Source organism: Nelumbo nucifera, chromosome 1 (genome assembly GCF_055504915.1).
Source record: "Nelumbo nucifera cultivar China Antique chromosome 1, China Antique-T2T, whole genome shotgun sequence".
NCBI classification, from domain to species: Eukaryota; Viridiplantae; Streptophyta; class Magnoliopsida; order Proteales; family Nelumbonaceae; genus Nelumbo; species Nelumbo nucifera.
The window spans coordinates 80,701,275-80,772,574 of NC_142649.1; the positions used below are offsets into that span (position 1 = coordinate 80,701,275).

At 41.4% G+C, this 71,300-nt stretch overlaps 4 protein-coding genes across 5 annotated transcripts; 2 read left to right on the forward strand and 2 right to left on the reverse strand.

Annotated features, from left to right (window-relative positions):
• The first annotated feature begins 30,806 nt into the window (after positions 1–30,806).
• On the forward strand, positions 30,807–34,541 carry LOC104588880 (epoxide hydrolase 1-like). Its single transcript, XM_010247003.3, has 5 exons — positions 30,807–31,046; positions 31,140–31,354; positions 32,484–32,648; positions 33,129–33,364; positions 34,088–34,541. Exons 1-5 carry the CDS (start codon positions 30,977–30,979, stop codon positions 34,338–34,340), a joined length of 939 nt encoding a protein of 312 aa, XP_010245305.1. The 5' UTR covers positions 30,807–30,976; the 3' UTR covers positions 34,341–34,541.
• Positions 34,542–34,863: 322 nt separating this feature from the next.
• On the reverse strand, positions 34,864–38,018 carry LOC104588879 (lanC-like protein GCL2). The gene is made up of 6 exons (XM_010247001.3): positions 37,700–38,018; positions 37,426–37,604; positions 37,216–37,327; positions 36,972–37,088; positions 36,552–36,866; positions 34,864–35,393 (listed from the first exon to the last, which is right to left on the reverse strand). Exons 1-6 carry the CDS (start codon positions 37,898–37,900, stop codon positions 35,055–35,057), a joined length of 1,263 nt encoding a protein of 420 aa, XP_010245303.1. The 5' UTR covers positions 37,901–38,018; the 3' UTR covers positions 34,864–35,054.
• Positions 38,019–38,167: 149 nt separating this feature from the next.
• On the forward strand, positions 38,168–39,678 carry LOC148803485 (uncharacterized). Of its 2 annotated transcripts, XM_088886811.1 has the most exons (3): positions 38,168–38,388; positions 38,530–38,552; positions 38,866–39,613. In XM_088886811.1, exons 1-3 carry the CDS (start codon positions 38,367–38,369, stop codon positions 39,160–39,162), a joined length of 342 nt encoding a protein of 113 aa, XP_088742937.1. In that variant the 5' UTR covers positions 38,168–38,366; the 3' UTR covers positions 39,163–39,613. The 2 variants fall into 2 exon arrangements, 1 of the variants encoding a protein (XP_088742937.1); XR_016071214.1 differs by having other exon boundaries at positions 38,168–38,552; positions 38,852–39,678.
• A 1,684-nt stretch (positions 39,679–41,362) lies between these two features.
• On the reverse strand, positions 41,363–57,011 carry LOC104588878 (wings apart-like protein 2). Its single transcript, XM_010247000.3, has 14 exons — positions 56,874–57,011; positions 56,127–56,763; positions 54,883–54,982; positions 53,062–53,401; positions 52,802–52,914; positions 50,471–50,599; positions 50,290–50,383; positions 50,055–50,165; positions 45,911–46,518; positions 45,222–45,499; positions 44,011–44,164; positions 42,553–42,650; positions 42,390–42,471; positions 41,363–41,758 (listed from the first exon to the last, which is right to left on the reverse strand). The coding sequence occupies exons 2-14, from the start codon at positions 56,678–56,680 to the stop codon at positions 41,675–41,677; spliced, it is 2,745 nt and encodes a 914-aa protein (XP_010245302.1). The 5' UTR covers positions 56,681–56,763; positions 56,874–57,011; the 3' UTR covers positions 41,363–41,674.
• Positions 57,012–71,300: the final 14,289 nt, after the last annotated feature.

Consider the following 71,300-nt stretch of genomic DNA (forward strand, 5'->3'; position numbering starts at 1 on the left):
GTTAGACAAGGTAGTGAAAAATCCTGCCCCGGAACGTCCGGGTGATAGGGCTTCTGAGGCCCGTAGGAGGGACTACCAAGATTGGGAGGATAAGAACTCCCTAGCCCGCTGCTTTGTCATTGCCTCATTAGACAACTCAATACAGAGGCAGTTCGATCAGATCGAACTTGCCAAGGACATATTGGACAGTCTAAGGACAATGTATGAGGAGCAGAACCGTTCTACTCGACAGAAGGTCCTGAAATTGTTCATGACCGCGCAGATGACCAAAGGGCAGAAAGTTCATGACCATTGTCTTCGGATGATGGGATACATCAACGAACTTGAAGCTCTTGGATCCGGGCTAGATCTTGGCACGCAAGTGGATGCCATCCTAAATTCTTTGCCCTCTTCCTTCAATGCGTTCACTATGAACTACAATATGAATAAGCTGAATGTCAGCGTCCAGGAACTCAGCAATATGTTGCAGAGGGCCGAGGATTTACTCAAGAAGGATGAGCCTGTGGTTATGCTTGCTGAAGCTAACAAATCGGGCAAGAGAAAGAGAAAGGCAAAGAAGCCCCAGAAGAAGACTACCAAACCCAAGAAGCAGAAGAAGAACAAGGCATCTGATGTCTGTCACTTCTGCAAGCAGACCGGCCACTGGAAGAGGAACTGTCCTACCTACCTGGAATCTAAGAAAGGTAATATCGAAACTTGTGTCATAGAAACTAATATGTTAGTTACTTCTGTGTCCTGGTGTGTTGACTCCGGGGCTTCAACTCATGCGTGTAACTCACTGCAGGGGTTCAAAGTTAGCAGAAGGCTGAGTGAAGGTGAAGTGACACTGTTCTTGGGAATAACTGCAAGTGTTGCAGCTGCGGCAATAGGAACCGTAGAATTGGTTTTTAAAGAAGGAGTCCTTGTACTTAAAGATTGTCTTTATGTACAGAACTTGAGAAGGAATTTAATTTCTGTTTCAAAATTGTGTGCTGATGGATATACTGTTTACTTTAGTAATATGATTACTGTTAAACGGAATAATAAATTCATCGCATGCGGGGAGCTAGAGAACGGTCTCTATGTTCTGCATCCTTCTTTGGAAACTAACTTAACCGAAACTACGTCGGTCGAAAATCCCAAGAAAAGGACTCGTGATACAATAAATCCCACGTGCCTCTGGCATTACCGACTTGGCCACATCGGTGTCGACCGAATCACAAGACTGGTAAAGGATGGTCCTTTGGATTTTCTAGCCGTAGAAAATCTTCCCACTTGTGAACCTTGCCTCCAAGGTAAGATGACTAAGCGGCCATTTGACGGTAAGCCTGAAAGATGTGCAGGCACACTTGACCTAATACATACTGATGTATGTGGTCCCCTGAGTGTTAGGACACGGAATCAACACGTGTACTTCATCACCTTTACAGATGATTTTTCACGATATGGTTACGTGTACCTAATGAGACATAAGTCTGAATCATTTGAAAAGTTCAAAGAGTTCAGACAGGAAGTCGAGAAACAGTTAGAGAGAGAAATTAAGGCCCTTCGATCAGATCGAGGTGGCGAGTATCTCTCTGACGAATTCAGGGACTACTTAAAGGCCAATGGGATAGTGTCACAACTAGCTCCTCCTGCTACACCTCAACTCAACGGTGTTTCAGAGAGGAGAAATAGGACCTTGTTGGACATGGTCCGGTCACTTCTCGTACGCCCAGAATTACCCACATCCTTTTGGGGATACGCATTAGAGACTGCTACCTACGTGCTGAATAGGGTTCCAACCAAATCAGTTCCGAAAACTCCATATGAGCTTTGGACCGGAAGGAAGCCAAGTGTGAGACACTTGAAGATTTGGGGTTGTCCTGCACACGTTAAAAGAACAAGTGCGGACAAGTTGGAATCTAAAACCAGCCGTTGCCTGTTTATAGGCTACCCAAAGGATTCGGTGGGTTATCTATTCTATGACCCAAGTGAGCAGAAAGTGTTCTGCAGTTGAAACGCCCGATTCTTAGAATCCGATTACATCCTGGACACCCATCGTCAGGAAATAGTTCTTGATGAGGAGAGCTCAGGAGCAGTGGGAGATGACCCACAAGTTCCAGGTAATGACCAACCTAGAAGGTCCACCCGGGTATCCAGACCACCAGTCCGATATGGTTATGACCAGGATAGTTACCTGGTGGAAGCCTTGACTAGTGAAGAGGATCCCGTGTCTTACGCGGAAGCTATGTTAGACATAGACTCCCAGAAGTGGGTGGAGGCCATGAGAGCCGAGATGGACTCAATGGAGACCAATGGAGTCTGGACTCTAGTGGATCCGCCCTCCGGGGTAAAAGCAATTGGTTGCAAATGGATCTACAAGAGGAAGAAGGGCCCCGATGACAGGATTGAGACCTTTAAAGCTCGTTTGGTGGCGAAAGGGTATACTCAGAAAGAAGGCATCGACTATGAGGAAACCTTTTCACCGGTGGCCATGCTTAAATCCATTAGGATCCTGCTAGCTGTAGCAGCGTACCATGATTACGAGATTTGGCAAATGGATGTCAAAACAGCGTTCCTGAATGGAGATCTTAGTGAAGATATCTACATGCAGCAGCCGCAAGGCTTCATTGCTGCTGGTCAGGAACACATGGTATGTAAACTTAATAGATCCATATATGGACTTAAGCAGGCTTCTAGGAGTTGGAACATCCGTTTTGATTCTGCAGTCAAAACGTTTGACTTTGAGCAGAATCCGGATGAGCCCTGTGTTTACAGGAAATCCAGTGGGGATAAGATCACCTTTTTAGTCTTGTACGTGGACGATATCCTACTCATTGGGAATGATGTAGGAATGTTGACTTCGGTCAAGGTATGGCTATCACAGCAGTTCTCCATGAAAGATCTTGGAGAAGCTTCATACATACTGGGTCTTCGACTCTATAGAGATAGATCGAAGCGGATAATTGGATTATCCCAGGCTGCTTACATTGACAAAATTGTCAAAAGATACAGCATGGAAAACTCCAAGAAAGGAAACGTTCCTTTCAGGCACGGAGTCACTCTCTCCAAGAAGATGTCTCCCAAGACTTCTGAGGAGATTGAGAGCATGGGAGACGTTCCCTATGCCTCAGCTGTGGGGAGCATCATGTATGCCATGTTGTGCACTCGCCCGGACATAGCTCAGGCGGTGAGTGTGGTAAGCAGATTCCAGGCAAACCCAGGACAGGAGCATTGGACTGCTGTGAAGAACATACTCAAATACCTTCGAAGGACGAAAGAGTTTTGTCTGGTATTCGATGGTAGTTCACTGCAAGTTCTAGGGTATACCGATGCCGATTTCCAGTCGGATCCAGATGATAGAAAGTCTACATCTGTGTATGTTTTCACGATAGGATCGTGTGCTGTTTGCTGGAAAAGCAGCAAACAGGGGTCCACTGCAGACTCCACAACCGAGGCCGAGTACATTGCCGCAAGTGAAGCTGCCAAGGAAGCCGTGTGGATGAAGAAATTCATACACGAATTGGGAGCGATTCCATCCAGCACATCACCCATCCCGTTGTTGTGTGACAACAATGGAGCGATCGCCCAGGCTAAAGAGCCTCGGGCCCACTCGAAGTCAAAGCACATCGAGAGGAAGTACCATGTACTGCGGGAGATCGTTGGTAGAGGGGACGTCCTAATTCAAAAGGTAGCATCAGCAGATAATGTGGCAGACCCATTGACTAAGCCACTGACACAGAAGGTGTTTGAGAAACACGTGGAAAGTATGGGACTCCGGCTTGTACCAGATTGGACCTAAGTGCAAGTGGGAGCTGTTAGACAGTTTTGTATGCCCTTAGCTTCAATCATTTTGATGTACTTTTGTTATTTAGTGGAAATAAATAAAGTGCATGTTTGATTCATGTTGTTTGGTTTAATTCTGTGTAAAACCCTAAAACTGGACATTTGTAGAGACTCATGTTAGTTTTAAATGTTCACAGCCGCTGGATAAGTCTGGGGAGATTTATCCTGCCAAGGCTGATACTGGTGTGCCACCAAGTGCTGGGATGGCCTGTCTCAGCCATCAGGGTAAGACCCGAGGCACATACAGCATGGGATTACTTGAATCCTTGAACCGGACCAGATTTCCAGTCTTGCCCTGGACCTTGGAGATAGATGGGCAAAACTGGAAAGTTACACCTGACCCCTAGACTCGATTATGACACTTCACTAGGTGTTGGATCAGGCTGCCTTTGATATGCCAATCAGTGAGATCCTTAGTGGGGATCAAAACCTGGGTATGTTGGGGCAGTTTGAGAATTCATCTGAGTGGGTGGTCATAGTGACAGAATCAGCCACTTTGTCGGACAAAGGGTAATGATCGGGAATGCACTCTCTCTGATGGAAACCAAACTGCCGGCAGTTGATTTCAATCGTTGGAATTTTGTTTTTGCAAAATTAATATATTTACATATATATGTACGGTTTCAAAATGTTTGCAAATGGTTTTAATTCCCGGGATCCATGTGAGAGGAGAGTGCGGCACTGTTCCTTGCAGCCGAGGGAGAGGTCCTCTCTTGTCGGGCAGTGCTTGATCATTAAGGGCTGAGAGGTTAAGTGTAAGACCATTTAGGATAATACCTGATGGGCTAATCTTGCACCTGCCCACAGTCCCTGGGTTTTTATAAGATGGCTTGGCCCAGGGACCACTTAATGTAAGTGTTGGGCCCATAGGGTTCATACGATGGACTCAAGGGGTTCATTGAGATTTTCAGTGAATTCGGCTGGGCCTTGTATTAAAGGCTGGGCCGAACCCATGTGGCTGGTGTGTAGATCAATGCTTGGGTCCCACGCCATACAAAGAAGCCCAACTGGGCAGCAGATTGGAAACTAATTAAACACTGAATACTTAATGGGCCAAAAGCCCATTTCGAAGTGGGCTGATATGATCACCCATCAATGGGGCGAATTTGAGATTGCAGTTAGCAAAAAGGATTGGGCTCTTAGCCTTATCCACTCTTAGAGACCAAATTCAAATTAGATTTGAATCTGGTAACCTCCTGATAAGATCAGGAGTAAGCTAACTCTATCTGGGAAAGGGATTAAGATTATCCCCTATCCAAATACTGATTTGGATTGGGATAACTCCTAATTAGGAGATTTCTTAATCAAGAAGAAAAGAGAGGAGATTTTCGAATGAACCAAGAGAGAGAAATAAGATTTCGATCCAAGAGGTTCTGGTAAGCAAGAAAGGTTCCTGCGAATTGAGATTAGATCTCATTCTCTCCAGAAAAGAAAACAGTTCAGCCTTTTCGTTTCTGGAAATCTCCTCCTGCCACCGCCATCTGCATTGTTGCAAGATTTGATCTTTGCAGAAAAGAAAGTCAAGAAACCAGTTCTTGACATCAGTCTTGCAAGAAAGACTGAAAGAATTCAGTGTTTAGTACATCCAGGGGATTCTTGTGAAGGATCCAGTGTGTAGGACGCACCCTGCTGGTTCTGTTCCATCCACAGCTGTGTCATCTTCAGCAGGGACAGATCTTGGAGCATTCTTTGGGCGTGAACACCAACTTTGGGAGATACTGCTTCTCCGGATCAGGTATAATCCTCCCATTTATCTTTTGGTACAGATCTGGTTTGATTAGGGTTCAAGTAGATCCTTGAATATTGTATTCTAAATTCAGGGAATATGATTCCCAGTTGGGAGAAGGTAGGAAATTTTTGAAATTCGCCCCACCCATTCCGCAACCTTTTTGGCGTCCATTAGATGGATCCTACCATTCTTTCACATTTACAATAAACTCATAAAGTACATCATTCTGATTGAAGCTAAGGGCATACAAAATTGTCCAACACAAAGAGTTGAATAAAGCATTACGCAGGACTTCGCCATCTTGATTATCGAGGAATAGGAGCGAACTCATCTGCTCGAGGAGAGGCGGAGCAAGCACTCCAAGGGCATCTACCCTACCAGGGATGTAACCGTTAAGGAGTTCTACAATTTGGTCAAACACCTCAGGACCGGAGTTTGTCACGATGTCCTCAAGAGGGGTTTCAAACTGCACGTCTGCCTCCTCAGGTCGTTCCACTTTTCGTAGACTTCAATGCAATGTCCATCAAGCCTGTCCTTGAAGGAGTAGCCGAAGTGGAGGACAATTGTGAAGAAGTCGGCCAAGTTTGCATGCCTACCAAGGTGCTGAAAACAAATTAGTCTTCCTTCAAACCGAAGTACACTTAGGTCATGGTGCTAAAAAGTAGACTAGCCAATTAGGGTAGTGGCAACAAAACGCTACCAAGCTAGTTAGATGGCGGCCAACCTGCATAGATCGGTTGATGTGACTCAAGGGTGGCTTGATGGGGCCTTAAAGCTAAAAGTGGTTTAACTTCCCCCTTTTTTAATTTTTCTAGTCGATGTGCTTATAGCGTAGGTCAGCTTTATCCTAGTCGCTGTAGTGGGTGGTCGAGGTTTGTGTTTTACGTAGGTTGAGGCTATACTTGAGCCTTAGATGTAATATCTTCACAGATTGTCGATGCTCCATCTACGGGGTACCTGCCTCCCCTCTAAGGTTTCGAGCTCATATGTGCCTTCGCCAATAACCCCTAAAACTAGGGTTGTCAATTGGAATAGATTTGGTTCAATCTGGTCTAGTCCAACATTGGTCCATTTACAAATGGATTGGACCAAATCTGGTCCAAACCCCATACAAACAGGATCCAATCCAGTCCAATTGTAATGTATTGGACTGGACCCAATTCGGTCCAAACTAAATGAAAATTTGAAAATTATTGAATATAAAGCTTTTCACCTGCTTTGGTGAAAAGGTGTTTCCCAACCCCAATTCTTTCGTCCTTGATGCCACGAGCCCGGTTTACTATGCCATTGGGTGCTTATTACTTTTACTATAAATGTGAATGATTTTCTTAATTAAAGAAAAGGACTTTCCAGGCAACTTTTGGGCTTGAACATTTTGGGAGTAGATTCTAAACTAATGAATCTCGCCAAAAGTGACCGAAGATTCTCCTTTTCGGTGAAAAGGACCGGAAAAATCGTTACATGTAATCGGTGAACTGACAAACATTTTGGGCTCTTTTAAGTATGTCCCACGCGTAAGATAAAGCAAGATAACCGAAACAGAAGAGAAAAACCAAACAGAAAGGAGAAAGGGAGAAATGTAACTCAAACGTGGAAAATATGGATAAAAGGACGAATGAAGTGAAGCAACGATTTGTCTCTCAACATGATATATGTGGTTGTTTTTTTCTTATGGAAAAGCTGGAAAGGAAGAAGAAAACAGAAAAATGAAAATCTAAGCTCGAAAGCTTTAGATATTTCTCTGTTTTAAACTTGCTGGAAAACCTGACTCCATTACAAGAAAACCATCAAAACAGTCAAAACACATTGAAATCTAATGAAACCTATCGTCCCTTCATAGGAAATTACTTAAAACACGTTATTGGAAACTGAACATAGATGAAATACTTGAATGAATAAATCGTAGAGGTCAGAGGAGAGGCTGCCACTGCTAAAGAGGGAGTGTTGTAACTGTTGTTGCCGCTGAAGAAAGTGAGAGGACGCTAGCCGTTGAGAGAAGAGAGAGTTTTAACTGCTGGCATTGCTGAAGAAAGTGAGAGGTGTTGAAAGGAGTGTTGTCCTTGGAGAAAGTGAGATTGTGAGAGGAAGATTGCCAGAGAGAGGGAAACAGCACCTGCAAGACTTTGAGATGGAGCAATGGAGCACCAGCGAGACTTTGAGAAAGTAAAAGCTGAAAGGCCTGTTCAAACTTCAAACGAAAATGGACGGACCAGCGGGTTGTTCGAATTTCTGGTTTTGTCCATTTTTGGACCATTTTATGAATGGACAATTCATATTCAGACCAGTCATAGTCCATATCTATTTTAGGACCGTCCAAATCCATCCATAACAGTTTCGATATGGATGGAGTCCAACTCGAAACTGGTCTATTGACACCTTAAAACACCGTAGGGGCCTCCTCAGTTCAGATCTAGCTTTCCTACGCTAGGCTCAAGTACCATAACTTTCCTGAGTACCAGGTCACCAACCCGAAATTGGTGTCTCTTAACTCAAGCGTTATAGTACCGAGCTACCTGCTATTTGAACGAAGCGGTCTGGATGTAGGTCAACTCACGAACTTCCTCCACTAGGTCAAGGTTAGTCCACAGCTCATCCTTGTTGGCCTCTTAATCAAATGTCTCAGACCGTAAGGTCAGGATGACGGCCTCTGTCCCATAATTCGATAGGGCCACAAAACACTAGGTAACTCATCCACCCATAAACCCTTAACTTGAAAGAGCCGAGCTTTGAGGCCTCACAAGATGGCTCTATTGGTCACTTCGGCTTGCCCGTTGACTCGAGGGTGAGCTACCAAGGGGAAATTTTGCTGAATCCCCATTTTGGTGCACCGATTCTGGAACTCAATGTCTTCAAACTACTTTCCATTATCTAAGATCAACATGCATGACAGTCCAAAGCGGCAGACGGTGCTTCTCCAGAAGAAGTTTTGCACATTCTGAGTTGTGATAGAGACTAGCAACTCTGCCACTACTTGGTGAACTAGTCTACCACAATGACCAGAAACCTTCTCTACCTATTTGCCGGTAGAATGGGATCGAGTATTTCAATTCCCCACTACGCAAATAGCCACGGACTGATTAGGTACCTCAAGTTGGCCGAAGGTTATCGGGGTATGTTGGCGTCCTATTGACACCTATCACATTTCTTCATGAGCTAGGTGGTGTCTCCCTTCATCATTAGCCAATAATATCCTTGTCGCAACGCTTTTTAGGCTAGCGCTCTACCCCTCAAGTGTCCTTCATAGAGACCTTCGTGGATCTCTCGTAGCACCTAGCTCTCTTCAGTTGGGCGCAAGAAGCATAGGTAGGGGAGTATGAATGACTTACAATATAGCTGTTCACCTATGATTACATAGTGAGCTGACTACCACTCTAGCCTCCGAGCTACATTATGATCTTTAGGGAGGGTCTCGTGGCACAAATAATTGATGAGTGGATCTATCCAACTCGACTTTGCAGCCATAACGGGAGCGACCTCTTCTGCCACCCTTTCGATGCTTGGTCGTGGCAAGTCTTCAATGTAGACAGTTCTCTTCATGATGCTTATTGCACCGACCATCTTTGAGAGCAAATACGCCTTGGTGTTCTTGAACCTCAGGATCTGTTGGATGTACCAAGAGTGGAAGTTGGGCAGGAGCTCTCTAACCTTGGCTAAATAGGCTAACATGGCGGGCTCCCAGGCCTTATACTGCCCATTCATTTGGTTGGCGACCAGTTGCAAGTTGCTACAAACGATGAGGTGTTTTGCGCCGACCCCCTTTTTCCAAGGACAACCTAGCTATAAGTGCCTCGTACTTAGCTTCATTGTTCAATGCTCGGAACGTGAATCAGAGAGCATACTCCAATTTCACTTCGCCATATCCATGGAGGATCAGTCTTGCTCTACTTTTGCACTGGTTGGATGAGCTGTTCACATGGAGGATCCAAGGCTCCACGTCCCAAGCCGGGTCGGGTGTCACACTGCTTGATGCCTCCAAGGTGGTTACGGGCCTAGCAACTTCAGGGGTCGACATGCTGAACATGCATTCGGCGACGAAGTCAGGCAAGACCTACCCCTTGATCGCTGGACATGGTTCAAACCGGATGTTGTACTCATTGAGCATGATTGCCCATTTCGTCAGCCTTCCTGAGACCTCGGGCTTTTGAATAACTTGCCTCATAAGTCGATCGGTTAATACTAGTACAGTATGGGCCTTAAAGTAAGAGCACAGTATGGACATCAGTAGCATGCAACACTTTACTTACATAGTAAATAGGTCGTTGCACTCTGTCCACCTCGCGAATTAGGACTAAGCTAACTATCTCGTCACTCGCAAAGAGGTAGAGTTTTAACTCGTCTCTAGGTTCTGGCATGGTTAGCAAGGGTGGCGAACTAAGGTACATTTCGTCAAATGCGAGTTGGCACTCTTCAGTCCACTTGAAGTCATAGTTTTTACTATGGCCTTAAAGAACGGAAGGCACCGCCCAACCAACCTAGACATGAACCGATTTGGGGCGGCTACCGACCTGTTAGCCTTTGAACTTCTTTAATCGACCTAGGAGGATCTCATATCTAGGATGGCCAGGATTTTATCCAGGTTGGCTTTAATGCCACGTTATTCACTATGTACCCGAGGAACTTGCCCAATGTGACCTCAAAGACACACTTGTTCGCCCACCTTTTTCCGCGAGATTTGGGCATCCATACGATGGATCTCTCATCCTTCAGTGGTATCAGAGCCTAGGTTCAAATCTTGAACCAATCTGTTTCAGATCTGAACCTGCGCAAATGTACTTAATTTGCACAGATATGGGTTTTGGGAAATTTGTTCCCAAAATTAATGGGCGAATAATCTGAAATTAATTTTATATAAATATGATTATTGTTTAGAATTGTTCTTTATGATTTTCTTGATTTATGGGCTGTTCGTACAAGAGGATATCAAAATCTTGATTTGCGCAGGGAACCTGCGATTTTGCAGATTATGGGTTATTTTATTACATTTGGTCGGTAAAATAATTTTTTTATTTTTTTAGACTGAATGTATAGGTATTCGATCTGATATAATAATTAATAGAAATTAGGATTTCTATTTATTTTATTTTGGATCAAAGATGGCGGCGCAGAAAAGGAGAATTCGTAGAGGAGGAGATTTCGTAGATGGGAGAATCGCTATCTGCGATTTGCAGTTTGGGAAACTGCAACCTGTGATCTAACCTCTATTTTGCAGGAAGGATTGTGCGAACAGCCCTGATAGACTGATTCTTGATTGTTCTTTTATCAGAATTTAATTTCATATTATTTTCTTGAATTAAAGATCAAACCCTAGACCCATTCGAACCAAGACTGGTTCAAATTGTTTGGACCGAATCAAGGGTTTAATCAAGGCTGAAAGTCAGCCCTAATTTTCCCACTAATGGGCCTGAGGATTGATGTTTAATTAAATGGTTAATTCGGCCCAACCTATAAAGGCCCGGTTTTAAATAGTTAAAACTGCTAAAAGCCCACTAAACTCTTAAAGCTATATGGGTCGAACCATTCAACCCTATTTCGACCCATATACCTAGATAATATTAATGGTTAATATTATGGATTTAAAATGGGCTTCCAATGGGCTTTATAGATAATTAATTGATTGGATCAATTTATCCTTACATGTGATGTGCTACGTACAAGGGCCATAAGTGTTTGGCCCCTGCTCAATCGACAGTGGCTCTTGTGCACACCATGGCTGAATGCACATCATTGCCATGGTGTCCCTTTTGGTCATTGGATGACCTCCCTCAGTGGTGGGCCCCACACCTCATGGAGAAGTTACGTGTGGAACCCTAGCCGATTTAGGCCCACCGAAATCTGACTTTATGAAAGTCAGTGGGAGCCACTTGGGTTTGACCTAGATCAAACTAGGGCGTAATTAACTGTTCCCTCCAACTAATACGAGTGCATGTGATAGGGAGATTCATATGATGAACTCTCTAAAGGCCTTCCATCATTAGCATGAGGATGGGTCCTTCAGTAATGAGGAAATGCACCAGAAAATGAGCTATCCATTTGCTGTTGGGCTTGTCTGAATGTTTCATAAGATGATAGGGGCGTCATAGACCGATGTGGGAAGGGCTTCACCAAAAAATGGGAACTCTCTCACGGTACCTTGGCATTCACGAATATGATGGGTAAGCACTCACTGGACAGAAAGGTTTACCTGAAAATGGCTCTGAACCTTGTCTGACAGAGGCCAAAGGGAAAACTCATATGATGAGTGGATATGATCCTTCACAGAAAGGTGGTGGGGTTATGCAGCTGAAACAGTTGGCTCCATGCACCGTATGTGATTTTCCACATATCCAGAGACAACCCGTAGTCTCCATCACTGAGAAAGGAGGGAAATCTCAGAGATGAATAAATGGAAATGGAACGTAGATTAAAATCCATATCTATGAAATGAACATGAATCAAATTAGGTTGTGGACTGATGTTTGCTCTTTTATCAGAAAATGGCAAACGGACAATTTGCAAAGTTGCTTGGGGACAACAAGTTGAAGGGCTCAAACTATGTCGACTGGAACAGGAACCTTATGCTGGTCCTAACTTCTGAAAAGTTAGATAAAGTGGCAAAGAATGCTGCCCCAGAGCATCCGGGTGATAGGGCTTCTGAGGCCCAAAGGAGAGACTATCAGGAATGGGAGGAGAAAAACTCCCTTGTCCGGTGTTACATCATTGCCTCCTTGGACAATCCAATACAGAGGCAGTTCGATCAGATCGAACTTGCCAAGGACATATTGGACAATCTCAGGACGATGTATGAAGAGCAGAATCATTCTACTCGACAAAAGGTCTTAAAACAGTTCATGACCACACAAATGTCCAAGGGCCAACAAGTTCACGACCATTGTCTTCGGATGATGGGATACATCAACGAACTGGAGGCTCTTGGATCCGGGCTGGACCTTGTGACCCAGATAGATGCTATCCTTAATTCTTTGCCCCTTCCTTTAATTCGTTCATCATGAACTATAACATGAACAAGTTGAATGTCAGCTTGCAAGAGCTCAGCAATATGTTGGAAAAAGCTGAAGAACTGATTAAAAAGGATGAGCCTGTAGCTATGCTTGTTGAAGCTAGCAAGACAGGCAAGAGAAAGAGGAAGGCAAAGAAGCCTCAGAAGAAAGCCACTAAGGGCAAGAAGCAGAAGAAAGACAAAGCATCGGATGCCTGTCACTTCTGCAAGAAGACCGGCCATTGGAAAAGGAACTGTCCTGCCTACCTGGAATCCAAGAAAGGTAATTTCGAAACTTATGTTATAGAAACCAATTTATTGGTAGCTTCTGCGTTCAGGTGTATTGACTCTGGGGCTTCAACTCATGCGTGTAACTCACTGCAGGGGTTCAAGGTAAGCAGAAGGCTGAGTGAAGGAGAAGTCACACTCTACTTGGGGACTACTGCAACTGTTGCAGCTGCAGCCATAGGAACCGTGGAGTTACTTTTTAGAGAATGAACAATTGTACTGAAAGATTGTCTTTATGTACAGAATTTAAGGAGAAATTTGATTTCTGTCTCAAAACTGTGTGCAGATGGTTATTCTGTCTTCTTTAGTAATACGATTACTATTAAAAGAAATAATAGATTCATCGCATACGGGGAACTGGAGAACGATCTCTATGTTCTACATCCTTCTCTAGAAACTAACATAACCGAAACTACGTCGGCTGAAATCCCCAAGAAGAGAGCCCGTGATACAGTTAATCCCACGTGTCTATGGCATTACCGACTTGGCCACATCGATATTGACCGAATCACAAGGTTGGTAAAGGATGGTCATTTGGATTTTCTAACTATAGAAGATCTTCCCACCTGTGAGCCCTATCTACAAGGCAAGATGACGAAACGGCCTTTTAACGGTAAGCCTGAAAGATGTACAGGCACACTGACCTGAGGTCTTGCTTAATTGTTCATAGCTCGGCCTACCAGGGTGGTACCGAGGTCGCTAATGTAGTTGTGAAGTGTCGGAGGTGCTTCCAAGGTTTGCTTACGTGGTGTTGAGATGTCATTTGACAGTTTTGAGGTGCCATGTGTCATCACGTCACTATAGGGCTAAATCACCCTTCAACACTTTTCATCCGCAATATCTCCTTACAAGACTCTATAACAGCTATGTATTCAGCTTCTATAGTTAACAAGGCTACACATTTTTGCAACTTGTACTGGCATGACACTACTCCCCCTGCAAAGGTGAACAAGAAGCCTGATGTAGACTTTCTAGAGTCAATGTCACCTGCCAAATCAGCATTTATAAACCATTCAAGCATAGATTTACCACCACCAAAACACAAACATACCTTGGATGTGCCTTTCAGATACTTGAGGATCCATTTCACAACTAGCCAATTCTCTTTGCTTGGATTGGCAAGAAATCTACTAACAACACCAACTGCATGTGATATGTCCAGCCTAGTACAAACCATAGCATACATAAGACTTCCTATGGCAGAGGCATAGGGAGTGTTCTTCATATTTCCTATTTCTTTCTCATTCTTTGGACTTTGTTCACAAGACAACTTTGAAATGACTTGCCAATGGAGTATTAACCAATTTTTCCTTATCCATACAAAATCTCTCAAGTACCTTTTCAATATAACTTTCTTGTGACAACCACAATTTCTTGGATTTCTTATCACGTGAGATTTCCATACCCAAGATTTGTTGAGTTGTACTTAAATCATTCATGGAGAAAGACTTGGTGCCCATTTGGTGCATCTTTTTGCGTAGTCTTTCAACTGTTTACAAGCTAGGAAGACCGATTTTCGGTCTCTATTCTCCTTTAGCTCGCAAAAGATCTAGCCACCAAAAGACGATGCCCCAAAAAGACGTAAGAAGCCCATTTTGGGCTGATTTCAGGAAGCTTCAAATGAATCTTCCCACGTCTTTCGTGTTTTAATCTCGCACGGAAAGGCGCACGTCTGCCAAACTGTCTTCGGGCTGACCAAATCTTATGTCAAAAGCTCAATGCATCTTTTGATTCTTAGAGCTACAAGAAGATCTTCTCAAAAAGATGCACCAAGCGGGCCCTTGCTTAATTGCTTCTTTAACCTGTCAATTTTTGTCTTATCTTGCCCAACAATCAACATGTCATCAACATAAAGCAAAAGAATGATAAAATCATCACTAGAAAAATACTTAGTGAAAACACAATGATCTGAATGGTTCAAATTTCCGGTACCATTTTCTTGGAGCTTGTTTCAAACTATACAAACTCTTCCTTCACTTGCAAACCATGTGTTGCTTTCCTTTCACTACAAATCCTTCCGATTGTTCAAGTATATCTTTAAATCCATTAGCGACTCTTGGAGCTTCAATGCCATGTAAATTCAGGTATAGCTTTCATGTGTGACCCATGACCAACTCCTTTTGTGGCATGCTTGTTTTCCACAACTCAATGTTGTAGCTAGCGTTAATGTTGCTTATCAATTCATAAAACAACACCAATTGACTCACTACTACCTTGCTTCAATCAAATCTAAACTATCTCGCTTCTCCGGTAGTTTGGTGGTCGAACTTTGGCTCCAGAGGCTCAACTTTGGGATGCCTTCTTCAATCGATGAGGTTTCCAAATTTGTGGTCGAACATTATTCCTAATGTATACTAAAACACACCCTTCATGGGAAAAAGTGGCATTTTAAAGCATTTAATGCCCCACCTCATCGAAAGTAAGGAAAGTGAGTTTTTTTGCATGTTTTCTTGAAAACTGAAGGGAGGCTTTTATTAAGTTCAAACATCACAGGAGATTCATATGATTGTTAGAAAATACAGGATAGGTCAGATGTTGTCCGATCATAGGTGTTCCAAACCAAAGACACAACTTAATGGTGTTTCAGAGAGGAGGAATAGGATCTTATTGGATATGGTCCGGTCACTTCTCATATACTCAGAGTTACCCACATCCTTTTAGGGTTATGCATTAGAGACTGCGATTTACGTGTTGAATCAGGTTCCAACCAAATCGGTTCCGAATACTCCATATGAACTTTGGACCGGAAAGAAACCAAGTGTCGGACACTTGAAGATTTGGGGTTGTCCTGCACATGTTAAAAGAACAAGTGCAGACAAATTGGAATCCAAAACCAGTCATTGCCAATTTGTAGGCTACCCAAAAGGCTCTATGGGTTACCTATTCTATGACCCAAGTGAGCAGAAGGTGTTTTGCAGTCGAAATGCACAATTCTTGGAAACCGATTTCATCCTGGACACCCATCGTTAGGAAATAGTTCTTGATGAGGAGAGCTCAGGAGCAGTGGGAGATGTCCCACAAGTTCCAGGTAGTGACCAACCTAGAAGATCCACTCGGGTATCCAGGCCACCAGTCCGTTATGGTTAAAACCAGGATAGTTACTTGGTGTAAACCTTGACCAGTGAGGAGGATCCCATGACTTATGCGGAAGCTATGTTGGACATAGATTCCCAGAAGTGGGTGGAGGCCATGAGAGTAGAGATGGACTCAATGGAGACCAATGGAGTCTGGACTCTAGTAGATCCACCCTCCGGGGTAAAAGCAATCGGTTGCAAATGAATTTACAAGAGGAAGAAGGGCCCCGATGGTAGGGTTGAGACCTTCAAAGCTCGTTTGGTGGCGAAAGGGTACAATTAGAAAGAGGGCATCAACTATAAAGAAACATTTTCACCTGTGGCCATGCTTAAGTCCATTAGGATCCTGCTAGCTGTAGCAGCATACCATGATTATGAGATTTGGCAGATGGATGTCAAAACTGCATTCCTGAATGGAGATCTTATTGAAGATATCTATAAGCAGCAGCTGCAAGGCTTCATTGCTGCAGGTCAGGAAAACATGGTATGTAAACTTAACAGATTCATTTATGGACTTAAGCAAGCTTCTAGAAGTTGGAACATCCGTTTTGACTCTGCTGTCAAATCGTTTGACTTCAAGCAGAATCCGGATGAACCCTGTGTCTACAGGAGGTACAGTGGAGATAAGGTTACCTTCTTGGTTCTGTATGTAGATGACATTCTACTCATTGGGAATGATGTAGGAATGTTAACTACGGTGAAAGTATGGCTTTCACGGCAATTCTCCATGAAAAATCTTGGAGAAGCCTCCTATATACTAGGTCTTCGACTCTATAGAGATAGATCGAATCGGATAATAGGATTATCCCAATCTGCTTACATTGACAAAATAGTCAAAAATACAACATGGAAAACTCAAAGAAAGGAAATGTTCCTTTCAGGCATGAAGTCACTCTCTCCAAGAAGATGTCTCCCAAGACTTCTGAGGAAATTGATGGCATGAAAGATGTTCCCTATGCCTCAGCCATAGGGAGCATCAAGTATGCCATGTTGTGCATTCGTCCTGACATTGCTCAGGCAGTGAGTGTAGTAAGCAGATTTCAGGCCAACCCAGGGCAGGAGCAATGGACTGCTGTGAAAAACATACTTAAGTACCTTCGAAGGACAAAAGAGTTTTGTCTAGTATTTGACGGTAGCTCACTACAGATCCAAGGGTATACAGATGCCGATTTCCAATTGGATCCAGATGATAGAAAGTCTACATCTGGATATGTTTTCACGAAAGGATTGTGTGTTATTTGCTGGAAAAGCAGCAAACAGGGGTCCACTGCAGACTTCACGACCGAGGCCGAGTACATTGCCGCAAGTGAGGCTGCCAAAGAAGTCATGTGGATGAAGAAGTTCATTCATGAGTTGGGAATAGTTCCGTCTAGCACATCAGCGATCCCGTTGTTGTGTGACAACAATGGAGCCATTGCTCAGGCTAAGGAGCCACGAGGCCACTCGAAATCGAAGCACATCGAGAGGAAGTACCACATACTGCGGGAGATTGTTGGTAGAGGGGGCGTCCTGATTCAGAAGGTAGCGTCAGTGGAAAATGTAGCAGACCCATTGACGAAACCACTATCACAGAAAGTGTTTGAGAAACACGTGGAGAGCATGGGACTCCAGCTTGTACCTGATTGGGCCTAAGTGCAAGTGGGAGCTTTTAGACAGTTTTGTATGCCCTTAGCTTCAATCATAATGATGTACTTTATGAGTTTGTTGTAAATGAATAAAAGTGCATATTTGATTCATGTTCCCTTGGTATGTTTCGGTGAAATACCCTTAAATTAGACACCTAATGAGACTCGTGTTAGTTTAGAATGTTCACAGCCAGTGGATTGGTCTAGGGAGACCCATCCTGATAAGGCTGACACTGTTGTGCCACCAAGTCGGTTGGGGTGGCCTGTCTCAGTTGCCAGGGTGAGACCCTAGGCACATACAGTATAGGATTAATTGAATCTTTGAACTTGACCAGATTTCCAGTATTGCCCTAGACCTTGGAGATTGATGGGCAAAACTGAAAAGTTACACCCGACCCCTAGACTCGATTATGATACTGCACTAGGAGTCGGATTGGGCTGTCTTTGATGTACCAATCAGCGAGATCCTTAGCGGGGGTCAAAACCTCAGTATGTTGGGACAGTCTGAGAATTCATCTGAGTGGGTGATCATAGTGACAGGATCAGCCCCTTTGTCGGACAAAGGTAATGATCGGGGATACACTCTCAATGATAGAAACCAAGACTGCCAGCAGCCGATGTCATTCGTTGAGATTTGTTTTGCAAAGTATATTTTATATGAGATATAAAAGTATATATATATTATGCTTTCTAAAATGTTTGCAAGAAAGTTTCAATTCCTGGGATCCAAATAAGCAGAGAGTGCAACACTATTCCTTGCAGCCGAGGGAGAGGTCCTCTCTTGTCGGGTAGTGTATGATCATTATGGGCTGAGAGGTTAAGTGTAAGACCACTGAGGATAATGCTTGATAGGCTAATCTTGCATCTGCCCACAGTCCCTGGGTGTTACAAGGTGGCTTGGCCCAGGGACCACTTAGGGTAAGTGTTGGGCCCATAGAGCCCATTTGATGGGTTTCAGGGGGTGCACTGTCCATAACAGTGTATTCGGCCAGGCCTTATAACAAAGGTTGGGCCGAACCCATGTGGCTGATGTGTAGATCAATGCTTGGGTCCCACGCCATACAAGGAAGCTCAACTGGGCAGCAGTTAGGAAGGTTAAGTGAGCACATAAGCTTAATGGGCCTAAAACCCATTTCGAACTAGACTTATTTAATAAGTTAAATATGGGTGAATTCTGAAATGGGTCAGCAGATAGGATAGGGTCTTAACCCTATCCACTCAGAGAGTCCAGATCTGAATATGATTCAGTTCTAGAAACCTTCTAATGAGATTAGGAAAGGCTGATCTAATCTACAGATAAGATAAGGGTTTATCCTTATCACCTAAAGAGAGGACTGATCCAAATATGATTTGGATAAGCAGCTCCTAATTGGATTAGGAGCTGATCCTTTTGGTTTACAAAAGAAGGAGGGGGCGGCAGCCTTTAGAAGAATCAAATAATCAGATCCTCTTTAGAGCTGAAACTAGAGAAGAAAGATTTCTACAATCCCTGCAAAGATCTTTTCTTGCCGCCTCCTTCCTGCAGCCGCCATACATCCTGTTCAACCTCCAGTTGTGGGAGAAGTCAATATTCGATCTTGACATCAGTTCTTTGAGAAAGAATTGATAGGAAGCTGTGCTCACATGCCATCCTGTTGTTTCTTGCGAAAGACAGAATTCTTGGAGAAGAATACTGTTGATTCTGCTCCATCCTGCACTGCGCCATCTTCAGTGGGAGCAGTCTTTGGATCCTTCCTTGGGCGTGAACACCTTCGTTGGGGGATACTATTTCTCCGTATCAGGTATAATCCTCTCCTACTCCTTTTGGTTTAGATCTGGTTCAGTTTATGGTTCAAGAATGATCCTTGAAAATATGATTTTCTAAATAGGAAATGCGATTCCCAGTTGAAGGGAGAGAAATGTTTTTTGAAATTCGCCCACCTTATTCCGCGAGATTTGGGCGTCCATACAATGGATCTCTCATCCTTCAATTCAAAGAGTGCAGTTCCAAAAGTCCCTTACCTCAAGCGGAGAATACCTATTTATAGTTGAATGTCCATGTCCTAGATGGATAGGGCTTCCGCTGTTGTCGAGATGAAGGCATTTGTAGAGGTCTTCCGGAGGTTTCCACTTCCTCAGTGGAGTTCGCTTCCTTATCCATACATAACACTTCTTCTTAGTCATGCTCTTCCGTTACATGCGGCGTCGACGTGGCCTGAAAAGGGGGCGGCCGAGGAGATTGCCATTTGGCATCCATGGCCAGCTCAACCATCACCCGAACACCACTCCCCTAATTCCAAAGTCAAAGAGTGTAGTGCTCGATCGTGGCTAGGCGTGGAAGAGTTCTACGGCCCTCAGTTAAGGAACTTTAGTTTCTTCAAGTTGACTAGCCCAAAGTAAGACCGGTTCACCCAGCGAACCGGTTGGTTCAACGTAAATGTCGTTTCCACTACGGGTCAGCAGACACATCATTTTGTCTTCTCAAGGTCACACACGTGCGAAGTGTGGCATCGAATCAATGCCATTGATTTGAGCTGATCTAAATCATTCGTCCCCCTATAAAAGGAGAGAAGACAAGCCATTTTACTTTGTCATTTTGAGTGAGTGACCGTAGGAACTCGGTGGGTGTTAGTCCTCGGCTAGTGTTTGTCCGGGTGATTTGAAGTATGTTGAGAAATGTGGGTTGTCGAAATGGGATTTTTCCTAATTAAAGGCTAAAATGGTCATTTTGGGTTTAAAAAATGGAGGAGTGTTTGTCCAGGTGTTTAATAAGGTGATGGTGTGGTCTAGGTGTGTCGGAGGGTGTTTTGCAATATAGATCTTAAAATAGGAGAGTAGCGACCAGTGAGAGCCCTCGATTTGGAATCTTTATTGGTAAGGGGTGAAATTGTCACTTTAAAGTCTAAGTTTAACGGATCGATGATCAAGAGGTTTCGATGAGATTTGGAGGTGCCAGATGATGTATGACAATGTATATCTTGAATTGTCACTTTAAATTGTCATTTTGAGTGAAGGGTAAAAAGATCATTTTAAGGTGTGAAATGTGATGGATCATCAGTCGGGAGGTTTTGATGGGATTTGGAGGTGTCGGATGATGCATGGTGATGGATAACTTGAATATGGAGCGTATCGAGCAACGAGGATGTGGTCTATTTGGAATCTTTTTAAGCAAAGGAAAAAATAGTCATTTTGAAATCTGAAATTTGACAGATAGTCGATCAGAAGGTTGATGAGGGTTTTGATATAGTTCGAAGGTCTCGGATAGTGTGTCATGAAGGAAATCCTGGATTCGAGGAGTGACGGCCAATAAGGATTGTCAATTTGGAATCTTTTTTAATAAAGGATAAAAAGGTAATTTTAAGGTTCGGAATTGTATGGATGGTTGATCGGGAAGTTGATGGAATTTTGATAGGGTTTGAGTGTCTCGGGGGAAGTGTCGTGATGGAAATCTTGGATTTGGAGAGTGACGGATAATGAGGATCGTTGGTTTAGAATCTTTGTGGATGAGGGGCAAAATGGTCATTTTAAGGTTTAAAATTTGGTGGATGGTTGATTTGAAAGTCGATGGAGGGTTTGGTGAGTTTTAGGGGTCTTAGATGATGTGTCTCAATGAAGATCTTGGATTTGGAGAGTGAAGGCCAATGAGAACCGTCGATTCGGAATCCTTTTAGATTAAGGGCAAAATAGGAATTTTGATGTATGAAGTTGGACAGATGATTGATCGCAAAGTTGATGAAGGTTGTGGTAGGTTTTGGGGTCTTGGATGATGTGTCTCGATGAAGATCTTAGATTTAGAGAGTGGCGGCCAATAAGGATCATTGATTTGGAATCTTTTTTTATGAAGGGAAAATTTGATATTTTGAGGTCTGAAGTTGGATGGGTGGTTGATCGGAAAGTTTATGGAGGTTTCGGGGTCTTAGATGGATTATCTCAATGTAAATCTTGAATTAGGAGAGTGGTGGCTAATGAGGATCGTTTATTTAGAATCTTCTTGGATGAAGGGTAAAATGGGTATTTTTATTTCTAAAACTTTTTAGATGGCTAATCAGGTGGTCAAAGAAGGTTTTAGTGAGATTTGTTTATCTTGGGAAATATGTCATGATCGAGATCTAAAATTTTGAGAGTGACGAGCAAAGAAAGTAGTCAACTTGGTATCTTTGCGTACGAAGGGCAAAATGGGGATTTTTGGATTTAAAATATGGGCGATGGATATCCTGGGGTCCTTGGAGCCTAATGGAAGTGCCTAATGACTTTTGTGGTGTGGGAATCATGAGGATATAAATTATAAGTATTTTGGCCGATGAGGGAGCTTGAAATGGAATCTTCGTTTGATGGATTGGTAAATAAGGATTTTAAGTTTGACTTTGGTGGAATGGCAATGATTTGAATTACGAGGCTGTTGTAAGAGTTTCATTGCGTCGAGGACATGAGGATCGTAGTTTTTAGGCTTGAGAATTATCGTTTGTAGGTATGTTGAAATGGAATCTATGATTGATGAATAGTGAGATCAATGAATTTATGGCTAAAATTTGGTGTGATTGGTTGTTTGAAGGTTTGGTTTCATGTGATGGGGTCTAGTCGAGTAACTGGTGTGGTGATGTGGCATAATCGAGAACATCGAAAGGGAATCTTATGGATTTAATGGTGGATTTGAGGGTATTTGAGTTAAAATTTTGTTCCCAAGGGTTTTGGCATGTTCTAAAGTGATTGGTGAGGTCTGATTGGGCATTTGGGGTGTAAGAAGTGGGTAAAAGAGGAGACCGAGCAAAAATTGGGTGCTAACATTGTTCGATAGTAAGTCTAAGTCGGGGTTTCACCCTGAAGTAGCCACACTCGAGGTCCGTGAGACCAATGCCCATGAAGCTAAGGTCGACAGGCCTGAGGGTGAGGGTGCCATAGCCCTTCAAGAGGCCGAGGTCAGGGAGATCGATTAGGCCGAAGTGGAGATTGTGTCAGAAAAGGGGTTCGGCGCTCCTGCATGGTTCAACTGCCGCTTCGCGTCTTTGCCTTGTAGGTTGACACCCGGAGACCTGGCCCAAATTAGGACCCTTTACTGCATTCCCGAGGAGTACGAGCTGAGGTTTCCCAGCATTGGTGAGAGGTCTAGATCGGCTCGACTAGGGGAGTTTTGCATCTGTGAGCATAGCCTAATAGCTGAGCTAAGGTTTCCTCTGAGCGAGGGTATCACAACAGTGTTGAGGTGGTACTGTGTCCAACCATTCCAGCCGATGCCCAATTCCTTTAGATACTTGGTTAGCATCCTTTATTACTACTCGATTCAAAATGTGGATATCACTCTACCAATATTCACATACTTCCTTCACTTGAAGAAGCACCAGCAAGGATATTATTACTTCGTGACTCGGTAACACAATAAGGTGCTCGTCGGAGCCCCCTCCTCGATGAAACACTAAAAGAAGGGGTTCTTCTTTGTGCAATGCTCGGGTCGTTCTCTACTGAGATGCCAATCCCGAGGACACTTTGGAAACTGAGGGCATGCTTGAGTAGCTGATTCGGGGTATTCTGTTGTCCGGCATCCGGAGGGAGACTAGCAACTACAAGAGCGGGGTGCTGGAGAGCACAGCCATCAAAGAGTCTGTTGCAGTAGGGTTATTTGTACTACCTTTTCTATTCTTTGGTGTACTTTGCCAAGCCCATAACTTAAATTTTCTTTTTGTAGGCTATTTATGCGGAGATGACACTGGTCGACCATATGCACGCCCTCCGTCAAATGGCCAAGGCTCTGGAAGGCGAGTTCACCCGCTTGTAAGCGAAGATGGCCGAGCTAAGGCAAGCAAAAGCGGCCAAGGACAAGGAGCTGCGGTGGCTGAAGAGTCATGCACGTGAGTTCAAGGAGGGTTGTGACAAGGCATGGAAAGCGGCCAAGGAGGCAGAGGCAAATCTGCTCTATGCCGAGGAAGAAGTGGTGGCGAGGTACAAGGAGTCTAAGGAGTTCCAAATCACTCTCGATGACTTTTCTAGGGATTCCTAGCAAACTAGTTTTGCTCACTACCAAAGGAGTGTGATGCATGAGCACCCTAAGATTACCATGGCAGTGGAGCAGTATAGTCCTTTCGATTTCGAGGAGCCATCGACTAAGCAGCCCAGCCTAAACAACAACGCGATAACTCCCGAGGTGGTGATCCCCACGGATAGCACGACTGGCGAGGAGTGACATTCCTCCTTTTTGGTTTATCTTTTTATTGTTGTATGCAACTCAGTATGCTAGGCTTATAGTTGTACCCCTTTTTTTTAATGGAGATTCTCTTTGCCGAGCAAATTTCTTGTTGTGCACTATTAACTCTACCCTTTTTTTTCTGTTACTTTGGAGTTTGGCATACCATGTCATTGTTCGAGTTTTAAGGAATAACCGTTAGGAGTGACCCACTTCGACTGTTACTTGGTCGGAGTGCTTCCGAGTCCTCGTCATGGTTGGGGGAGCTCGATGGCACTCGATCTGATGGAGCTTGCGCTTCTTTAAGGGGGCTGGTCGTGGTGCTCAGCCATCTCTATCCCATTTTCAGGCTGGGCTGTTCCATGGAGTTCAGTTGTCGCCCTCTTCTGTAGTCGACAAGAGCATCGTTCTCACTGTGGCCTGTGTGGCTTTGGGCCACGACCATTTTAGGTCGGCCGAGTCTGTCAATCATTCTAGATTGGCTCGACTGGTATGTTTGACCTAGTACGTGTAGTGACGTGTTTCAAAGTCCCTAGCCGTTAGAGTTTGGTTAGCCAAGTGTGTGCGGTACGTACTAGTTTGCTGAACACAAAAAGGGGGACTTTATTTCTTGAACTTTGTGTATAGTTGGTGCTCATCTTTAATTATTGGTAGTACATCCATAGATCCCCAGTGTTCCATCTCCTCAACACTAGCTTCCCGCCGAGATCTTCTAGTTTGTAGGTGCTCGGGCTGAGGACTCTAGTCACACTGTATGGTCCCTCCTAGTTGGATCTAAGCTTTCCTTCCCCTAGCTCAGACACTATGACTTTACGAGGGATGAGGTCTCCTATCTTGAATTCCCTCCTCTGAACTTTGGAGTCATAGTACCTAGCCATCCTCTGTTGTTGTGTTGTCATCCTGATGTGTGTTCAATCGTGGGATTCTTCTACTAGGCCGAGCTCTACATGGAGATCCTCGTTGTTCATTTCGTCATTGCAAAGATCAATCTAGAGATTAGGGAACCCGATTTCCACGAGGATCATCACCTCAATGCCGAATGCTAGGCTGAATGGGGTCTCTTCGGTAGTCATGCGCAGTATAGTTCCGTAGGCCCAAAGGATGCTCAGCAATTCCTTGGCCCACTTGCCCTTGGCCTTGTCAAGTCTAGTCTTCAGACTGTGGAGCAGGGTTTAGTTGGTCACCTTGGTTTATCCATTGTTCTATGGGCGATGAACAGTCGTGGTCTATTGATTTATCTTGAGTTCTGCGTAGAAGGCTTCAAATTTCTGGTCAATGAACTAGGAGCCATTGTCAGTGATGAGGATTTGAGGAATGCCAAAACGATAGATGATGTTTCTCCATAGGAAGCCCTAGGCATTCTGCACAGTGATGCGAGTTAGGGGCTCGGCCTCTACACACTTTGTGAAGTAATCCATCGCAATAAGGAGATACTTCTTCTATACGGCCACAGTGGGGAATGCTCCGAGGATGTCCATCCCATTTTTGGCAAAGGGTCACGTACTAGAAATGGACGTGAGGGGAGTCGCTCGCTGATGTGGATATTTGTGTGCCTCTAACAACAATCACATCTTCGGATGAGCTAGGTTGCATCTTGCTTCATGGTGGGCCAGAAGTAGCCCTGTCGGAGTGCCTTGTATGCCAGGGTGGAAGGAGACACCTCGAGTAGGGGAGAGTGTGTGACCAGCGGTACAGCTGGCCCTAGATGAGGCAATATCAGGCCGACCTATGGGTGAGCCTTCTAGCTTCGGCTCAGTCTGCCAGAAGGGTGTTGTCCTGGAGGTATTACATGATAGGATCCATCTACGATGGCTCTTGCTAGACTAGGAGGATTATTAGGGCTGCTTCTGAAATGTTGGGCTACACTAAAGTGTTCATTCTGACTATGGTGTTGAGGTCGACAAGCGGCGAGCTAGCAAGCTTTGATAGTGCGTAGGATCGTATGTTCTCAGCTCTAGGGATCTGTTGTATGAAGTGCTCGAGTTGTCTGATGAGCCCCTACACTTTTTGCAGGTAACTTACCATGGTTGGCTCTCTTGATTTGAACTGACCAGTGACCTAATTAACCGCCAGTTGGGAGTCGCTGAAGGCTTCCACATGCCTCGCTCTGACATCCAAGGTGAGCCAAAGTTCGGCTATCAAGGCTTCATACTCTACCTTATTGTTGGACACCTTGAACTTTAACCTTAAGGCGTGCTTTAGGGTGGTGTCGTCTGAGTCGAGGATGAACTCGATGCCGCTGCCTTGTTGGTTGGATGACCCATATACATAGAGAGTTCAGGTTGGTCGGACCTTGGCTGGATTCTTTGCTAAGAATGTGCATTCGACCAGGAAGTCAGCTAGGGTTTGGGATTTGATGGCAGGCTGAGGTGTGTAGTCATTGTTGAAATCGCCTAGTTCTACGCTCCATTTGATCAGGCGTCCAAATGTCTCTAGCCTGTGCAGGACCTACTTGAGTGGCTGGTCGGTGAGTACTCAAACGTTATGTTCTTGAAAGTATGGCCTGAGCTTCCTCGTCGAGGTGACGAGGGCCAAGGTGACCTTATCTAGGTTCGAGTATCATGTCTCTGTGCTCATACAGACCTTGCTAATGTAGTAAATCGGCCTTTGGGTTTGACCTTCCTCCTTTACTAGGACCGAACTAACCACTTCGTCACTAGCAGATAGGTAGAGAAGGAGTTGATCTCCCGGACTAGGTTCCATAAGCAGGAGTGGTGAGCTCAAGTAGCACTTCAATTCTTGGAAGGACCATTCACACTCCTCGGTCCATTGGAAGTCCTTCACCATTTTTAGTGCTTTGAAGAATGGCAAGCACTGGTCCGTGGATTTTGACATGAATTTTCTCAATGTGGCTACCTGTCTAGTGAGGCGTTGCACTTCTTTGTATGTCTACGGTGACTGCATGTTTAGGATGGATTTGATCTTTTTTTGGAAATGCCTTAGTTTCCCTCTATGTGACCATAAAGCCAAGGAACTTGCCAAAGCCAATGCCGAAGGCACACTTCATCGGGTTCAGCTTCATCTGATATTTGCTGAGGGTGTCGAAGACTTCCTTTAGATCGTCTAGGTGTTGATCGGCTTTCTTGCTCTTCATCAGCATGTCATCCACATAGGCTTCCGCATTTCGTCTGAGATGTTCCTTGAAGATGTGATTCATCAACATCTGGTAAGTGGTGTCACTGTTCTTCATGCAGAAGGGCATCACCTTGTAACAGTGCAGTCCTCGATCATTGATGAAGGTGGTCTTCTCCTAGTCATCCGGGTGTATCTAGATCTGATTATAACTGGAGAAGGCATCCATGAAACTCAAGAGCTCATGCCCTATCGTTGCGTCAACGAGCTGGTCAATCCTCGGTGGGAGGAAACTGTCTTTCGGGCAAGCTTTGTTCAGGTCAGTGAAGTCTATGCAAATCCTCCACTTTTCATTGGCCTTTTTTACCATCATCACATTCGCCAGCCAATCTAGGTATGTCACTTCTTGGATGAAGCTAATGTCGAGCAGTTTTTGCACTTCTTCATTAATCACTTGCCATTATTTCAATGCAAAGCCCCTCTTCTTTTTCTTCACGGGTCGGTAGTGCGGGTCGGCATTCAAGCAGTGGATGATGACCTCAGTGTCAATCCCTACATGTTTGTTGCTGACAAGGCGAACACATCGACGTTGTCTCTGAGGAGTTGCACAATGTCGTCTCGGAGGCGGCCTTCTAAGAGAGATCCTACTTGGACCATCTTTTCGGGGTTATCGTCGAAGAGGGGCAACTAGACGAGGTCTTCCACGGGCTGGCCACAATGTGTTCACAACTGGTCTCCCAGATCCATGCTTTCTATGGTGAGCACTTCAATGGCGTGTAGTCTCCCTCTACAGGCCATCAAGTAACACTACCTCGCAATTCTCAAGTTTCCTTGTGCTACGCCCACTCCATACGGGGTTGGGAACTTCACGGCCAAGTGGTACATGAAGACTGAGGCTCGTAGAGCATTCAGCGTAGGTCAACTGAGAATGGCATTGTAGGGAGACAAGATGCGGACGACGATGAAGTATGTCATCGTTGTGGTGATGATGAGGTCATCACCTATTAGTAGCAGTAGAGCAATTTTCCCCTCGGGTATCGGTGAGTCCTTAGAGAATCCCACCCGGGGGTGTTGATTGGCGTCAGATGGTCCTTCCTGATGTTGATTTGTTCGAAGGCTTCTTCAAAGAGGATGTCGATCGAGCTCCCTGTGTTCACCAGTATGCGTCGCACCTCAAAGTTAGCGGTCTCGATAGTTATCATGAGGGCGTTGTCATGCGGTGTCTAAACTCCCCTAAGATTGTCGTCAATGAATGTGATGGGAGCATCCTGCCTCTATCTCTTTGGTTCCCTGTCTTCGACCTAATGCAGTCTAGCATAGGCCTTACAAGCTGAGCTGCTCTCTCCTCCAGAGGCCATCCCACCTGAGATGACAGCAATGACTCCAGCTGGGGGAGCTCGGGCTGGTGGTGCATTAGTGCGGTGCTCTTCTCCCCCTTTGGCTTGTGCTCCTTGATGTCTACGAACCCACCAAGGTACCCACGTCGGACAAGGTACTCCAATTGGTGGCGTAGATCGCGACAGTTCTAAGTCTCATAGCCATGGTTTCGATGGAAATTACAGTACTTGTCTTGATTCCTTTTGTTGTTCTAGGACTTCATCTTTACGGGCCACCTAATGAAGCTACGGCCTCGGATCTGCATCAGCATTTTGGCTCACAATGCATTCAAGGGAGTAAAGTTTATGTACAGCGACAGCAGGGTCCTCAACCTGCTCATGATGGTTGTCATGGCTATTGACTGGTCTAGAGTTTGGACCTAAAGGGTCTCAGCATTGAACCTTGCCAAGTATTGCCTCAATGTCTCTTCTTTCCTCTGTCACACTTGCATTAGGTTGGTTGGCATCTTCTAGTGCCTTTGGCTGGTAGCGAACTACGCCAGGAATTGTGTCTCCAACTACTCCTAGAAGGATATGGACTACAGCAAAAGGAAGGCATACCAGGTTCTAGCAACTCCATGAGGATGGCGACGAAGGCCTTGCACATGAGACCCTTGGAGGAGTCATGTAGCATCATTATCGCCTTGAACCCCTCAATGTGATCATTGGGGTCCGAGGCTCCATTATACTTCTCAAACTGTAGGGGTCACCAGCCAACCGAAGGAAGCTTGCCAATGATCTCCTGGACGAAGATGGGTTCCTTTGCGGGTTGGCTGTGGTGCTACTCTGATGGCTGAGCTGTCAGTAGAGCTACGCTTTTATCCGCTTGATCGTGTTCCAGTTTGGCCAACCGCTCTCTTAGTTCTCTAATTTCAGCGTCTCTATCGGTTGGGACCACGTTTGCGGATTTTTCCCCTTTCGGGATCGCAAGTTGATCTCAAACCAAGCTGGATCCGGCTATTGAGATCGGCGGCTATTGTAGATGTGGTCTGAGCCATTCTTTCACTAGTACCTGAGCAGAGTGATGAGATCTACTACGGGCGTCGTGCGTACAAGGCCAGGCTATGGAGTCAGACCTTCTAGATGAATGTGACCATTTGCGGTTGAATTGAGCTCTATACCTGTCTACGTGGCGCCTTTCGTGGTCCTCGATGCAAGTAGCTTGGGGGCGTGTGCCTAGGGGTGAGCACTATTCAGCTAAAACCGAAAAACTAAACCAAAAATTTTAGTTTCGATTTTTAGAATTAGAAATTCGGTTACCGAATTAACTAAACTTTCTATTATTATATGTAATATATAATATGTAATATGTGAGATATAGTATATAATATATTATATATTTGTATATTAATATATAATATAATAAAATTGATTTCATAATATATATATATATATTATATATTATATGTTATAATATATATAATAAAGTATAAATTATTAAAATTTGGTTTTAACCGAAAATCGAACTGAAATTTTTTGTTTTGGTTATTTCGGTTTTTCTATAATTTGGTTTTGGTTCGGTTTTAATTTTTAGTTTGGTTTTTAAATTTTCAGTTTATTCGGTTCGGTTTTTAACCGAATGCTCACCCCTACATGTGCCAATTGCCCCAGCGTCTCCATCATGGTTAGGATACAGTCGACCTTATGCTACATGGCTTGGAACAGTGCAGGACCGACTGTTGCCTGATGCTGGGGCTCTCAAGGCAAGGAGTTGTGGAGTGAGCGGGATCCCCAAGATGGGGAACGGGCTCCAAAGTGGTTGGATGTGTTCTTAGGCATGGTTACTTTTAGTGCACGAAAGGTTAGAGACCCGAGGAGTTGTTCATCGGGTAAGTACACCGATGCTCAAGTCATTAGGATCAAGAAGGATGTGGCCAGGCCAAGCAGGTTGAAATAGCGTTGGTCCGAGAGAGATAGTGCAAAGAGGTATTCAAAGAGTGAAGTTCCAAAAGTCTCTTACCTCAAGCGGGGAGTACCTATTTATAGCTGAGTGTTTGTGTCTTAAATGGATAGAGCTTCCAGGATTGTCGAGATGAGGGCATCCACTGATGTCTTCAGAAGGTTTCCTCTTCCCCGAGGAATTCGCTTCTTTATCACGCAGGACACTTCTTAGTTGTACTCTTCTATTATACGTGGCGCCGATGTGACCAAAAAAGATGAGCAGCCACGAAAATTACCACGTGGATCTTTCAACAACTCAACCATCACCTAACAAGATATTTATATTTTACCCTATAATTTAGCCTCATATATTTTATCTTACCGTATGAATAAAATAAATTTTAAAGAAACAAACAAACAAGGTTTTTTTATTTAAGTATTCATCATCAACAGACAGAGATGATCACTCATTCCCAAGAGTCGATTCTTTTTTGAACAACTAAAATTAATTAAAAACTAGAAGGGTCCTTGTCATTAATTAGATGAACTCCACATAGGAACTTGTGAGAGATTTCTGAAGCAGCCAAGCCAATTTGCCTGACGTAGGAGTTAGGACAACCGACCACAACGCAAGGAGGAATCATAAATGCACAGCTGTGCAACTATCAGTAAACTTTTGCTTCTTTTAAACAGAAGAAAAAAAAGGAAAAGGTTGAAAATCTCTCTAATTTTGTAATGACGCTTTAAGCCTTTTACTGTTTAACATCCATCACTCCTCTTTTTTCAAAAACCAAAAAAAGTCAAAATCTCCTCACTACACGCCACTACCCTATTAAAGCTTCACAGAAAAAGAGAGAGATGCAAATGTATATCACAGCATAAAGCGATCCCAGCACCGATTCATCGCACTTCTCATACAAGGACCCTCTCTTTCTGTATCTGTCCGAGCCCCAGATCGCTCTGTGTGGCTGTGTGTGCAAGAGTGTCGTCTTGAATGGATCAGATACAGCACAACCATGTTATCATAAGAGGAGTGAAGCTCCATATCGCTGAGATCGGAGCAGGTCATTTCTCCACCCATTTTCTTCTCTTCTCTGTTTGTTAAATGTTAAATTATATACCATTTGTCTTTGTTTTGTTTTATGGCACAAATGCAGGCCCGTCTGTGGTAGTTTTCTTACATGGATTTCCGGAGATATGGTATTCCTGGCGGCACCAGATGATCGCAGTGGCAAAAGCTGGGTACCGGGCGATTGCACCTGATTTAAGGGGTTACGGACTATCTGACCACCCACCTCAGCTGGAAAATGCATCCTTCGATGATTTCGCCGACGACATCCTTGCTATGTTGGATTACTTCGGTATCCCCAAGGTAATTAATAACTAAACTTCATCCTGCAGTGCCCTCGACTGCAGCTTTCTCATCTCAGCATTCTTTTGTAGACCTCGTTGGTTTTTCGGTACTCAGCTAACACATTTACTCCCGGGTCCCGCAATAGGCGGGTTTTCCGAAGGTGCTTAAATTGAATTGGGATCTGCTTCTCACAGAATTCTCACGGTCCCACTTTTTATTGGGAACATTTCCCCCTAAATTATAAATACAAGTATGGGAGATGTTCACGATGTGCGGCCAGGACGCCCAGGACATGCTGTGAACACAGTGTGAGGTGCGCTTTGTGAAGAGCATATCTGTAAATTAGGGGTGAGAATAATTCAGTTAAAACCGAATAACCGAACCAAAATTTTTAATTTCGATTTTTTTAATTCAACTTTGTTTTGGATTTTGAATAATTCGATTTTCGGTTTTAATTTTTAGAATTAGAAATTCGATTAACCGAATTAATCGAACTTTGGTATATATATGTAACATATAATGTATAATATATTATATTATTTATGTATTAATATATAATATATTGAAATTTACTTTCATAATATATATATTTTAATATAGTATATATTATATGTTATAACATATAATATAGTATATACATTATTAAAATTCGGTTTTAATCAAAAACTGATCCGAAATTTTTTATTTTGGTTTTTATATAATTCGGTTTCAGCTCATTTTTATTTTTTTACTTTGCTTTTAAAAGTTTTGCAGACCAAATAAATTGAATGCTCAGCCCTAGTAAATGGTTTATTCACCCTCCAAGAGGGTATTGGTTTCTTAGGTACCAACAGGTAGTCAGGTACCATCAGTTGGTACATTAGCTGGTAATCCTAGCGGATACGTTGAATCGAGTCCCACTATTACCACCTAGCTTAGAGAGTTATTAATGTGTTGTATTGATACAAAAAAAAAAATACTGTCCGAAAAATCTGCTTACCATGCAACCATTATAGTGGCATAGCAGGTTGGTCAATTATCTAATTAACCAATTTACCATGTCAGATACCACATATTAACAGGTCTTAATTCAAAACAGGTTAAACAACTTCATAGTTTGAATAAAAACATCCATTCTCACTTAAATTTTTCCATGGATGTTGCACAGGCTTTCCTGGTCGGAAAAGATTTTGGAGCCTGGCCTGCTTACTTGGTTTCTTTACTGCATCCGGAGAGGGTGTCCGGAGTTGTATCATTGGGCGTGCCATTCTTCATCCCAAGGCCCAATCCATTCGATGACTTCCCCGAAGGATTCTACATCTTGAAGTGGAAGGTACTCTTCTTCATTCTCCTATTCTCTCATTCCGTTGTAATAGTGGTTGTTGTGGATCACATTGATAACTACAATTGTGGGATAAATATGTTTATGTGTTTCCCAGTTAAAACTTGTCAATTAAGTGAGATTTCAGAGTTATTGTATGTTACATGTTACCCAGATAAAGAGAGTGCTGAGAGGGAGAGAATGCTTATTGGCATGTAGGAAGTTTAAGTAACCAATACTCTCTAGTGTCCTCGATTACCATGAAACCCAATATAACAGCAAGCGAATGCGGATATCATGCCCAACTTACTCCCGCTAAATACCAGCAAACAACGGGGCCTAAGAGACCTCCTAAGCAAAGAAGCAAACAGATCAGATATAAGCTGGCTGCTATTTTGTTGAATGATGTGGAAGAGAACAATAAATCATTTGTTACCATTTTGTTCAACAGTGGTTCTACTTATTATCAGATTTCTATCTCCTTGATGGTAGGAACCAGGAAGAGCAGAAGCGGACTTTAGTCGTTTCGATGTTAAAACGGTGCTGCAGAACATCTACATTCTCTTCTCTGGTAGTGAATTGCCAATAGCAAAAGACGGCAAGGAGATTATGGACTTGGTGGAACCATCTACCCCTCTACCTCCCTGGTTCACAGAGGAAGATCTTGCAGCCTACGCATCTTTATATGAGAATTCTGGGTTCAGTGCTCCATTGCAAGTTCCTTACAGGTAATTAAGTACTTTGTTGGATTTTAATCTCGTTAGAAATTAAATTCAATGGGGTTTGACTGATTAATTATATGAGAAAAGAAAAAAAACTGCATACATGTCTTGAAAAATAGTTTTTTCTCTTTACTAAAACTAGTTTTCAACTTGTCCCACACTGAAAAATTACAAAACTTGTTTTGAGTTTTTAAATAGAAGCTTATTTACACTCCTTAAACATAAAGAGGAGAGTATTGAAGCTTGCTACAACGCAACGTGTACGCGCGCGTGTGCGGCACAATGAGGCGCTTTAGAGGCACACTTTGCTCTTTGTGCGCATGTCTCGCAAAGAGCAGCCTTGACCTCTAGTGCAAGGCTGACCGTTGATGTTTCAAGAATCACGATTCAATCAGGTGTGATAAAGAGGCACTATTCAAGGTTAACGGTCATTAACTGTTAACTACCTTTCCTCTGCTCCATGACTCTTCAAAAATTATTTAAGGAGTGTGAGCATTTATACACAAGTTTTCGTAAAAAAATAAAAATAAATAAACACTCTTGTCTCTCTCAGTTCAACAATAAACTCAGTAAAACTGAGTGAAGGCGGCAAATTTCCGTGACCCCATTTTTCCAACAACCCCCTCTGGTTGATAGAAATGCATTAATTCTATTAGCACCATCTTGCAGAAATGCCTTGGCTCTGTTACCTGTCTAGTTTAAGGAACTTATCTTCTGGGTTTGGTTCAGGTCATTGCACAAGGAAATTACGATAACTGATCCAAAAGTTGAGGTTCCAACTTTACTGATCATGGGTGGAAAGGACTACATTCTCAAATTCCCCGGGCTTGAAGAATACATTACGAGCGGAAAGGTAAAGGACCATGTTCCTGATTTGGAAATTAAGTTCTTTCCTGAAGGAACCCATTTCATCCAGGAGCAATTTCCAGACCAGGTGAACCAGCTCATCACCACATTCCTCAATGGTCATATTTGTTCCTAGAACTAGAAGATTATATGCTGCATCAAATCAAACTCAGAAGACGAAGAATTCTGTGTAACATCACTAAATCTATTGGTTTAAAATTTCTAATTATCATGCTCCATGAAAAGGATTCGAAATTCAGTGGTACTAGGCCTAAGACTTGAAACTTATCATGGATACAAGAGAAGAGTTCATAGCTCAAGTTGAATTTCATTTCCCCATGAATTTGCCTCCCAATTTTCACAAACCAACAATCCAACATACACAGTCACGGCAAACTGGAAACAATAAAACTGCAGTGGTGACGCCAGCATCTTCAGAATTTGCTCCTAACTAGTTTGTTGAGCGCTTTAGCCCTGTGGAATGGTTGATTTATCATTTATCTAACTTCCTTATCGTGTTTGAAATGAACTCATTTAATTTTTCCTTTTTACATTTTGACTCCGTGAAAGACAAACATTTTCCACGGGTGCTAACTGTAGGAAAATGGTATTCCTTTCATTTTCTGGAAGAACACAAACACGCATCAAGTCAAGGCTTAGAAGCTCAACTCTCTAGGGTTTTCTACTTTGTGAGCAAAAGATGGGATTACACATTTAGGTCCAAATTACAAGCACCATTAGGCATTATTACAACCTAGACACCACTGTATCTATACAAATAAATTTACAAAGTGGAACTTTCATGTAAAGAACTTCTCATACATGTGTCTTTTCCACCTAGAATAGAGTTTCAAAGTTCATAGGCAGGGAACCTGGCTTCAGCTGGCTCTATCATGTCCAGGAAAAGATAAGCCATACCTCCAATCCCTTCAAATAGTGAGTAGGGACGATCACCTCCATGCATCTTCCCTTCAGATATAAGCCTGTTAGCCCTGTCAAGTAGAAAGCACGCAAATGCCCTGGCCCTGTACAAATATTCCACATTACCAGTCTGTCGGTAGAGTGAAAGGAATGTGTAAGCATTCCCACTGATGCCATGGCAAATCCCAACTCTCTTAAGCAGCCCCCTCTTCCAGATCACCTCTCCAGCCGCCTCAGCTGCTTTCAGAAACTCGTCACCCCCAAAAACCTGATCAATTTAACATGCTTTAGTGGCAATTCTAAACAACGGTTGTAAAAACAGAGAACCTAGCTCCAACAGATTCAGAGAACTAGCATTAGTTAATTCCTGCATCTAAAACATAATATCCCCCCAAGTCACTGACAACTAAATTCAGTTAATTTAAAGGAGAAATCAACTGAGATTTGAGTAATTTGGTTGAAGAAAGACCAGTTGAATTTTAGGAGAAGCTATAAAGCATAGATTTAAGTTGTGTTTGGTATCACTGTCATTTCAGGCTGAAACATTTTGAGTAGTGTGGGTGGTGCAAGTTTCAATGGTTAGAGGAGAAACTTGTTTGGTTAACACTATGTTTACAGTTTCATCAGCAATGCTGACTAGGCATTTCTAGTAGATATGTGTCTGGTATGTCCTGTTTCACATTGAAGTGTTTAAAGTAAACTTTTTAATTCTATGTAACACCAATCACACTTCCAATTACTGTAATGCCAATCTAAGTGACAAGAATTTTCCAAATCCAAGATTTCATCAGATTTTATTTTTCTCCAATGTAACACCAATCACGTTGAAGTGTTGTATGATACATGATGCACCGTATCAATTCATCACCATGCCACATCGGATGACAGGTAAGTGCCATATCAGCTAAAACATTGTGAGATGCAATGGCTGGTGGGGGAAACCTCAATTTGACGTTTCCTCCAATGCCACCTCGTTGCTATTTTCAGACAAAACGTTTTTTGACTGTTTTGAGTTAAAACAGTCTCAACCAAATAAAAAATTCCCATTGCAATTCAAAATGCCTAGGTGGCACTGTTGTGGCAGGGTTTCAGCTGGAAACGGCAATGGTACCAAACATACCCTTATAAACTCATCAGTGTCAACATTCCTTGGATTGACCATAAAATCCCATTGCACCTGTCAGACAATCCAAACCATTTTCACCAAGAAAAATGTGGAATAAGATTGCCGAATATATGCAATTCCAGTATCTAGCACAATCATAGAGAATCTCAACATTTGTGCCCAACCAAGGCATATTCTCCTTTTCCTAATTATACAAAACCACCAGTCAGCTATCCATCATTTACCAAACATTGAACCCATCCCTGCAAGTATGATCAATTACCTAGTAGCTATACTTGATAACTATCAAAAGAAGCTTACCTCAGCAGCTTTGACAAGGGTTAGAGTGACACCAGGAGCACCATGACACCAATGCACAAGGCGATCATTGTCACTGCCCTCGCTCGAGGGGTAATTCCCACTGGAAAAGCGATTCTTAATCATGTAGCGTAGGGTACCCTTGACATCTTCCTGCTCATCCGGCTTCAATTCCATGCCCATCAAAACATGCATAATCCCGGCCAATCCATGGGCTGCACCCCAGTACTTCTTTCCATGCCATTCAAACATCAAGGGGCAGCTACCTTTGTTGGATAATCGTCTTCCATCCTTGATGATTTCGTTCACCACTGGACCCTATATAATGTTTACCCAAATTCTCGTATCAAATACATGAAGCTCCTTTTCAATCAAGGATCAAACCGGAGCACCATGTATGAAAGGGGAGAGAGAAGGTCTTACTGTTCGGGTAGAAGGAATGGTTCCTTCACCAATGTGTTTGTTTAAGAATGAACATGCCCACAAGAACCCAGCTCTCCCGTACAACAATTCATTCGGAACGTCGTTAGGAAGTTTAATCTATTCAGGTGAACATGGAAAAGAGACAATCCAATTGGTGAAAAGCCAACAAGTTGAGAACCAAATGCAAGAAATTGGTTATCAAGATTGAAGAATGAAATCACAGAGTAGATATGAAGACTATTACCTCTTTAAATTGGGTTAAGTAATAACTAAGCAACCGTTCGTCTCCGGCATGTTTTGCAATGACAGCGCCAAGAGCACATACACCGGCTCGCCCACATATAAACGTCACGTACCTACCATCCACGGACAATATAAATGAAAACAATTAAAGCAAAACTACAGAGACAAAAACAGAGAGAGAGAGAGAGAGAGAGAGAGAGAGAGAGAGTACTTGGAACCACTGGAAGCAGAGTCACAAGCCTTGACAATCTCAGAGCAAAGGTTGAGATCATTTTTGTTCTTAGTGACTTGATAAGCTTTGAAAAGCAAGAAAGCCGTCCCCAGAGCACCCGTATAGAGTGTGAAGTCACTCAAGCGTCGCCTACTGAATCCCCACGTATTCGTCACAATCTGTTGAAAAGAACACAATTAAAGCATAACAAACACCTGGGGTAGGGGTTCGAACCACCATTAGTCATTTGATCCTATTGTTCGACTGCAAGTACCGTTTCCTTAAGATCCAAAGCCGTTCTTTTGAATTTCTCCGCGACAGTTGGGTAGGGAAGAGAAAGGAGCTTCCGGAGCGAATCTCCGACGCCTTCGGGTGCTGTTTCCTCGGTTGTCTCGGCAACGAAATCCGGCATTTCGTTAGGGAAGAAACGGTCGGCCATCTCCCTTTTTCTCTTTATATTACGCTCGCTGATCATCGAGTTCGATTCTTTCCGTTCCTCAGCCAGAACGATAGTAAAAAAAAAGCTCTTCGGAAATTTGATCAGTTCTTCAGGCTCTCGACAGATTTCCCCAAAGGAAGACTGGAAAAGGATCAAGGACGTGAGAACTGAGAACGCGCAGATTGACGAATATACCCCTAAATATAACACGTGCCGGAGCATTTATAAACATTGTGGGGCGGAGATGTGGTTTCAACTTTTCAAGCGCGACAATTTAAGTGGCACGTGAAAAGATATAAATACCTTTTAAATATTATTTAATTTTCTTTATCAGTCATCCGCTAAAATCATAACAAATCATCAAATTTTTTATCCCTTTTAATTTTTCCCTCTAATAAAAGATAATCAATCAAATAGCAAACTGAACAAGAATGATACGATGCAGAAAGAGAGAAATTAGGTGAGAAGGAGAAGGTGGTATGAAGCTCAAAAATTAAAGTTAATGGGAGCGGAAGAAGAGGCGGGTAACTGCAATGACAACAACCGCTATCATTTCTATTTACTTTATTCAATTTCTGTATCGTTTTACTCAAATTTTGATTTTCCGTATTGAAAATCACTGAATCCAAATGGGCTCTTGACTTCTTCGACTCTATCCGAAGCAGTAGATCAATCTAATGTTACCCAGGTTAGATCGATCGATCTTGATTTCAGTCATGACATGTCTTAATTATATCTTTCTAGTTATGTATTCTTTCTGTCTTATTGATAATTTTATCTTCAATACATTCATTCTGTCGGACACCGACATGATTGGAACAAAAGAAGAGACTCTTTTAATCTGAAATCACTCGATCATTACTGTTGGATTTCTCTGAAAAATTAGAAATATTAGATTCCTCAAAATGCTCATCTCATCTGTATTGACATACCAAGAAGGGAGTGATGACTATCCAGAGAAATCAATCGATGAAAACGACTCTTCAGTTTGGTCTTTTCAGGCTAACGCAAGTAGTATTAAAAAAGATTACAAAGGCGAAGACATCAATGAAGAAGATGACGTTGATGAAGAAGAAGATTACAATGGAGAGGAAGAAGATGGAAAGATAGGACCATTTGTGGATGAACTCGGTGAAGGGCTGAGCAAGATGAATGTGAGGGAGAAGAAAATGCTAAAGTTTACAAGGAAGCTTACTCGATTTGTTTACAACAGCGATGACGAAATAGAAGGGGAAGAAGAGGTTACAGAGATGAGTTCTTTGCAGCTTCATCCAATGGAGATTCAGGTGAGACATTGAAATTGGACAGGAAGCCAAGACACAAAAGAATTAGGCCCGGCTAGGAGCTGGAACCTTGGGCACGCCACATCTGTACTGGGGATTTACTTGACACAGTTCTCATTAGAATATTAAAAAAAAAAGAATGATCTGGAACAATTCCAACCATCCAAAGAGTGGGCTGTCAGAAAAGATCGCGTTTCTGGTGTTTGTGATAAAGAGTTTGGGCTCTATTTCATCTCCTTGAGGAAGAAGATGATGAACAGTGTGTTTAATTTCTAAGAGTTATTTTGATATTTTCAAAAGTCTTAAATCACACATGAGATCACGTGATATACATAACTGACGATCCATTAACTACAGGTATTTGATTTTGAAAGTTCAAATACTAAATTATCGCATTTTAAAATTTAGGGACCAAATTATCACTCGAGCTAAAGTACAGGACACTAATTGGGAATTTTCCCTTTTAATAACTAATATCTTTTTTTTGTGTAACATTATCTTATTTAACCTAACCAAACAATTGCCGTTTCTCTAAATACCAAGGCCCACAGGCCACGGCCCATCCCATGTGCACAGTAAAGTCCACATACAAGACCCAATTAAAGTGAACATGACAAGGTCCATCAGGCCCAAAACTATGTAAACCCCACCACTTTCCAGTTCCCACAAAGACCCAAGGTACATCAGGAATTAGTATCAGCTCTCAAGAAGTTGAGCAAGTTATAAAATACCATTCCTACCATCGAAAGTTTTAATTAATTAAAAAGTATGTAACATATAATCTGAACCAGAGGGACTTAAACAAAGCTTAGCTCATTATTATGACTGAAGCTCAGTTTCAAAATAGTATAAATATAAATAAGTACAAATTCATATAAAATACAAGATTTTACATTCTACCGAGAAGATTACAAATATAAATATGTACAATACAAATATAAGACTTAAAAATACGGTATTAAAGATTTTATACAGGGCATTTACATTTGCACTCTTCCCAAACGGAGCCTAAATAACCGATTCTTCTCACTGTTATAAAATTGCTTGAATTCAAAGTTGTACACAAATGGATTGGCTAATCTTGATTCTAGGATTGCTTCTTCTAACATTACAAGAGAATGTTATGACATTGTGAACTCATAACTCACGTTTCCCCAAGTAAATTGGAAGCACCGGCCGATTTGATCCTCCTTGAAACTTGAAAGTACATCACAAGCCGATCTGCCTTGATGCATCCGTCCTGGATAAGGCTTACATAATCAGCTCACGTCAATGGATGGTAAAGGCCCTAAAGGGCATAAGATGATCATGCTAAGCTTTATGTTTCTTCTTCGTTTGGAACCCATTCAGCCCGGCCTGGACCAGTTTTTTCCCTCAATCAGCTCACGAGTTCCTGGGTCGTCAGCGTCATGTTGCTCATTAACAAAACTAAAATTTAAAATTAAAGATGAATATGGTGTCAAAACAAAAATTAAAGATGAATAGGGTAAGATACTAAGATCTTCCTCTACCAGAAGGGAGATCCTCCGTTTTTCTCACATCATCTGCCTCTACTGAAACCAACATTATAGTTGAACCATTTAAACCACTCCTAGCTGCTCGTAGACAAGGATTAAAATAATAATATCTAATTTATCATATCAGGCCTATCATTTCCATACCAATGCATCCAAATACAGTCTGATTCCGGCCACTGGTTTCCGGGTCAACAGTGCGACTGTCCGGTTCGAATGGATGGCCCATTCTGACAAACAAATTAAAAAGTATAAAAAATAATTAAAAAAAAAAACAATCAAAAACCATTGAATGAATTGACGAATCAACGGTTCGACCGCCCAAGTCAACGGATTGTTGACTTTTTCAACAGTTTTTTGCTAAAAACTGGGTTTGGGGTAAAACAGAACCGGTTGCCCGGACTGTTCCTAGGCCAAATGGTCTAACCATCTGGGTCAATGGCGGTTCAAAAACCTTGAAATGCACTTGGATACACCGATAAAAAAGCTTTTCAAAAAATTTAATACTTTAAATAATCTAATACTTTGTAGAATTAAAAAAATAAAAATCAAAGAATATCAGTCATATTGATACATACCGATACGGCGATACCCACAGCATATCAATATTTAAATCCTTGCTTTCTTGGATTAGGCATGTTGGCAATTATCAGCCAATTGATATGATATTGAATTTAAGAATAAAAAAGAGAGAGGAGAAGTGGCTAAAGAAGCGATGCACTAAGGTGAATAATTGGGATTCGTATAATATTTAGTATACAAGCATCCGTCCAGCGGGAAGAGAAACATTCTGTGCGGAGATGGTCAAACAGAACTGAAAATAATGTAAAGAAAACAAAAAGGACAAAAAAAAGGAAAAAGAACAATGAATCAAGTTACAACATAGACCTGTGGTCAAATTCAATATATTGTGCTGCTTCCATTCACCCCCAATCAACTCTCGGCGTGGTAGGAGAGCAATCAGTTAATCAGGTCTGAGCAGGAGATGAAAAGCCTGTACAGAATCCCTGCTCTCAAGGGCACCTACATGATTCAATAACTTCACTTACAGCTGTGTGCGTTTCCGGTGAAATCATGTTTAGTGTCAGATGGAATGCCTGAAAAAGAGGAAAAAATGCAAATTAAAGATTATTACATCTGTTACATCAAAAAGGAAACATATTTCACTAGCATCCAACCAGTAAGCCCTCTTCATTCTCATTTGAACTGAACCCATCGTTTGGTACATTTCTTGGAGTTGAATTGAACAAAACCAATTGCTTTTGTCAATCACATCACATTGGATGGTTGACAATTTTCCATAACTCAACTCAGCCTTAATTCCAACCATTTCTAAGGTTGACATCTTTAACATAAGCATCCACAAAAATCTGATGTATCAGATGGTTAACATGATCAACTCAATCTGGTTTCCATTTATAGCCGGACCTACAGGTTTGGTTCACCGATTCAATGAAAGTAATTGCTATTAAATCATCCATGAAAAATGTGGTGATCCAATAAGCACACCCTCATTGGGTAAACACCCTACAATCCTACAGGTTTATCATTCATTGACTCAAAAATTAAAATTACAAAAGAAACAATTGCATACAGTAGGGTGTTCATGACTCGCTTAATGAGAGCACTGACATATTCTGAAAATGCACTGTAGGAAAGCATGAAAACAAGATACTACTTCTCAATTCCCATACTCGATGCCACTTAGAAAGGCCAAGGGATACCTACCACAAATCTCTCCAACACAGGAACGAGAACTTTCAAGTTGTTATCCGGGAGACAGCCAGCAATGGTGTTACGCACATTCTTACTGCCAGGAGCAGACAATTTTCCATTAGGAAAATCCTTAAAATTCTTTATTCTATAATAAAGCAAAAGAAAAGACAGATACCTTTCAGTTGAAAGAAATGCAAGAAGCAGAGCAGCATAGGCCTCTAAGATCATCTTCTCAGCTTCACGCTCTCCTTGCAGCATAGCAGCCTCATCGCTCTGTGATAATCCAAATTCAAATACAAAATAAGTACTGGTATTCGATCATTTCCTTTACAGATTTTCCCTATTTATACTAGTAGCCAAGTTGAATTGACTGAAGGCTGTGCAAATGTTAGGAGCCAGTAACCAAAAAAAAAAGAGCTAAAAGAAGAATAAAAGAGAAGGGTGGAAAATAAAGAGAGGAGAGACAAGTAGGAAGATGCTCTCTCCAAAGACCAAAACCCAACATCTCGGCTTCTTATAAAACCCTGTCTTTTCCTTTTAAGTCTAATTTCAATGTCGTTTACAAACCATTGTTGAAGATCCAAAGTGAGAACCATTTTTGGGAAAAAACAAATAAAACCTTAATATACAAGAATATGCAAATATAAATTCTAAAAGAAATAAGATATTTCAAAAGGCATATTAGTTCAATTGGTTGAACATAAAGGTTGCATCGCCGTTCAAGTCTTGTATAAGCTAAACTTTTTAAACTCTAAGCATCATAGGTACAACCCACTATTAAGGTACTATGTATACAACATCAAATTCAAGGCTAGTTAATCGAAACATAGCAACAAACTAAGTCAGGTGCACGAGGTTCTGAAGAGGAGAACACCACATAATGAGCTTCATGTGTGTCTGAATGTGTATATATTTCACCGCAATTGAACAGCATATTGTGTTACTTGAGAGTTTATTTGAGTAGATCTGGTCATCAACAGCCAAAGCTTTGGAGCATTCACTCTCCTCAGAATACTAGCTGTCGGCCCCTTCTCTCCAGTGTCAAAAAGGCTTACTTTTATTTCTTGAAAGCCTTAATGGGTTAATTAAACCAGTGAAGATTTTTTTAAAAAACAAAAACACTTTAGCAAGATGGATTATGAAATAAGGTGGAAAAAAGTGAAGTTTGAACTTTGAAGAAATTTGCCTGGATTTATCACTTCAATAGTTCAATCAGACAGTTTACCAGGTTCAAGCCATTTTCACCAGGTTTAAACTTTTGAAATTGGGTTATCAGAACAAGAAATGTCTATTATTAAGTGTCAGCTGACTGCCGAGTCTGATCCAGGTCTCACCATATACCAGAGCTACCACTTGAATGCAAGGTGGTTTGCTCACAATTCCTTTATATTTTCATCTTTACCCCTATCTTAGTGAGAGAAAAGAGGAAAAAATTGTTCTTGATCTTTGCATTTGCTTCAAGTAGTATTTTCTTACCCAGACATGGATCAGGAAATTGGAAGTCTGGGACACAGGACACAGCAACTCATCCATCGACCACCAAACACCTCTCCACTGACCCCCCCCCCCAATACAAACACACAAAAAGAAAGACAAGTTGGGGCTAGAATGCTGGCAGAACCAATTTGCTTACCCCTGGAAATAGTATTCCTTCTCCAGCAGCCTCACCAGCTCCTTGGTTGGCCAAAAAGATAGAGCACAGTAGTGGAATTACACCCCTACTATTTGCCTTCCCTTCTGATCCTCTAGAGCTAGGTAATGAAACACTAGCTGCTGCAAGCTGTGATCTGCAACAGAACTCACTTTAAGTCACACAATAAAAACCTTATAATCTATGTGTCAACATAAATATGAGATTAAAAATGTCGTAACACTGATTAACAAAATACAAAATTGCAAAGGATTTATCCATCTATGCAGGGATATGCATTACATGGAGCATCCATATAGTGAGAATCGATCGGTTTTCCCACACCTGTCAGTACACTCCACAATAGACAATCATCATCTCCCACCACCAATTGCAAAAAAGATTGATATTATGTGCTATATTCATGCATTTAACCCTCTTTGCTTTCTTCTATTTATTTTTCCCTATTCTTGGATATATATATCAGAAACATCTCCACACGTGCAAATTAAAAAAAAAATCCTCTCTACTTGTATCAAATTCCTTATGTTGCACATTATGCCAGGAGGTTTGGGAAAAAGCCTATGTAGGATTTATAATATGCCAAAGTGTTAAATCTGGCAAGAAATTGATATATATAACCTAAATCACCAGACCATAAAGCAAAATGGGAGACTGGAGCTTGATCATATAAATAGAACATCAATTTTGAGAAACTCCATGTGTGTGTGTGTGTGCTTGCTTGCATGCATGTATGTGTAAGGCATAAAACGTGATTGAGTTTTGGCATTAAAAGGTAGTAACTTAAAATTTAGTAGTTACACTAAAGATTTATATGTTATTTTAAGGTTTTGAAGAGAGGAACCATTGGTTGGTGTAATGGTAAAATCCCGGGCTGAAAAGTGTAGGAATGTGGGCTCAGATCTGAGAGCAGACATTCTGTGCAAAAAGAAATGCTAAAGGCTAGGTCCATAATCGGTCCATGAAGGGACCAGCATTAATAGCCTTGCTAAAGTTTTTAAGAATTGGGTGTATTAGTGCTTTTACTTGAAATCTGTGGCAAGAAAGACAAGGGTTGATAATGTGGGGTTGGTGCTTTCATCAAGGGGCACCATATAAAAATGTTATGTATCATATATTTTGTGGTTTGTGGGCATCAGAGAAAAATACAACAGTCCCATATTGATTGGTAATTGAGACCCCAAGGCACTAACCTGTTTTGGCTATCCTTCTCAACCAAGTTTACCAGCAATCCCAAAATAGCAACAAGAAAATCTAACTCATGATCTGTGAGATGTCTCTCATTCTGATGATTGAGCTCAGTATTCAATCTAGGTGGTAGAATATTCTCTTCAAGTCGGCAGAACTCAGATGAGCAAGAGCTGAATGCTGGGAAATGGCAGACTATCAAAGAAGACATAGTTTCCAATCCTCCAGAAGCAGCAATTTGTTTACAGCCTACAGAATTGTCATTTGTTAAGTTCATCAGAACCTGCCAAGAAACAAAAGCAAATAAGAATGCTTCTGATGTTAGTTTCATGCCTGAACATTATACGCAAAACAAACCAAAATTAAATTTAATAAACACTGATGAAGAAACCATCCCCCAGCATCAAGGAGAAAGACCCGATATGATATTAGTGAACTTCACATTAGAAATGGAAATATTAATATTGTATCACCATTCACCGCATGAGAATGCCTGAATCACTATCAGGCCATGAGCATTAAAATTCTCGAGATTAGGCTGACAAGAAACCTTAAGCTCCATTTCAGCATACCAGTATTCAAGAAATCCAGTCTAGTCCAGATAAGTACATAGATTATAGTAGCTACAAATATAAACGTAAATAATGTAAACCCATTATGATGAGATAATTGTAAAAACTAAAAAGAGATATACCTTAACAGCACTAAGAAGGCAATCCTCCAGAAGGTTAGAATTTTTTTCTCTAACTGAAGATGAAAAAGAGATGTCACAATCATGATGATTTTCTCCATTATTTGATCCATGTTGACTCGACACTATTAGGGGTTCACACCCATCCTCAATTTCTCTAACCGCCATCTTGCTTTTTGGAACTCGAGAAGCCTTTTTTCTCATTGATAATAACTCCCACTTTGAGGGTTTCAGTTCGTCTTCATCAAATGCAAATGGATCTTGGCAGTCTTTGTTACTTCCATAGTTCATATCTTCAGTCGTATTAGTAGCTCTCTTACTTAGGCCAATATTCATCTTTGATCTGTTGGAATTTACAGAAAATCCACCATTTAAAGCCCTTGATATCTTATCATATGAACCTGATGCTGAAGAACTGTCAAACTTCTTTATTGAACAAACATCAGCCGGAGATGCAGTGGTGGTTTCAGAATTAGATATAGATAACTCTGACTGTGAAGGAGGTAGCAATTGATGTTTTTGAGGTAATCTGAAGCTCTTAAGAGAAGATGAATTGTCCATGCTACAACATTCTTTAGAAGAATTGCAGGATGAAGTGCTATTTCGGTCAACTGCAATTTGAGGGGGAAATCTATGTCACCATAAACAAAGCCTTTTTCTTAACTTTAGCATCAAAATTTAGAACATTTTACCAACTTTCAGAATCCATATTAGCAATTAATGAGTTGCAACCATCATTAAGAATCCATTATAATCATCCCTTATTGGATTTGAAAAGGGCAAAAAGGAAAGAAAGAAATTATTTAAGAAAATAAACCATAAATCTTTTGTTTGTAAAAATTAGTTACCCTAAACTTTTCTGTAAATGGTAAACCTGAGTTTTCATTTAACCTGGAAGAGAGGAAGAGGCTCGCTCAATACAATAGAAATGTACATAAACAGAAGGAACTGGGAAAACTTGAACAAATAAGCATTTCCCCTGAACATTAAAAGAGGAATCAAAATGGCATTATCCTGTTGCCTTGTAAAGCAAGCAAGTTGGCATCCTCCAAAGGCCTTAATAACAGTATTCTGCATCTTGAGTGTTCTGATGATGGCCTCCATGCTGAAAGTGAAATAGCAAGAAAGAAAACCAATTGATTTCACTGTTTGCCAAGATCTCCATGGGGAATCAGACTATATTAATTTTTCCTAAAGTGAACAAGTAAGCATACCTATAATGAGCAAATTCCAACATTTTTGGTTGAATGAAAAGAGTGTTTTAAAAGCAACAAAGCAAGACACATGCCTTTTAGAAGCAAGAAGCAAAATTTTTAAAAATTAAAAAAATAAAAATGCAAAAAAGTATCAAAAATATTAAAGATAGTATTAATAAAAATGAATACTTAAATTTAAAACTAAACGCTTTAAAATGCACATTAGCTCAAACTAAAATACATAAACATAACATATAAAATGAATTCAAAGTGAAAATGTAAAAATAAAATTAAACAATAACATATAAAACATATTCAACCACAAGAAACTTTCAATTTCTTTATTTTTACCCTAATTCTACAAGCTAATTCGTACCAAGCCCCTTGAGGCAAGTCCAAACATGCCCATTCTAGGGTCTTAAATTATTAACCCAGAATTCCAGATATAAAAGATTGGTTTTTAATTTTAATTATAGCTCATCTTTCTTTTCCAAATTTGAGTTCACTTACCTATAGAAGAAGAGCACATCCTTCAGCATCACACAAATTTGGCTAGAAATCAAGAAAACTCACAAGTTAAAGAACAAAATTTTCAACACTATTATAAGATCTAGAAAGTTTTATCCAGCACACTGGCTTCTGTCTTAAACTGGATAATTTATAAAAGTCAATGGATTTGAAGCATCTTGACTCTTGAGCTGTAGTTCTGACCTGCCACAATTGAGCATACTTAATTGATTATGACAGTGGGGTTTCACAAACTAATGCCAAGAGGTCAGGAATCCCAAAAGTGATGTTTTCTCATTCAGAGTAAAACTGTTGAGACCCAAACACCCCCTCCAGAACCCACTAGGGGAGTGGAGCAGGCTGCCCAGCTATCAGCCATTCACAAAAAGACAGAGGAGCCAGGCGGCGGAGCCCCAGAATTAGTTACACTCAGAGTTGGTTACTCTGCCACCTGAAGATTTTCCACCCATGTTATCTGCCAGAGTTAGTTATTCAGAAATCAGAGAATATTCCCTATGATATTACACCTGTAGGCCAGCTATATAAGGCCATCATCACATAATGAAAGCAATGAATGATTCTCCCTTAATTTTCCTCTCCCTGATTCCAGTTTCTTCCTTCCCTCCCTTCTCTCTTTTCTCTCCATCTTCTGTTTCAGGAGGTCAAGCCTCCCTCGAAGAGGTTTCCAAGGTGAGCGGAAACTCACCAAAAACACTCACAACAGCCTTAAAATCACACATCACAAATTAATGGTGTCGTAATGTCTGAGGTCCTATTGTAATCTGAGAGTTTGAAATGCTAGGGTTTTACCCATTCTAAGTTTGTCACAAGGTTTTGCTGAGCAGTAACAATGCAATCAAATTCACAGGCCCAAAGCTTTACACAGGTAAGAGGCCCCAACTAGAATGCATAGTTGTCAAGACAACAAATAGGCAGCAAGGTGCCCTTGAAGGCTCACCTCACCTAATCGCCAAACATTTTTGTACAATTTGCTATAAAATACTTTTATATTCTTAATGTTTTGAGATTATAGTTACAAAATAGATATTATTAAACTAAAATATTCATGTTGTTTGTTTATATACTAATTTCTTTTTATTATTTTCTTCTTTGTTAGAGTTTAATCAATACAAGCACTGCTAAATGCTGTATTGAACCCTCAAAGACTTCAAAACCTGAACCAACAAGGAAGAGCTTGAAATTGCCTAATCAAAACATTTTCTTCTTCCACATCTTCTTCTCTTCATTTCCTATAACAAAAATAGGAGTTCAAACCTACATTTTTTGAATTTGCGTTTCTTTCTTCTTTTTCTTCTCATGAATATGTTGATTTTCTATACTTTATTATGAAGTTCATATTTTTGTTACAAAAATTATAGATAATTATTAAGGAAATATTGCTATGAAACCTAGGGAACTACCCTAGGATATATGTTTTTTACTTAAAAAAATCCATCACCTAGGTGACAAGGCGCCCCCTGTCGCCTAGTCTCACCTTGGCACCCTGAAAATTATGCTAGGATGATCTATGAAAAGCCCCTCCATCAAGCCCAACTAATGAGGATAGATGATGTATGTCTCATGCAAATTCCTTTCTCGAGGCATTTAAAAAAAAAAATGTTTCTATATTTACTCTCATCTCTCATGTTTAATGAACTTAAGAATTCCAGCATGCTCTCCAACTTGTTTGCTTTGAGAAGAGAGGTTTTTATTCCTATGGCTGTGAGTCTGATTTTCATTCTCTTTCCTTTCTTTTTCTTTATTCTTGTCCATTTCTATGCCAACCACCATCAACATTTTATCAAATTAGAGCTAGTGCAGTACATCCTTTCCTCGTTGGATCTCTGTTGTATCAACATATCAGATCTTGTTGTTTAAGGATGTAACAATTTTATTATCTTATTAGAAACTACTGTCCAGCCAAAGGCACTCCTTCAAATGGAATTGTTTTGAAATAAGGAAAAGGGGCAAAAGATGAAGTATTAAACCAATAAATTTCAAGTGAAATATAAGTGAGTATTCTTGGGAAGATCCTATTTCTTATATTGTCATATGCTAAAACAAGAATCTTGATCAAACCCAAGGGTAGAGACCTCTCTTCAACATTTTGCAGTTTTACAGAATCAATAACTATATTTGCTTGGCAGCAAGTTATCTCACCTGATTACCCTAGTCAAACAACCCATATTGTTATTAAGGAGACATGCTGACTTAGTGCACATACTAGTGAACAATGAGTTCTAATTGAAACCAGAACCTAAGGCAGGAAAAAGAATAGATTATTGTGTAAGATGAATCACTTTGACAGAACCCCATAAGTAAATCTTTTGATTAGAATGTTTTAGTTATGCATGATAAAAACCTACAATTTGGATGTTATCATATACAACTAAACAGAAAATAACATTAGCATGATATTTACAATGAAACAAATGACTAGATACCTCCATAGACTTCTCTTAATGGAATTTCTGAAGCTCCACTTGTCCCATCAGAAACATGCTGAGACTTCGCATCATTGGAATTGGAGGAAGAACTCTGTAACAAAGAGAGACCTAGAAAGCAATGGAAACATTGTCAAACAAAATGCGGGAGTATAATTTTACTGACTCTAAATATAACAACGAAAAATTCTTAAACGTTCAAGCTAAAATAATGAACTGTTTATATTTTAATTACCTGAAAGAATTTTTATGACACTTATAATGAGTCCTGCAAATGACAGAGAGGATCCCTCACAAACCAACTTTTCTCTCATCCCAAGCAAATGATCCTATTATTAAGGCAATACAAAGGTTACAAAAGTGATGGGCATCGCCAGCATTTTAAAGTCTCACCAAGACAGTGATTTCACTTGTACCTGGTTATCCTTGCTTAGGAACGTAGCGTTCTCCATGATTTTCAAACATTTTAGGAGCAAAACCACACTTTCCAAAGCTGCATCATCTTTTAATTCCCGAATGGAGGGCGAGCTAGATTTTAACAATCTCTGTAAAAAGAAGAAGAATTCTTGTAAAGAAACATTTGCAAAAGATATAAAGCAAATAAAGCTTTTAAGCAATGTTCGATACAGATACTTGAGGAACAAAGTTAAAACATACATGAGTCTGAACAAAAGAGTTCCCATTATGTTTGATGGTAATAACCATTGCACCAACTTATAATGTTAGAGGACCTATAGAACAACCATAACTTAGAAGCTGTCTCAGTAAACTAGATCTGTTTGAGTTCTTACCACACGCACGTTCTCTGATCACAGTTTTAACATGCACGCATACATGTGCATATAAACAGGAATACACAAGATAATGAACAACCATGAATACAACACAAACTTTAAAAACAGGACCAGAAAAGTATAAGCCCAATAATAAGCTCAACAACTACAGCAAAATCAGCAATGAAAACCAATAGAAGGATAGGGGATAAAATGGGAAACTTGGAAGTAACAAAATTAACCAGTTCCACAACTTAAGTGGTTGAAATTAATGTTGTATTTGAGAGCAGAAATACGTCTAGGCATTCAAGAGAACTGATTTTAATTCTGGTTTAACTAAGGATGGAAACGGCTCAGGTTCAGTGCAGCTTGGGTTCATCCCTGACCCGGCCTTATATAATTCCAACTAAACCCAGACCACCCCATGAGAGAAGTGGAGCAGAGCAAGTATCTAGGCAAGAAGAAAAACAGACAGACAGGAGAGACAAATTGGATGTGGAGAAAAAAAAGATTAAAGTATGACAACCACTAATATACGTTCTAGTTGACAATTAAACAAACTGATTTTTAACTTGTCTTATTTTGGTTAAAGTCGGCATTCCTTTGAGTTTTAACCCTAAATGATAGAAACCTTTATATTTTTCTCAGATCTGAACTTGGGTGGTTGTGACAAATCAACCGATGGAGATGTACACTCCGCTCCCAGCAAAGGTTGCCACCATCTTCTCAATAACAACAGCTCTGCCTTTATTTCTCCAAAAAAAAGTGGGAGAGAGAGCATGGTGAGAAGAAAAAATGTGATACAATCATACAGAGATAAGGCTTGGAACTTGGAAGTTAAGAAAAATGATTAGTAAGTGAGGAAACCCTAACAATTAGATTTTATGCACGATAACAAAGACTTGGCATATGGGGAATTCAGGTCCTCAGGGTTGCTTGAACCAGAATAGAGCACAGGTCAAACTTCAAATTACCAAATTTGACTTCTAATCATGTAGAAACCTGCTCCACTAGGGGCAAATTACTCTATTAAGTCATCCCATTGCTAATACTTTCACCAAGCAGCCTGATGTTTGGCTTTTAGCATCTGTTTTTTTATTTTTCTTATTTGGAGGGGGGGGGGGGTCCAGGATTCCTGCTTCGGCTCAGGGAATAAGAGTCTGACTCATAGCCATTATAATTAATTGTCTGTGGGTATCCCTTATAGTTCTTTTTTTTATTCAGGTACAATTATTGTAACTAACAGACATTATAGTTGATGTATACTGTGGAAAGCAACTTGCTGTGTTGGGAGAAGTTCTATTCTGTTTTTGTTTTTTTTTAATTCATTATCTTTCAAAAAAAGAGTCCAATTCACAGCCCAGTCCAGTTTCTGACAAAAAAACTGGGTTAGGGACGTAAAGAACTGCTTCTGAACACATTAGTAGAACATTTATTAAACCTACCAAGTACCAATAAAATCATCCAAGTAAAACCTCCAAGATACATAACCAGAATCAAAAGATCTACCGGTAAATTTCTATTAAGCAGAGAATCAATAGCATTTATGCTGTTCTCATGCCATAAGCTTCCTAGCAGAGGAGAACTCAAACACAAAACATAGTAGCATCATCATAATCACAGGATTTATCAGTACATTTCTGTTAAGCAGAAAAAAATAGCAATATGATGTTCTCATGCAATAAACATCCTTAACAAATAAGAATTTTAATGCAAAACATGGTAGCATAATTTGTTAAAACATGGATGGCTTACAATTATGGAAAGCAATTCACCAAGATGCTACTGTCATACGGATTGCAGCATTGAAAGACAAATTTGTAATTGAAAATGCAATTTGCAATATTATGACTCCAGTAAATCAATCTTTTGGTGACTAACTGAGGCTGCATTATTCATTTAATTTGTTTTCGATTATGAACTAATTATACATAATTATTTTTGGTGGACCAAATAAACATACAGGGCTCACACCTCCATGGTGGAATGGCAATTCACAGTGACATCAAAGACAGCATCTAGTCCTCCAAGTTCTCGTAATCTTTCCTTGAAATTTCCTCCAACCCTTCTTATAGTACCAGATGTATCTGAAAGAATAAACAGTAGCATGAAAACCCAAGAGAAATCAATAAAGGGATAAATTTTCCTTTAACGGGAACACAGGACTATGTTTGAAACACTATGAGCTCCTAAAAAGTGAAAACTCAGAATAGTAGATAAAGTTCTCCTAGTACCTTCAAGTGAAACGGTAGATAAGCATGCCTTCTCCATTGTCAACAAAGCTATCCATTTTGGGCTTAACTCTGGCCTCCCCATTCCTTCATTGTCCCCATTGCACGAATTTATCTCCTTGCAGCTCAAGAGAATTTCCTCTACTTTTGAAATGACAGCACTGGAGCTAGAATCTAATTTTTTGGTTGTATCTCTCAGTATGACTGGATCCTTGCGTAGTGCTAGAAGCTTACAACCAATGGTCGGTGCTTTGTTCTCCACAGTATTAGCAAGGGGTGGTTTCAATAATTTAAGTAGAAAGCTAATGGAAGTAGGTGAATCCAGAAGGTGATCATCTTGGCCCTGAAAAAGTAAAATCCACAAATGCTTGAAGAAATTTATTTGAAAAAAAGGATACATCCAAAAAATTCCAGTTAATCTAGTGAACAGGCATACATAATAAACCCATATCTTTTATAACAAATCTGTGAGTTATAAATGTAGTGAAGCCAACAAAAAGATTTACACAGGAAATGGTAACCATCTTGATCCACGTAACGATTAGCATAGCAGGAGAAGCATAATTCGAAGCAGCAAATCATCCAGTTGGAATAAGACAGGATTGAAAGCAAAGAGTTGCAATTTTCCAGTATTGAACTCTAGAACTGCCTATAAGTAATCCATTAATTACCCAATGTTGGCCCTGGTTATTGAACTGCTATGAGGTAAATACAGAGTTAGGAAGGGGAAGAATTAGCAACTGTAATCAGACCCATAGATCATCTCTTTTGGGGACAGCTAAGGGGCAATTAGTTGAAACGAAGCAGTCAGTAAAAGAGGATAGACTAAGGCAGCATCAGGAACTAGCCTAATGTTGAAGGGCTAAAAGCTTTGTATATACTACACTGCATTCTTTTTAATTTCTAATAAAATTTTGGTCATCAAAAAGAATGTTAGCCCTGGCTATCTTGGATCTTAGGAAGAGTGGACTAGATATAGACCTAACCCTTGGCATTTTATTGCAAAAAAGCAGATGCTATCAGACTTGAACTGACACTCTCATTCTTATCAGCCAAAGATATTGCACCAATTAATCCATTAGAATAAAAAAGTTAAAGCCATGCAGCCACAGACCATACCCTCTCAGTGAGAGTGCTACTTGATCACAGACATTTGACGAATTGCATTACACTAGCTCAAAAATGTTAAGAAAAAGGTGGAGTTAGAAAGTATATGGCATTATTGAACAGTGAAGATCATAATGATAGGTCTTTTGCTATCAAGCTCCTTCCCATGTTTTTCCATCAAGTTCTTTCTCCCTTCAGCAACCAATTAAGTTTAGCACATCAAAAGCATGAGTTAGAAGGACCACAATCATAAAAAAAAGGGACTAATAAACCCTTATAGGAATTGAGATCTTGTAGCATATATCACATTAATCAATTAACTGCCAAAATACATGCAGTAGGGGGGAGGGGGAGGGAAGGGGGAGAGGGGGAGAGAGAGAGAGAGAGAGGTTTTGATGAGTGATACAGCATAAGAACATCAAAACAATGAACAGATTAATTTTGCATGATCAAAACAAACTAGGTTCTCATTTCTCAAAGTTAGCATTCATTTGTTGGGAAATTCTCCATTCATCTTCTCAACAACAGCAACAACAAAATCAGACATCAAAACAGCAGATGAAACTGTACCACTTCTCAAAGCAAATATAAAATTCCAATAGCAGCAAAAATAAGTTGCATATTAAAAAGTGTAGTTGGAAATCGAGCTTGTTGGCATTGAAGTGGAGCTAAAACTATTCCAACATGTTGCTCTTATGCAGGTTATCAACAACTTACATCACTTGCCAAAATGTAAAATAGTGCTGCAGCAGCCAGAGTGCTTGGAGAATCATCAAAGCTGAGACCCATAATAGAATCAACTATTGTCTTGGCCATCCTGAAAATCCAGTGTTTAAAAGTTAAAATAGAAGACATGCATAGCATTTCCAACCTGTAAAGGTAAGCATCCATAGAAGACTGCAGAATAAAAAGAAAATGCAAGGCAACCATGCAGGCAATCATAATAACAGTCAACCATATGGTTAATTATTCACACGATGCATACATAGGTTCATTGGATTGGCCTTGCTGTGGACCCCCCCCCCAACCACCACCAAGATATCCTATGCAACATTTTGAATGAATCAGATACTCGTAACCCTGGGTTCTAAACCTCGCACGGACACTAGCCAAACAAAGGGAAAATGGAGAAAGGTCCTCAGAAAGGGTACCAATTTTAACTGGTTGGAACTATCCAATCAAGTCAGTTTCTTTCTGTTTTTAAGTCTCCTTAGTGAGGCTCATCCAGTTGTCCCTCCCCAACCCTTTTCTCCAACCATAGGAATAGAAGCTGAAAAGAACCCAAGCCCATACATTATTAGGTATGGCAGTTACACATATATAATTCTCTAACTTTTCAACATGACAACATGCTTCTTTTAATCCTTTTCCTAAGAAATGGCAATTGAAGATACAAGATCATAAGAAACCCAAATTAAACAATAATTGTATTATCCATTTATTCGATGCATATCTACACTGCCAGGTATGAGTGCCATGAGTTCCAATCTATGACCTTTGCATGTAACAACATGCATCTTAACTGTCCTAACTAAAGTAATCAAAATAAAAAGATCATAGAAAGCACAACCCAGGTGTTATGGGGTTCTAATTCAATTGCTTGTGCACATAATCCAAGCTATAAAATTGTCAGGAAATTCAATTTTCTCAGGAACATGCAATCTCCATTCATTTGATATTTGACCATGGCAATGAGCTAATGATGTCAAGAAGAACCAGAATGCCAAAGAAGTTTTGAAAGCAGACTAAGAACACGTTCGGGTAGTTTTAACTTACCACATTACTGACTTATGATGTCACCTTTTCTGATGCTAAGAAAAATTAAAAAAAAAAATGACAAGCAAAAGACATATTCATGTCGAATTCACAATGAAGCACATTTAATATCAAGATAGGAGTTCCATTTTACTTCTGTTCTTAGAAACAAAAACAGAATAAAGGAAATGCAAAATTTGACTTACCCCTGAGTTCTTAGAAGCCGACGTTGTTGTGCAGTGGCGCAGATTGATAACAGAGACAGCAGGCTCGCCCGTCGGATCCGAGATGGCTGGCCCCTCCGGAGCCCATCCAAAGCAAAATTCACCTCGTCCACGTGCTCCATCATCTCCCCAAATTCCTGAGCTTCCATCAAGGTCGACGTAGCCGGAGCAGGAAGTGACCGAACCCCCTTAGAAATCAAAGATTTATGATTCTTAATTTCTCCTGATTCGCGAGATATAACTCTAGGCTTCTTGAGCTTGCGAGCTACGCCGTCCCCGTGTGACCCAAAATCAGGCCCCGGTGCTCGAGGTGGAAGAGCGGACAACGAACCTTGAGATGAATTTAAACCATACAAGTCCGTATCAAAGGACCAAGGAGACGAATCTTGGGACGAGAAGGCAACGCTATAGATTTCTTGTGAACTTTCTTCGGGCAGAGACTCCTCGTAGCTATCATCGACGCCGCCATTGAAGCTCGAGTCGGAGAAGTTTCGGCTAACGCAACGATTCCGACGAGCGTAAGTTCGAACGATCATCTTTCGTTTCTAGCTTGAACAATTCGAGTCTTTCATGTGTGGTGGGCGTGAAAGAAGAAGAGCTTTTTCTAGGGCAAACTTCTCTGAAACAAAAAAAGAAGTTGTTAGAAAATACTAGAGAGAACGAACCGTTGGACCTTTATGAATTCTGAGCTCCGCTTTGGAGCTTCAAAAGGAAGATCAAGATTCTAACATCGGGAGCTCCACAGCTACGAAGAGAAGGTTTTCATTCGAAGGTTTTCGTTTGAAAATTGAAACTCTGCTTCCGTTTTTTTCAAAATTCGAGCATTTTTATTTATCTAGTTCGGTCAGCTGTTTCCTAATTAGAAGGGTATCTTAGTCATATGGATCATATGACCAATCAAGAAGCGAAACGTGGCACCAAAAATTCTTTCATTGGTTAATCAGACATAACTTCGTGGGACCCTATTTTCGTGAATAGGGCACGAAGAGCGTGGATGGGTACGCCCCCAGACCTGCTTTACCCACTGTTACTCTGTTAGATAGGTCCTCAGTCCTCACTTCAAGTATTAGGGGAGACCATATCAGCCCCCCCACAAGATTGCCCCCCACAGCACATCTCTGCCGTGTATTGGGAATATCTCCCGATGATAATGTTAGAAATGATGATGTCATTATCGGGAGATGCTCTCAATACATGGCGGAGATGTAATGTGGGACACTGTGAGGGGCAATCTAGTGGGGGCTGACTTGAATTCGTATTAGGGGTGTTCACATTAATGTTTAACTGATTAAACCGACCAAATCGACCCGATCCAATCTAAGTTGGTCGGTTTTTTAAAACCACCGGTCAGTTTCGGTTTGTATGAGAAAATAAACTAATAATTCGGTTTGGTTTCAGTTTTCATGTATGAAACCCAAAAATAAACCAAATCGAACGGAACCGATCCAATATGTTTAATTAATCCCTATCCTATATGTTAAATGTTGATATATTTTATTTGTGTTTTGTTTGAACTTTGAAAAAAAATGGTTATTTATGATAAAAACTAAAAAGTAAAACCAATAAAAATATAATACAATGATACAATATTTAATTTAGTTTTGTATAAATTTAAATATATAATGACAAAAAAAAACAGTTTTGCATAAAAACTAATCGATTTAAATATATATTTTGATTTTGCATAAAAACTAAAAAGAAATAAACTTAAATATAAATAGATATTTTAGTTTAAATATATATATATATATATAAACCGACTAAACCGATAAACCAACCCAAACCGGCCCTTCATGTTTGAGTCAGTTTTGCTTCAGAGTCAGTCGGTTTCGGTTTAGTCAATAAGTAAACCGACTAGGTCGGGTCGGTTGAAGAAAATGACTCAAACTAACCCAACCCGACCCATGAACACCCCTAATAAGTACTATGTAAGCCTGTAAAGGTTGTTGGAACGGGCTTTGCCCTAATTGAAGCTGGACTCGGACAGAGTATAAATACAAATATGTGAAGTGTAAAATTTTGTATTTTGTATGTATTTATATTGTATATATTTGTATCTGTATTCCTTTCAAACTGAGCCTAAATGACAAATTAACTGGTTTTGGGCAAGGTTTAAAAAACTGACCCAGAAACGGAACCGTTTTGGCCACCAGTTCCTGGGTCAGCGGTTCGACCATTCAGGTCAAAACGGTTCAAACGGTTTGAACATCTTACCCATTAGATTGGAGTATTAGGGTAAGATGCATACTATATAAGAGAAAATAAGGTTTGAATGAGAGAGGTTTGAGAAAAATGTCGGCTGAAAGAGTTTAGAAGAAGAAGAAGAGGAGGAGGAGGAAGACTTGTAGGTTGTAGCGGTGATGACAGCGGCAACTATGACGGCGACGGCGATGGCGAACTGCAGCAGCAACAGTGGTGGCAGTGGTGGCAAACTGGTGATGAAAGTAGATCTAAGATTTCTTAGTCTCAGATCTCACTCTCTCTCACAGTCTCACACAAGAGAGACTAGTCTGAGAGATTTATCAATCTCAGATATGAGAAACCTTGCCACAAACCATTCTCTGGGTCGAATGGTTCAATGATCAAACCATCAGAGTCAATGGTTCGTTGACTAATTCAACGGTTTTTTACCAAATACCGGGTTTAGGGTTCTCTGGGTCGAATGGTTCAATGATCAAACCATCAGAGTCAACGGTTCGTTGACTAATTCAACGGTTTTTTACCAAATACCGGGTTTAGGGTAAAACAAAACCGGTCGCTTAAATGATTTACAGTTTGAACGGTCTGACCGTCCGAGTCAACGATGGTTCAAAAACATTGGTTTTAGGGAAGAAATGGGTTTTGCGATTTTACAATCCGAGAAAGAGTATGTATGATACAATATTAGGCTAAATCCAACCCTCCCAACCCGCATATTATTGGAAAGAATCTAAATTTTTTATGTATGTTGAATTTATAAATATTTTGAATTTTATTTGTATGATAATTGATAGATTATGTAATTTTTATATGTCTTAATCAAATAAATGGAAATTTTGTTGTTCCTTTATGTTATTTTACTTATTTATTGCTTATAAAATTATATATAACAAGAAGTCATAAGAAATTAGATGTGATTTCTAAACTCAATCTTCCATACCCTTGAATGTAGAGAAGATTTTGCATTTTCATGTATGGAGAGGGTTTGGATTCTCAAAATCCAAACCACTACAGGTTGGGATGTTTAGGGAGGTGGTAGGGTCTAGAATTTACCAAACCTTCCTTGAACCCGCCCCATTGTAAGGTTCTAAATATCAATACACCTGATACGCCGATAGGTAGTATCGATACTTTTTGTTTTTTCAAATCTAGTTCGAGGGGGCCGGTTTAAGGTTCCTCCACCCCCTGAACCAGTCAAAACCCTGATACACCCTCTGTAGGAACGTATCGGGGTGTTCCCAATATGATACAAATCAGTCAATACGGGCCTATACGTAACGATTTTTTGAACCTTGCCCCATTGCCATCCCTAATTCTTGGGTCACATTTGCCTAGCCCTCCCAACCCACCAACAAGGATTGAGGGCCCATTTGGGTGGTCTTTTAGCTCTAATTGAGTTGCTTTCACTAAACCATTTTGAAGGAACAATTAAAACATTGGTTCATCGGGAAAAAAAAAACAATTTTCTAACTTCTTATGCAACTAACCAGCTTTCAACAACACATATCATATGTTATGCATCTAAACCAAAGCTACTAAACCAACTTAGTTGAACCAAAGCTTATTTTCAACTCAGCCATTGATTCTCCCAAATGGGCCTTGATAACTGGTTTCTTACCCCCCCCCCCTATTTCATTGTTTTTACCACAAATCCAATGCTTTTAGACTTGAAGTGATAGGTTAATCAAACCTTTAGGCTATGTTTGGTTTGAAGAAAAAGGTAGGGAAAGGAAAGGAAATGTAGGAAAACCTATACAAGATTTGTAAAGGTATTCCTTACATTTTCCCTACCTTTTCCTTCAAACCAAACACAACCCTAGGGAGTGTTCGATAACATGGTTGGTTTTGTTTTCAAAAACAAAAACAAAAACATCTGGTGGTTGTTTTTATTTTTGAAAACTAAACCAACCATGTTGTTAAACTACTAAACACTCCCTTAATTTGTGAATCCTTTCTAATTTTAGGAAAATTATAAAAACCTCCTTTTGTTTTTTTGACAATCCTATAGGCTTTGAATTCCTTGTGTATTTGACTTTGACCCTAATAAAAACCTCCCCTATAATCTTATACTATATATAAAAGTGTGGATGCAATGTAAAATTTTTTTGATTAAATTTACCCTCTATTTATTTGTTTGAGAAAAGTTATTAGTCATTTTATTATACTTTTAATATGGCTATTATAACAGCTATATTTGTGTATTTAATCAGGGTCTATAAGGTTCATAGTCAGAATCGAAATCAAAATCCTCTGGAATCAGAACCGGAATGGTCCATTCCCATAGTCTGTTTGGTTCAAACAGGAATGGGAATGGGAATTAAAATCAGCATGAATGAGATTTCATTCCCAAGGGAGGGGTAGGGAATGGCCATTCCCTCAAACGGGGGAATGCCCTTCCAGCAGGAATAGGAATGAGATTCCAATTCTGTCCAACCAAACAGTTGGAATGGGAACAGCCCATTCCGATTCCGATTCGAGACCCCTATTTCTGCAAACCAAACAGACCCTCAATCTCTAATTGTAAGGGTTGAAAATGTAATTCAATTATTACCTTCCACCTCATTTAATCCTCTCTCATCAAGTCTTGAACTTAAGGTATTAAATCTCATTTCCTCTTATTAAATCCTATATTTTAAGTTATTTTTCACTTATAAATGCTACTAATTAGATCCATGTCAATATTTTTAACAATATAAACCCATATATTTTAAAACTGACTCGAAAATAAAACAATTATCTATTAAATTGTGGTGGCTAAGCAATTCAACCATCCGAACCAAATTGATCAAACTATAGAGTCATAGTTAGGTAATCAAATTTTTAAAATAGGAATAAACATACAAATTTACAAAAAAAAAATGTAGAAAAAGTTAGACACATTTATGATATTTTTTATTAATCAAATAAAAAATAAGTGTAATAAACAAGAATTATTTTTATTGATAATGAAAATGAAATACATAATTTAGAACTGGCCAAAATGAAATATAAAAATTAATAATAAATAGCTCAACATTTGGGTTAAATGTGTTAACCTCTAATGCCATAAATAAATAATAAAAGATAATAAAATAAAAAATACATAAATTTTGAAAAAAAAACATTCAGACACATGTATAATATCATGCATTTATCACACTAAACAAAAAAGTAAGTATGACATATCAGAATTATTTTTACTCACAAAAATACAAAAAAAAAATTATAGAAAAATTGAACACATCTACAATTCTATATTTACACTACTATTAAAAATATGAATAAAATTATGAAAATTTCTTTTAACTAAAATAAAAAAAAGTTTGAGCGGTTTAATTGTCCAGTTTGAGCAGGTCAAACTGGTAAGATGTAAAATATAATGTAACTTTTATTTTGGTCGTTAGATTTTGATTAGGTTAAAGTCTGTTGTGTGTGTGTGTGTGTGTTTATATATAAGAAGAAGAAGAAGAAGAAGAAGAAGAAGAAGAAGAAGAAGAAGGGGAAGAAGAGAAGGAAGCGTTATCAGAGGTGGTTGTCATCATGTTCACTGACCATTGTTAAATAACCATTTTGCCCTAAGAAGAAGGAACTACTAGCAGGGATTATCTCCATGTTCATCATCACTACTGCTATAGCATTGTTTGCTCTCTTCTTACACCTCTCTAAATCTCTCTCAAATCCCAAATCATTTGATTCATTGGTGCATCTCAAATTTTAATCTAAGATTGGTGTTTAATCTCTCATCTCTTGCAACGATTTTTCGATTTCTTCATTGGAGTTAGCATTTTTTTATTGTTATAACCTAAAAAGAATCATAGGAAATGAGAAAACTACAAATCAAAATAGAAAACTAAAAACCCTAACTAATTTTGGCCATTAGAAATAATCAAACAAGATTACGAGATATGAAAGTTTCTTTTTTTCATTTTTTATTTTATAATTTATATTTTATAATAAATAATAAATTTGGAATTAATTTGAAAGTAACCCGAGAACTACTAACTAGGTTGAACATTTTAATGGTTAAACAATTTGGGTCAGTGGTTCTTTGACCATTTCAATGTTTTTTTTTTTTTTTGTAAAATAGCGGTTCAAGGCCAAAATGGAACCTATGACCTAACCAGTTCTTGGGCCAAATGGTTCGACTATCCGATCTAGTCTGGTTTTTAAAATAATGACTAGAATACTCATTTTTTAATTTAGTCCCTATTTAATTGTAAGGTTTAAATTGTAAATTGAACTATTACTTTTCACCTCATTCAACTCCCTCTATTTAAATATTGCATTTTTTTCTAAATGAACAAAAAAAAAAGATACACCAAAAAGATAAAAAACTATTGATGGTGCGCAATCTGGAAGCTCCTAGCTAGAAGGTTACCTGGATGCTAGCCGCTTAACAAGCTGGTTCAAACTGCAAGAAAGTGGATCAGAGAACCCAAGGTGGCTAACCCGGCGAGGTCGCTCTGATGCTTAAGTTAGTATTGCATTCTAATAGTGAGCTGAAGGCTTGAATGCAAGTAAGCTAGTAAGCAAATAATCGCATGTATCTTGTGCTATGAGAGCTAATGCCCTTATATAGCTGAGTTGTCGTGGTTATTACAAAACCTCTCCAAGATCTCCGGGCCGAGCAGAAGGAGTTTGTTCTGCTCCAGAAGGTGAACGATGTGCTGGTTGATAAGCCTCATTGTTTTCCCCCGAATCGGGCGGGATGAGGATAAGTCCTACGATTGCGTGTCACGATTCTGAAGGGCTCGAAGACAACTGGCAAGCTTCTAGAATTTGCTACGTGTCACCTCGGGAATATGGGCCTCCGAGATACCCTACCCTCGGAGCAGTCCGAAGTGACTGGGGCACCCAAGGTGACCAATCTGCCGAGGTGGTCGCAAGTGTTGAATCATCACCTGGTTGGCAAGTCGCGTCCACGTATCCTCTGTTTACGGGGTCGGGCCAAATCACCCCTCGTCAACTACAAAATGAAGAATCTAGCCAAACAGGTAAGCCTGTCAATAATACTTGAAACTTCATAATTCGATCTGATTATCACATATTTGGATGATGAGGTGTTTATGTAATCATATTTGAATTGTACAACTTGCATATGGTTAATAATAAAAAACAAAATAATATAAAAATAAAAAATACATAAATCTTATAAAAAATTTAATATATTATTAGTATAATTATCACCATTTAGAATTGCCACATGCAAAGCATGTGCACACTTACTAATTTTGAAAAAAAAAAGATGCAAATACCTTCATTTAAGTTTTATCAGATAGAAAATGCTGATATATTGCAATTTTCTATACAAGATTTACCATTAACTGACTTCATTCAATAGCTTCATTTATTTTTATTTTACATCAGACTTTTTACCTTATACCTTTTAAGAGGAGCAAGAGAACTACTCGTGTGTATGTCGTTAGGCAAAGTTAAGGGATGGAAAAATGAACTGGATAACAATATGATTTTGAATTCAAACTCGAATTATTTATGCCAGATTTGGACATCCATTAGTAGCTAAATGGATCAATTCGAATTAATATATCAGATTGATTAAGTTATCGAATTGAAGTTAGAATTGATGTAGCGCGATCTGACTACTCCCTGTTGGAGGATGATCTGGCTTCCAGTCGAGCAGCGAGCTAGGTGAATCTACAAGAAAAGATCAGAGAACATGGGGTGGCTAACCTAGCGAGGTCGCTCTGATGCTTAAGTCAGTAAACTGATGTGAGCTGAAAAGCTTTGAGAGCTTAGAGAGCTAGAGAGATAGAGAGTAGAAAAATCACGCATATCTTGTGTCATTGGGGTTGGTGCCTTTATATAGTTGAGCCCTCGCGGGTTTTGCGGATCGGTTCCGGGATCTTCGTCCTGATGGGATTTTTTCCGCTTTAGTTGGGGAGTAACGTTATCAATTAATAAAGATTATCAATTCTGCCTGATCCTGGCGGGGAGAAGATAAGCTTGCCGTTACGCGGCGTGATCCCGTGAGGTTCGGAGTTTGTTAGAGAGACTTATGGGATCGTTACGTGATGGTCCAGGTCAGTAGCCCCGAGCTAATACTTCAATCTTTTAGTTCCAAACTGGATTGAGTGCCGAGGTGACCTTCCACCAAGGTGACCCTGCGCCGAGGTGACCCTTGTGCCGAGGTGACTGAATACCCGAGCTCAATTGTAGCAAATTAATCTTGTCAGGCTAAGTTGTCATCTCTTGATCAAGTCGTGTCCACGTGTCCCCTTTCTGCTAGGTCGGGCCAAATCACTCTTCATCAATTGCCTCCCACTCCCTGAGCCAGGGATTTTAACCTAATGCAGGGAGTTCATGATGAGTCCAGGTGGATTTGGCACGAGGTCCAGGCGGTTTGATGGGCGAATCACTGGTCGGACCAGTTCAGCCGCTCGGCTCAACTAGGAATAACCCAGCTCGCGTCAGGTGTACGCGCGGATGTCACGCCATTTTATAAACTCCGCGGACGTCAAAACATGTGCTAAACCGATTTCAACCTCGGGGGTTGTGCAATTGGTTTTCCTAGGAGCCGTTGGATCATGACAATCTCGACCGTTGATTCCCGGATACACCGACTATAAATAGGGGGCAAGGGACTCATTTTCTTCGTCACAAGTCCGCTAATCTTCAATCTGAGGTCACGCTCGAGTCCTTCAGTTTGGTGTCTCGATGTCATTTTGAGGTCGTCTTCCTTTCTCCGATCTTTCTTTTGGTAAGTCTTTCCTAGCTCTCCTTTTTTATTCCGCGTCTTTAATTATGTCTAGCTTTAGTTTCAATAGCCTTTTTGACGGGAGCGGTGAATCCGCTGGAACCGAGGTGGGTACCTCGGCTCAAGCAGTAGACTTTCATCCTACCGAGGAGGTTACTTCGGGTCAGGATGCGGTCCCCGATCCTCCCGAGGTGAACTCACCCCGGTGGGAGCGAGAGGCCTTTGGTGATCTGGCTTCCACCTCGCATCGAGGTCGACAGACTTCCCAACAACCTCGTGTACAGTATCCCCTTAGGTAATTTCCCTTGGGAGCATGGTCACGAAGAGATCGTGATCTTTGAGGAACAACTCGTAGCTGGTCTTCGTCTTCCACTTCACCCTTTAATAGTCGAAGTCATAAACTTGTTCAATATCACCATAGACCAGTTGCAACTGAACTCCATTCGTAATAGGAACCATTTCCCTTTTCCATGACTACAATCTTCCTCTCGACCTCGACATCTTTTCCTCCATTCTTTCAATCAAGAAGAACTCGTCCTGTGTTCTGCCCGAGCACAGGCGAACTTATTACTTGTCACCTCGTCCTACCTTCAAACTCTTGCACGAGATCCTGAACAAGGTCCCAGCCTAGAAGAGGCATTACTTCGTGGTCTGCAACACTGAGGGGTGGCCTTTCCCGACCCATTGGAGGGCGACCATCCAGGACCCCGGTGTCCAGCTGGACCTGAAGACAAGGGAGGCGCTCCGATCTTGGGCGAAGCTCAGCTTGAAGTTCGTAGACTTCGTGACTGAGGAGAAGCTTGTGCAGGCTGGTCTGAGTCCTAGTAGGTCGCTGTTTATTGTATTTCCTTTATTTTATTTCGGTACTGTTTCTGATAGTTCGTTCTTGTTGCAACTATCATGGACATCCCCGTGACCGAACTCTTTGGGAGTATGAAGAAGGGGAAGAAGAAGCGAGCTTCAAAAAGAGCTCGCGTTGAGTCTCCACTGGCTGCCGTTCCAGAGCCCAAGCAGCCATCAACCGCGGAGCAACCTCCTGTGATAGACTTGGTTGAGGAGGAATTGGGCAAGCCCTCCTCGCCTCGCACGCCCAAGGAGGCTACGTCTTCGGAGCCCGCCTCGGCAGTTGGCACTTCTTCAGGCAGCGACGATGCAGCTCGGAGCATTCTAACCCTAAAATTCGGCCTCCTAAAGAGCAAAGGCATAGTGTATGCCGAGGAGGTTTCTAGCTGGGCCGAACTACCGGTTGCTCAGCTCGGAGCCTGAGCGGCTACTCACTGCATGGTGGTAAGTTTTCGGGCTTGTCTTCTTCGATCTGTCTTGTGCTTTGCTTTATATGCTGACACTTGTTTTTTCTCTTGGCAGGTGAATTCCGCCATCCACGCCTTGGCTTATCAGTCTGAGGTGAACTTGAAGCAGGCCCTCGCAGCCGAGGAGTCTTCCTGCAAGGCCCACACCGGGCTGAACTTAGCCCACAACGACAATAACCAATTGAAGAAGGTCGCGCGGGCTAAGAAATAGCTGATCACATTGTTAATGTCCGAGAAAAAGAGCTCGCGGAGCAGGAGGCAGCGCTGAAGAGGGAGGTGGAGAACCTCGAGGCTCATGTGAAGGAGCGGACTGAGATACCTCTTCAAGCAGTGGAGGAGGCCAAGGTTAAGGCCGTCGAGGAGTACAAGACTCCAGCAGAGTACCAGAAGGAGATGGTCGAGGTGGGGACAGCAAGCTACCGCAAAGGTTTTAAAATTAGCAGTGGGTGACCCGACGCAAGTTCCCCCAGCTCGACCTTAGTGTCATTACTACCTTGAGGATCACAATGGAAATGGCCGCCGAAGCTGCTGAAGATCCGGACTCCGAAGCAGAAAGCGACAGTGACCTGTTCGATGACGTTGAGGAGACCGGTGCTGGCGAGAGTTGCATGAAGACGGATCCTCCTACAGAAGCCTCTGACAAGGGTGAGGAGCCCCAAAGTGATTGGACGTCTCTTCTTTGCCCTTTAATGATGTATATCCCGAGCCTCCGAGCTTGGTTCATAGTGAAAATTTATCTTTTTTCTTCTTTTTTTTTGTACTCAAATCTTTACATCAATGAAATACAATTATTTTGGCTCTCTGTGCAAGAAATTTTCAAGTGAAAATAACTCCCGAATTAAAGAACTAGACCAAATAGGAGAATTTTTTCCAAGTGTTGGTTACCCCGAACTGTCGAGCTAAACGAGCTGGACTTCGAGTATGGGTAACTTCGCATTGTTGTACGCTGAGGTGGGCGGACATTGTAGGGTATATACCCGACCTGTCTGCGCACGAGCTACTTGCTTAGGTGTCAATTATCCCTCAGTGCCGAGCCATCGGGCCTAACTTCAAATGGGATTAACCTGTCGTTATATGCCGAGGTGGGCTAGACATAGTAGGCTTTGTACCCGAACTGTCTATGCCTTAGGCATGAGAACTGATTTGCCTATGCCAAAGAGGCAACTAAGACTTGTCTGCCTATGTCGAAGAGGCGACTAGGACTTGTTTGCCCATGCCGAAGAGGCGACTAGGATTTATCGTAGTGCCGAGGTTTTATGTCAGCTTGGCATCATGGCCCTTGGGCTTTTGGGAGTGACTCGCAGTCCTCTCTCTAGTTCGGTGGTCACAAGTAATATCTTCTTAGGTTGCCGATGTTCCACGCTCGAGGTACTTGCTTCCCTTCCAGAGTCTCAAGCTCGTATGTACCTTCCCCATATACCTGTCTTACTCGGTACGGACCTTCCCAATTTGGTTCGAGCTTACCGACACCAGGCTCAGGTACCATAACCTTCCAAAGAACCAGGTCGCCGACGCGCAAGTGTCGCTTCTTGACCCGGACGTTATAGTACCGAGCTACTCTCTGTTGGTAATCTACAGTCCGGATGTATGTCAGGTCTCGTCCTTCTTCTACCAGGTCTAGGTTGGTACGGAGCTCGTCATCATTTGTCTCTTCGTCGTAGGCCTCCAAGCGTAGTATAGGCACTTCGATTTCTGTTGGGATCACCGCTTCTGTGCCGTAAGTGAGGTTAAAAGGAGTCTCACCTGTGGTAGTCTTGATAGTAGACCGGTAGGCCCAGAGTACACTAGGCAGTTCGTTTACCCACAATCCTTTGGCTTGAGCTAAGTGAGCTTTCAGTCTGCGGAGTATGGCTCTGTTGGTGACTTCCACTTGCCCGTTAGCCTGGGGGTGTGCCACCGAGGTGAAATTTTGCTGAATTCCCATTTCGGCACATCAATTCTGGAACTTGATATCCTCGATTTGCTTCCCGTTGTCAGAGATGAGTACCCGAGGTAGCTCGAAGCAACACACCATGTTCTTCCAAAAGAAGTTTTGTATGTTACAGGCTGTGATTGTTGCTAGAGGTTCAGCTTCCACCCACTTTGTAAAATAGTCTATTGCTACGACCAGAAACTTCCTCTGTCCTATCGCTGGTGGGAATGAGCCAAGTATGTCAATTCCCCACTGTATGAAGGGCCTGGGGCTAGTGAGGTATTTCAGATCGACAACAGGTTGGTGGTGGATGTTAGCGTGCCTCTGACACTTATCATACTTCTTGACGAGCTCGAGTGCGTCTGCCTTCACCGTGGGCCAGTAGTAGCCCTGCCGTAATGCCTTTTGTGTGAGAACCCTACCTCCCAAGTGTCTGCTGCACAAGCCTTCATGGGTGTCGCGGAGTACGTACTCGGCCTCTGAGGGTCGCAAGCAATGCAAGTAGGGGAGCATGAAGGACCTTCTGTACAGTTGTCTGCCTATAATGACGTTAGCCGACTGGCGCTCTACCCTTTTGGTTGCACTGTGTTCTGCAGGGAGGGTCCCATGAAGCAGGTAACTCACGAGTGGGTCGATCCAGCTCGGTTCTGCTTGTTCTACAGGAGCGACCTCTCCTGCCCCCCGAGAATGCTAAGCCGAGGTAAGTCCTCTATATACACGACCCACATGGTGTTGCAGCTTGTGCTAGCTAATCGGGACACGGCATCGGCCTCTGTGTTCTCGAACCTCAAAATCTATCTGACGAAGTAAGAAATGAAGCCGCGTAGGATCTCCCTAACTTTGGCCAAGTAAGCAGCCATGGTGGGGTCATGGGCTTCATACTCGCCGCTGACTTAGTTGACTACGAGTAGAGAGTCGCTGCATATAACGAGGTGCTTTTCCTTCATTTCTCTTGCTAGGGTGAGCCCAACGACCAATGCTTCGTACTCTGCTTCGTTGTTCGATACCGCGAACCCAAATCGGAGTGCGTATTTCAGCTTCACCTTGCTTGGGCCGTACAAAATTATTCCTGCATCGCTTTCTTGTTGGTTGGACGAGCCGTCAACGTGGAGAATCCAGGGCTCCTCATCCTAGGTTGGACCTGCTCTGACCGGGACCGGTGCCGCACTAGTTGATGTTTCCATTGCCTGTTCGAGCTTGGTCAGCTTAGGAGTTGCGGTATTGAATGTACATTCTGCCACAAAGTCAACCAAGGCTTGGGCTTTGATATCCGTCCGAGGTTCATATCAAATGTCATACTCACTTAGTTCGATAGCCCACTTCGTCAGTCTGCTAGACACCTCGGGATTGAGCAAAATCTGTCTCAAAGGCTTGTTGGTGAGGACGACGATTGTGTGGGCTTGGAAGTACGGACGAAGCTTGTGAGATGCTATGAGTAGCGCGTACGCCAGTTTCTCGATCTCCGGATACCTTGTTTCACCATCCTACAAAACTTTGCTAACATAGTAAATGGGTCGTTGGACCCAATCTACCTATTTGATCAATACCGAGCTGACCACCTCGTCACTCGTGGAGAGGTACAACTTTAATACATCCCCTTCCTCGGGTCGGGTCAAAACCGAGGTGCCAGGTAAGTATCTTTTTAGCTCATCGAAGGCGAGCTAACACTCTGCAGTCCACTCAAAGTCTTTACCCTTTTTTATGGCTTTAAAAAAGGGTAGGCAGTGATCTGCCAATTTGGACATAAAACATCTCAGGGCGGCTATCCAGCCATTCAGCCTCTGAACCTATTTTAGTTTGTGGGGTGGTCTCATATCTAAGATGGCCTTTATTTTTCCGGGTAGGCTTCGATGCAACGTCGGTTGACTATATAACCCAAAAATTTATTCGACGTGACCCCGAAGACACACTTGTTGGGATTTAATTTCATATTATATTTTCATAAAATTTGGAAAACACTTTGCAAATCATGTAATAAAAAATTTGAATACTGGGTCTTCACGACCATGTCATCAACATAACATTCGACTTTATTGTTGATTAACGACTAAAAATTTTTGTTTACAAGTCATTGAAAGGTTGCCCCGACATTTTTTAGTCCGAAGGGCATGACCTTGTAGCAATACAACCCGAGCTCGGTTATAAAGGCAATCTTTTCTTCATCGGCGGGGTCCATCCTAATCTAGTTGTAACCGGAATAGGTGTCTAGGAAGCTCAGCAACTCATGCCCTGAGGTCGCGTCCACTAGGCGGTTGATCTTGGGCAGCGGGAAGCAGTCTTTCGGGCAGGCTCTATTCATGTTGGTGTAATCGACGCACATGCGCCACTTGCCATTAGCCTTTTTTACCAGAATAGGGTTAGCTACCTAGCTCAGGTAATGGACTTCCCTGATGAAGTCTGCCACTAAGAGCTTCCTGACCTCTTCATCGACTATCCTCTAGCGTTCCGAGGCGAGGTTGTGCTTTTTCTGTCTAACTGACCTGACTAAGGGATCGGTATTTTAACTTATGAGTTATAATCTTAGAGTTTATTCTAGGCATCTCTGCCGCAAACCAAGCAAATATATCTAAATTTCTTAATAAAAAGCTTACCAGCTGAGAGCGAAGTGGATCCTCGATCGAAGTGTCGATTTGGATGAGTTTTGGCTGGGTCGTTAGTTGAGACCGGGATGTGGATCGTCTCCTCTATCGGTGTAGCTCGCTCGTCGACACACTCCGTTGGTCGATCGAGCTCGATGTCAGCCACTAGCTTTGCTTTCCCCTTGAGGGCGACTACGTAGCACTTGCGAGATTCGAGCGGATCACCTCGCATAACTCCTACTCCATAGTCCGTTGGGAACTTCATTGCCAAGTAGTAGGTGGGATACTACCGCACGTAGGGCGTGCATAATGGGTCGACCTACTATGGCATTGTAAGGGGACGGAGTTGCGACCACCAGAAATGTGTGCTCGAACCTCACGATATTCAGCCACGTGTTGACCTCTACGGGTTCTGAGACTTGCCCGAGAGGTCTGGCCTTCTCGCCTTTGAAGCCTACCAGG

Excerpts from the sequence above, each read along its gene's own strand:
- LOC104588880 (XM_010247003.3), top strand. The coding sequence starts at position 30,977 with ATGGATCAGATACAGCACAACCATGTTATCATAAGAGGAGTGAAGCTC. Across the intron at positions 31,355-32,483 it reads ATTACTTCGGTATCCCCAAG|GCTTTCCTGGTCGGAAAAGA; the intron begins GTAATTAATAAC and ends GATGTTGCACAG. Across the intron at positions 33,365-34,087 it reads CCATTGCAAGTTCCTTACAG|GTCATTGCACAAGGAAATTA; the intron begins GTAATTAAGTAC and ends GGTTTGGTTCAG.
- LOC104588878 (XM_010247000.3), bottom strand. The coding sequence starts at position 56,680 with ATGATCGTTCGAACTTACGCTCGTCGGAATCGTTGCGTTAGCCGAAAC. Across the intron at positions 54,983-56,126 it reads CGGCTTCTAAGAACTCAGGG|GATGGCCAAGACAATAGTTG; the intron begins GTAAGTCAAATT and ends CTGGATTTTCAG. Across the intron at positions 52,915-53,061 it reads ATCTACCGTTTCACTTGAAG|ATACATCTGGTACTATAAGA; the intron begins GTACTAGGAGAA and ends TTATTCTTTCAG.
- LOC148803485 (XM_088886811.1), top strand. The coding sequence starts at position 38,367 with ATGGGAGCGGAAGAAGAGGCGG. Across the intron at positions 38,389-38,529 it reads GGGAGCGGAAGAAGAGGCGG|TAGATCAATCTAATGTTACC; the intron begins GTAACTGCAATG and ends TATCCGAAGCAG. Across the intron at positions 38,553-38,865 it reads ATCAATCTAATGTTACCCAG|GCTAACGCAAGTAGTATTAA; the intron begins GTTAGATCGATC and ends TGGTCTTTTCAG.
- LOC104588879 (XM_010247001.3), bottom strand. The coding sequence starts at position 37,900 with ATGATCAGCGAGCGTAATATAAAGAGAAAAAGGGAGATGGCCGACCGT. Across the intron at positions 37,089-37,215 it reads ACTTAACCCAATTTAAAGAG|ATTAAACTTCCTAACGACGT; the intron begins GTAATAGTCTTC and ends TCACCTGAATAG. Across the intron at positions 36,867-36,971 it reads CCATTCCTTCTACCCGAACA|GGTCCAGTGGTGAACGAAAT; the intron begins GTAAGACCTTCT and ends AACATTATATAG.